Here is a 72,089-nt window from a genome sequence, read left to right as displayed (position 1 = left end):
GCCGCTCTCTCGGGAGGGCTAGCTTCTCCATCCTCCTGCCCTAAATCTTGCTGGATGGGATTGTTGTCATCTTCGGCACTGTCCGGAGTGCTATTATCTCATGTGCTGGTGTCACCGCTTTTGCTTTGGCGAGACTTAGAGCGGCGCCGCTGATGTCGGCGCTTGGGTTGCTTCTTGGGGGGTCATCCTCCGCTGTCCCATCGCCATTGCCTTATTTGGGTGTGTCCACCATATATATGTCATATGACGAGATGGCTGTCCAGTGCCCTGTGGGCAGTGGTTCTTGTTCGCCTCCTGCATCGTCGTCCATGCCGTCGATGGCTTCGGAGTCGAAGTCGAGCATGTCGGTCAAAACATCGACAGTGGGTACTAAGTGGGTGGTGGGTGGGCGGCGAATTTCTTCGTCATCCGTATCCCAATCGTTCCGGACATAGTTTGGCTAGGACTCTCCTGACAAGGAGAGAGACCTTAATGAGTTCAGTATGTCGCCGAAGGGCGAGTGCTGAAAAATATCCGCGGAGGTAAACTCCATGATCGGCGCCCCGTCGGATTCGATAGGCACGGGCGTAGGCGGTTTGGAGTCCGTGGCCGGGGAAGAATCCGGTAGTTCGGCGTCACGGCTCCCGTGAAGGGTAAGGTCGATACTCGGCTCGATCGCCGATGAGAGTGCGGCCTCCATGGCGGGGTCTATCCTCCCGTCCATGGATGGCAGCGCGATCTCCGAATTGAGGGTCGGAGCGATTGCCAGCGCGATCTCCTGAACATTGTCCGATGGCAGAGCTAAATCATGCTCATCGTGACCGTGTGGCGCACTAGGCAGGGGCTCGAATCCGACGAAGATCAAGTCTCCGCGGATATCGGCCGTGTAATTTATGTTTCCAAACCTGACCTAGTGGCCAGGGGCGTAACTCTCGATCTGCTCCAGATGGCCAAGCGAGTTAGCCTGTAGTGCGAAGCCACCGAACACAAAGATCTGTCTGGGGAGAAAAGTCTCACCCTGAACTGCATCGCTATCGATGATTGAAGGAGCCATCAAGCCTAATGGTGATGACACAGAGGAACTCTCAATGAAAGCACCGATGTCGGTGTCAAAACCGGCGGATCTCGGGTAGGGGGTCCCGAACTATGCGTCTAAGGCGGATGGTAACAGAAGGCAGGGGAGACGATGTTTTACCCAGGTTCGGTCCCTCTTGATGGAGGTAAAACCCTACATCCTGCCTGATTTATTCTTGATAATATGAGTAGTACAATAGTTGATCTACCACGAGATCGGAGAGGCTAAACCCTAGAAGCTAGCCTATGGTATGATTGTATGTTGGCCTACGGACTAAAACCCTCCGGTTTATATAGACACTGGAGGAGGCTAGGGTTACACAAGGTCGGTTACAAAGGAGGAGATATACATATCCTTATTGCCTAGCTTGCCTTCCACACCAAGGAGAGTCCCATCTGGACACGAGACGAAGTCTTGAATCTTGTATCTTCATAGTCCAACAGTCCGGCTGTCCGGAGACCCCCTAATCCAGGACTCCCTCAGTGTCGCTAGCATCCATATGACAGAGAACCCGGGCCGACGTGACTAGTCGTGAACCCAAAGTGGCACTAACTTACGGGGACAGGCATACATGAATCAACATTGAGCATGTCGGTCAGCAGCGTGCGAATCCGGGCTATAGCACTAGGCTAACAGGACTCCGAGAACCCGGGCTGTAGCAGGCTAGGCAGGACTCTGGATGTCACCGCGTGACATTTCCCCGAAGGGATAGACACAGGAACGAAGTGAATCACATGCCCGCCAGTCTAAGTGTTCCGGAGCAGTAGTGCTGGGCTAGCAGGACTCTGGTGAACCGGGCTATAGCGGACTACTATGGCTCATGGAAGCACAAGACTACATTTCCCCATAAGAGAGGCTACCAAGGATGAACAACTAGGTTTTCGAATCCCACACATACCAAGCATTTCAATCATACACACAATATGATCGATGTTGATTCATGTATGCATGTCCCCGTAAGTTAGTGCCACTTTGGGTTAATGACTAGTCACGTTGGCCCGGGTCCTCTGTCATATGGATGCTAGCGACACTATCATATACGTGAGCCAAAAGACGCAAACGGTCCCGAGCCATGGTAAGGCGACACCCGTGGGAATACCGTGCGTGAGGGCGCAAAGTGATATGAGGTGTTACAGGCTAGATCGGTGTGACTTAGAATCAGGGTCCTCACACTGGGTGATCTCCTAAGTCAAATATGAGGTCGGCCTAGGGCGCCACCCACCCTGGAGGAGCCCCCTGCCATGTGGAGGCGGCGCCGATCTGGCGAAAGAACGGCTTGATGTGATGGTGCGAGGGTGGCGCCTGCGAGCCACCAAGGAGAGCCGCGATGACCGGGGATGCTGGTCCCCCAAAGCGCGCGATGAAGAGGTCGCGCAGCTCCTCCCAAGAGGCCACAAAAGATTCTCGCAGATGGAGGAGCCAGGCACGCGGCACGCCGGCGAGGGCCATCGGGAACCAGTTGGCCATGATCTTGTCGTCGCCTCGGCCTCCAGGACAGCCTCCTCGTACGCCAACAGAAAGGTCTTCGGATCCGCTGCACCATCGTAACGGGGTAGCATCTCCAGCCTGAACTTGTGCGGCCACTACCCCTGCCGCAGGGCGGGGGTGAAGGCCCGGAGCCCCCCGGTGCTGCGAAGGGCGCCTGTCAATCCAGTCGGGGAAGAGGCGGCGTCCATGCGAGTCGGTCGGAGAGGCGAGGCCATCGAGGGGCGAAGCTTCGGCGCACCCCTACCTGGCACGCCAAATGTTGGATTTCGGGTTCCGGAAAAACCCTTGAGGTTCGAACACTAGGGTGCGCACGAAGATCTCCCCCCTCTCTAGCTCGCACACTCAATGATCTAACGGCCTAGCTCGACGGACCCAAAGAACATGAGACACAAGATTTATACTAGTTCGGGCCACCGTTGTGGTGTAATACCCTACTCCAGTGTGGTGTGGTGGATTGCCTCTTGGGCTGAGGATGACAGTTGCAGGGGAAGAACAGCCTCCTAAGGAGAGGTGTTCTTGTGCTTGGTGAACTTGTGTGAGGCTAAGGATGGAATGGCTCCGATCCAAGATCCGATCGATCCCCTCTTAGCTATGGTGGTAGCTAGTCCTATTTATAGAGGCCCTGGTCCTCTTCCCAAATATTGAGTGGGTAGGGATCCCACAATGGCCAATTTGAAGGGGGACAAATAGTACAAGCTATCCTGAAAAAAGTAGTCTTCGCCTGCCAAAGGCTCTGGTGGTGACGCCGTCTTGGGGTCCATGGTGACCTCCTTCTTGTCGTCCTGCTGGTCCTGGTCTTGTTGCACCGATATGGAAACCTTTGCCCGAAGCCTCGGAACTCCTCGCCTGTGCTTTCCTCCTTAGCATCAAAGGGGAAACAAGGATACTGTGCGCGTTGGCGCCCGCCTGGCGCTCGCCTGGTCTTGATCGTCATCGCTTACATCATTGGAACCTCGCAAGGTTCGCCTTGCCTTGATCTCTCAAAATGACGGATTTCGGGTTCCGGCAAAACCCTTGAGGTTCGAACACTGGGGTGCGCATGAAGATCTCCCCCCCTCTCTAGCTCACACACTCAATGATCTAACGGCCTAGCTTGACGGACCCAAAGAACATGAGACACAAGATTTATACTGGTTCGGGCCACCATTGTGGTGTAATACCCTACTCCAGTGTGGTGTGGTGGATTGCCTCTTGGGCTGAGGATGACAGTTATGGGGGAAGAACAACCTCCTGAGGAGAGATGTTCTTGTGCTTGGTGAACTTGTGTGAGGCTAAGGATGGAATGGCTTCGATCCAAGATCCGATCGATCCCCCCTTAGCTATGGTGGTGGCTAGTCCTATTTATAGAGGCCCTAGTCCTCTTCCCAAATATTGAGTGGGAAGGGATCCCACAATGGCCAATTTGAAGGGGGATAACTAGTACAAGCTATCCTGACAAAACTAGTCTTCGCCTGCCAAAGGCTCTGGTGGTGACGCCGTCTTGGGCTCCACGGTGACCTCTGTCTTGCCATCCTACTGGTCTTGGTCTCATTGCACCGATAGGGAAACCTTTGCCTGATGCCTCAGAACTCCTCGCCTGCGCTTGCCTCCTTAGCATCAAAGAGGAAATGAGGGCACTGTGCGCGCTGGCGCCCGCCTAGTCTTGATCGTCATGGCTTACATCATTGGATCCTCGCGAGGTTCGCCTTGCCTTGATCTCTTTGCCCCTCGCGAACCAGCCTGGTGAGGCTGTCCCTGAGGAGGTCTTGCGTCATTCGCCTCATGAGGCTTGGCCCCTCGCGAGGGTTTTGGGTGTTTTCTGGTGAATATGGGCCGTACAGGGCTGCTCGAGGAGCCACGCTGCGGGCCGCAAGCAGGCAAGTCTGGGGACCCCCGTTCCCAGAACGCCGACACACGCCTCTACTATGACACGTGCCCTTCCTTACATGGCCACAGTTCATCGCTGCCACCTGCAGACAGACCGATCGACCAGTATGTACGTACTCGTTTGCCACCAGAATGACAACGCTACGTACGCTTTGACCAGGTGGGCCCCGACTGTCAGGCACTACTTTGCGTGCGAAGATGTAGCTGGTGGGTCCCAGCAGTCATGGGGGCAAATCATTTTTTTCCCGTAATATGGACGCACTTCCTTGCGTGCGAAGATGTAGCTGGTGGGTCCCAACAGTCAATGGGGAAACTTTTTTTTCATGAAATACGGTGGCCTATCTGTTGGGTCCCTGCTGTTAGGTGGTGGAATCATTATTTTGGGCATAATAAGTAGGCATTTCCTTGCTGCGGCCGTGGACCCAGCTGTCAGCCTCTCCACATACAGTACTCTTCTGATGGAAGTCATTCATTGACCACATTGACCACGCCGCGTCGAGAGCACTAGCGCGGTGGACAATGGCGATGCCTAGGATGGGGAGGATGCGGAGACAGGGAAGATGTGGCAGTGGATGCCCACGCGGAGGGAGTGCGTGGGTTGACTGCTTCGGCTGCGGTGTGAGGTTGCCGTCGCTGGAGAATAACAGGAGGTGTGTGTGAGTATAGAGGGATGGCATGGCTAGCAGTGGCAGCACAGCCGGCCACGGGAGGTAGGAGCAGGCAACACGACCGACGCTTGTTTGGGTGGCTGGAGCAAGAAGACTAGAGGTTGAAGAAGCACTACGGCCGTTGGATGGACATCTTATGGTCACTGGAGCTAGAGTCATTCATATTGACTAAGTTGACAAAGCCCTCCATCCCTGTCAACTTAGTAAGCCGACAAGTCAGCCTCCCATTATGCTGGGTCCTAGCTAGCAGGGGGGTATTCATTTTTTATGCGTAATAAGGAAGCACTTTCTTGCATGCGAAGATATAGCTGGTGGGTCCGAGCTGTCAGTGGCTGGAACATTTTTTCGCGAAATACAAAGGCCCTTTCGGTTGGTCCTAGATGTCAGGTGGAGGAATCATTATTTTGCGTGTAATAAGGAGACATTTCCTTGTGTGCAGCCGTGGACCCAACTGTCAGCCTCTTCGCGTATAGTCCACTTCCGATGGATGTCGTTCGTTGACCACGCCGCTCGAGAGCACCAGGGCAGTGGCGACGGCGAGGCCTATGAAGGGAATGGCACGAAGCCAGGGAAGAAACGACAGTGGCTTCCCACACGGTGGGGAGTACGAGAGTTGACTGGTTTAGCTGCCGTCGCCGGAAAATAACAGGAGGTGTGGGTGAGTAGAGGGATAGCCAGGCCAGGGATGCGAGTATGGTGGGGTCGTGAGGCCTGCCCGGCAGCACAGCCGGCCACAGGAGGCGGGAGCAGGCGGTTCCGTCGGCGCTGGTTTGGGCGGCTGGAACAGGAAGATCAGAGACTGAAGAAGCATGATTGCCGTTAGATTGACATCTAACGGTCTGACGCTGGTAGAGTCGATTGTTGACTAAGTTTCTTTTTTGAGAAACCTTGTGTACGCATGAACTTAGTAGGCCCACAAGTCAGCCTCCAAATCTGTGGCAGACAACATAGAGCCCATTTGCTATTTTTAATAATTTGCAGCCCATTTGCTAATTCTTAAATAATTTATTACAGCCCATTTTCTGCCCAGGACCACGGTCAAAAAGTTCAACCTTATTTTGTATATTTCGGTGGAGTCCGAACTGTTGTAATCCCGAAATGATAAACATTTTTAAGAGATTATTGATTTGCCAAAAAATCATTTTGTTTTTGTAAGCAAACAAGACGTGGGACAATTGAGTTGGTTTAAGGGAAAACCAGTGGTCAAAAATCAGTGCTAGGAGGGAAAACAACAACAAAAATAAGGATGTAAATATGAAAAGGGAACTTTATGTATTTTCAATAGAATGATATGTGTATATGAACTAGTAAAACTATAGGTAGAGATTAGAAAACTGAAGTAGGACATGGCGTTTCAAGAGTAAAATAGTATCGGGTTGTGTGTTTGATCCAGTAAAAAAACTGCGTGCGGATGTTGTAAGACAAAATACAACTAACGCTGGCGGGCCAGAGGCCAGTAGATACCTGCTGGATCTTTGTGTCCCGTTGTCGTCATGGGCTAGGCCTGTTAAAAACAAAACCAAGCCTGGGCAGTCTACAACCCAGTTGAAACTTGCTCGACCTGAAAAAACAATATACCTGCTCAATAAACAAGAGAATTCTGCAAGTACGGACTGATAACTGGGATGTAGCAGGTATATTGTTTTTTCATTGTGATAATAAGTGCATGCACTTGTTTCGAAAAATTTGGAGAATTGGGAATTTGAACGATAGGTGCTTATGCTACCCATCAAATAAAAATCAGGTGCCTGAATATTCGTTTCGAAACAAATGATTCAGCTTTATATCCACGTCGACCCTCGGCATGATGGTTGGAAGCAAATACCAAGTTCATACCGAAAGATCGTTAACAACAATACCAACTTGCGGACGACAAGGTAGTACAATTACCAATACCAAACTAACTTATAATCTTTTTAGTCCTGGCCCTAGTGTTCGTCTGGTAGAAAATATTACAGAAGATCAGCTCCCGCTCCTTCTCTTGCTCTAGGTCCCCGAGGAGGTACTGGTGCATCACCCAGTTGGTCCTCTGCTGGTTGAAGTTATTTTTTTGCGGGAATGGTCGAAATTCTTGTTGGTGTGCAGCACTAGAACCTTTTTGCTGCCTGTCTGCCGGCCATTGACCATCACCAGCAAGGTATTGCCGGTCTTGTGCCACATCGCGTGCATGCCGCACTCCGACTGTATCTTGCAACGTGTCCACGTGCCCCTTTTGAACGCCCTGGAATTGCGCTGGAAGAAATGCTTGCTTAGGCCACTCAGTGTGATACTTGCAGTGTTTTCGAATACAGGTTTTAGTGTACGTAGTTGGCATTTTCATAACATCTTTGGCATGTTGCAGTCACTTGTTTCACTTTATATTAACTGTCAAATTGTAATTGCTTCACTAGGTATGCCTCTAAAAAGAAAAATAGATCTATAAACAAAGGAATATGTTTGTGCAAGTAGACGGCCAATCAGTGTCTTACTTGGAAGTTTTTCAGGATGGGTGTAGCATATGTCGTGCTCGCTATCGATGGTTGGTATGAACAAATCGATGAGAGGGTGAGATCTCATGCTGTCAGCACTCACTTTGGCCTCAAGGTGCTCGATCAGCTCCTGATCCGTGGGATCGAACTTGACGCCAGCCGTCAGCACCGGCCAATCCTTCTTGGAGTTGCATCGGTTAATTCCAGTTATATGGTACTCAATGTATGATCAAATCGACTGTTTTAAGTGAACGCTGAAAGATTTCGACAGATAAGTGGTAGTACTCCACATCTGAAGTCCACAATACCTGAACACGCCACCGAGATTCTTGTGTCACCTCACGCGCAGCGTGTTGTCATGTCAATTCAATGTGAGGACATGGTGAATAATTTGACTGATGTATACTAGTACTGCTACTGTACTACTTACTAGTCGTATTTGGTGTCACATTTTAAGCATAGGTTTATAACTAACAAAATGTCAATGCATGTCACCAAAAATTATTCCATTAGAAATTATGTTCAAATACGAATAAAATGATATAATTTTTTGTGACATGCATTAACATTTAGTTAGTGAAATTTATGGTCAAAATTTGACACAAATTATGAAGGGGACCAGTAAACCAGGAGGGAGGTAGTAGTACGAGTAGCACAATATACGGTATAGAGGACTAGTACAAATTTAGAAACGGGGAAGAAGTTACAAGGCTGTGCGACAAACTTTCACTAGTAGAAAAAGGGTCAAATGTGAAGCACATTAGTGTCGGTTTGAATTTGAGCCGGCACGGGTATCATTAGTACCGGTTCGTGGGCAACCTTTAGTATCGGTTCATGCCGCGAACCGGTACTAATGAGGCTGTGTCAGGCTATGGTTAGGCTGGGGCCCCCACGAAGACCTTTAGTACCGGTTCATGCCATGAACCGTTACTAGAGTTTCTTTGTAAGCTGATTTTTAGTCCCACCTCGCCAAGAGAGAGGTAGTATGAGCGGTTTATAAGTCGTGAGTGCACAGACAATGATGAAGAGTTGCAATGCTCACCTGCATGTTGATTAGCTTCAAGCCTTGCGGAATAGCATAGATTGCACTGAGCTATGTGCAGTGCAGTCTACACTATTCCGAATGGCTTGAAGCAAATTAACCAGCATTGCACCTCTTTTTTATTTTTAATAACTTATTTGAACTCCGGACTTCTTTTGTGTTCAGTATGCAGCATTCAAAGCGACGTCATCAATTTCCAACATGTTCTGACATCATTTGTTGTTTTTCGGTCATTTACCTAATTGTTTAGAGAGCTAAATGACCGTGAAATTGAAAATCACTACAAAATGAATCCTGAAAATGTTGAAACTTGGCATGGTATCATCATTTCTCCCGCATATCATGTGCGAAAGAGTAGAGAGGGTCACGGCAAAAACTAGACGCACTTCGTGTACAAACTGGACAAACTCTTTCGGAGTATCAGGGTTTCGGATGAGAACTCATCTGTTACACGGCCACTTCAATGTTTTTTCAACTTATTTGAACTCTGGACTTCTTTTGTGTTCAGTATGCAGCATTCAATTTCCAGAAGAAAATAAATAGAAGAAAAGAAATAATGCAGAAAATAAAAAAATATACAAAAATTACTCAAAAATAAATAGAAGAAAATAAATAATGCAGAAAAGAAAAAACTATATAAAAAACTACTCAAAAATAAATAGAAGAAAATAAATAATGCAGAAAAGAAAAAACTATATAAAACATTTGTTAGTGCGCTGCCCAGTGGGCCTGCCAGACCTAGGGTGTGCAAATGCAGGCCCAGAAGGGCCAGCAGGCTCACAGCGCAGCGCGCCCTAGTTAATTAGGCCCAGAAGCCTGCTCTATAGAGAAGCTCGAAGGAGCAGCCACGACTGGGTTTATAAACCAGTGCGGCTGCCCTTCGCTCGGCGAGGTGGGACTAAACATTGTGCACCACCGGTGGCAGCGCACAACCTTTAGTACCGGTTGGTGGCTCCAACCGGTACTAAAGGGGGGTCTTTAGTATCGGTTCGTGGCACGAACCGGTACTAAAGGGGCCGTTTCCCACCCCTTGGCCTGGCAAAAATTGGCCTTTAGTACCGGTTGGTGGCTCCAACCGGCACTAAAGACCCCTCCTATATATATGGAACCTACGAAAAAATCAGTTTCATCGACCACCAGTAGTTCTTCTCGATCTAAACTTCTTCGCCGCGCCTGTCGCCCCATCGCGCGCCGCCCTCGCCACCCCCGCCGCCCGTCGTCGCCGTCACCGCCGTCGCCCCCGCCCCCCGTCGTCGCCGTCACCGCCCGGCCCGTCGCCCCCGCCGCGCCCGTACGTCGCCGCCGCCTCTCGCCCGCCGCGCCCGTCCCCCCGTCGTCGCCCGCCGCCGCCGCCCCCGGTCGTACACACACACACACACACAGACACACACACACCACACACGCACACACACACACACAGAGACATACACACACATGCACACATTGTTTTTACTTATTCTATTTTCTGTTGTTTAGATTAATGTTAGATAAATTACGTAGATAATAATGTTAGAATGTTAATGTTAGATGAATTATATGGAAAAGATGTTAAATATTAATGTCAAATATATTTTACATGAATTAGAACAAGTTGAACTAGTTGAATTAGTATAGCTATATATTAATTAGGTATATATATGAGATTTGAACTAGTTGAATTAATATAACTAGTTTATTTTTAGTATGAAAATTAATAGAACAAGTTTATTTTTAGTAAGAAAATTTAGGTATATGATATTTGATGATCTAATCAAAATATTACTATATAGAACTACCTACTTTATTTTAGTAAGAAATTAATAGAACTAGTTTATTTTTAGTAAATGCTTAGTTGAATTAATAGAACTAGTTTATTTAGTTGAATTAATAGAACTAGTAAGTGTTTAATGTTTCACCTATATATGAACATATATGTTAGATATTAGATATAAATTATATGTTAGATATATATTTAATTTAGTTATATGAGATTTCATTATCTAATTAAAATTTTATTATATAGAACTAGCTACCTTATTTTTAGTAAGAAAATTAATAGAACTTGTTTAGTTGAATTAATTAGTTGAACTAGTTAGTTGAATTAGTTCAATTAATTAGGTATATTCTTCGTAAGTGCTTAGTTGAACTAGTTAGTTGAATTAGTTCAATTAATTAGGTATATTCTTCGTAAGTGCTTAGTTGAACTAGTTGAATTAACAGAATTAGTTGAATTAATAGAACTAATAAGTGTTTAATGTTTCACCTATGAACATAGGAATGTCGTCTGACGACGAACACGATTTCATTATGTGCGAATACTGCGAAGACCAGCGCGGCCTGTGCGGCAGAAATTTTCTAGTTGATGATAGACGCTTCAGCATCAAGCTGGATGAGAACTTCGAAGTGGATACAGTAAGTCACAATGATAAGTCTTTTTTCGTAATTAAGCATGACTTATGCTTCATTTGCTTCACCTTTTAATTTTAATTTTTCACTATTCTACTAGCGTATCCCCTGCCATGCAAGAATTTTTGTCTTGGATAAGATAGGTTTCAGTCCTAATGAAACTATGGAGGTAAAAAGAGTTTACTTGAAGACCGAGCATGGTTATACCTTCAACGTCAAATTATACAATGCAGACACATACACCTTTTTTGAATGCAAAACTTGGCAAGCACTATGCAAGGCTTATGCATTTGAGCCTGGTATGGTTATCACCTTTGATATTCGTCCGGAAGATGATATTGAAGGTAATAGAGACATCTGGGTCGATGTGCAGACGCCTCCAGTTCTACCATTATGTGAGTTTCTCAACCATATTTATGTCTTCGATATGAGATTATTTGAACCAGTTGAATAATTAATAGATCTCAATTTATATTGATAGCTTACTTCCAATCAAGCAAACATGTCCGGTGCTTGGTAGACAGGACCGTCCACTGTCCCGGGGCTGAACTAAACTGCGAGGAGACAAGTCATTATGTTTCATGGCTTGAGGATCTTGATGCTGTCAAGACAAATTTCTTTCCTGCACTTAGAAATGTTAGTACTCAAAACGTGCGACCAATAGTGTTCGTACTGAACTACGGTCACATATATTTAGGAAAGATGGTAAGATTTCTACTATTTCTCCTCAGTGCATCTTTTGCATACATTATTTTTTTAAGCTAAACTTGATTGGTAAGTATGTTACTATACGATGTTCTTCAACAGGGACTCCCGATGAATGTTGTGCCTGATTGGATCGAGACTAAAGGTACCATGAATATTGTTAGCTTACGGCCAAGATATCCTACAATGCACTTTAGTGCATTTAGGATTTCTAATAGCGAGGAATGCTTAATAGTAAAAGACTGGAGCAAAATTGTGAACGATCACAGAGAAGTACTAGGGGGCAGCAATCAGAAGCGCAACCCACGATTAGGAGACAGGTTCATCTGCATGCTCCAATATGATGAATCAGCAAAGCTATACATGTTCTATGCTATTTTACCTGAGAGAGAGCAGCAGGAGTGATTAATTAGCTAGTTCATGCTCTTAGTACTTGTCCTCTCATGTCAGTGTTCTTCGTCCTGAACCTAATCTCAAAGAGTGATTTGCTTTTGTGGTGTTATGAACGCTTATAATATCATTACCATGTTGAACTCGATGATATCTTTGCTATGAAAACCGTTGGTAATGATTTAACAACTCATTATAATGTAAAACAATCACTAAATTAAATTGAAAACACAAAATTAAAGTAAAAATAAAAAATAAAACCAAAACACACCAAAACATTTAGTACCGGTTGGTGTTACCAACCGGTACTAATGTCCTATGCGCCCACAGAGCTGGCTCGTGCCACGTGTTTGCCCTTTAGCACCGGTTCGTGCTGAACCGGTACTAAAGGGGGTGGGGCCTTTAGTGCCTACAATTTAGTGCCGGTTACCGAACCGGCACTAAAGCCCCTTACGAACCGGTGCTATTGCCCGGTTCTGCACTAGTGTTTGTAGGCTACATGAGTAATACAAAATATAATTCCCATTGGACAACACTTTCACCAACAAGTGTATTTAAACCTAATTGATATATATGGCTTCTGCACAGCATCTCCATCATTATTATCAGTACATCCTACACAGGTGAGTTAGGATGCACTTGATCCCAGAAAGGTATCTATCCTTCAAATAAGAGGAGTGCTTCAAACTAACAACAACACATAATATCCAACAAAAGAGGGTCATGCTACAGCAGCAGGATACATGGCTCAGTATAGATATCAGTACGAATCAAGTTGTGCATATTTACTGTTGGCATGAACCACATCGCCGCATGTCGGGTATGCAAAAGCCATCCATCGTATGGAAGCTTGATGCCTTTCACACACTGAAGATTATCTGGCAACAACTTGTGGCGACGAATCTCTGGATATGGTGATTCATGAAACCCATGGTATGATGTGTAAACACAGTTCCCCCTGGTGAATGGAAGTTGCATAGCACGGTAATCATCACCGGTGATATGATCAATGATTGGTTGGATGATCGGATAATTGAGCCCGAGGAACATGGAGTGGTTGCTAAGGCTGTAACCCCGCCTCCAGTTGAATACACATAGCCCAACGGAGCTGGGATCTTTCTCGAACACAAAGCAGCCATAGCCATCAATGTCACGAACGCCCTAGGCATTGTACTGTATCTGGTTTTATGAAATGGTTTGGTCAATTTGGTACGTGCAAATGAGCATCAAATGACCGCCATCAGCTGAACGAGCGATAAACCACCACCCATTGGCTGGTATGATTCCAGGTCCTGGAATCATGAAGGCCAGCACATTTGCGTCTGCTGCAACAATTCAAATTGGAGGCCAAAAGGACAAAAATAAACAATCATGTTCAGAGTATGTGTGGAATTAAGATTATTATAACAGTGACACATATCATAGACAGAGAATTGCAATGTCATGGTCATAATCATACCCCAAGTTAAAAAAATAAGCCAATGGCTTTCATATTCTCTACTCCTATAAAAGACTTAGTTGGTGATGATGGTGTGTCTGCCATCCGTCATTACTGACCATCGGATTTTCATCTAACGACTATGATGTAAGTCGTGGCATTTTTGCAATAAGACCCCACTCCTCTGCTCCAATTTGCAGAAATCCCTTAGTATCTTGAAACCAACCACATCCCTCCCCTACCTCATCAAAACAGCCACAAGGAATATATTTTGAGTGAAACCTAATACAAGTATATTTTTAGTGATATATACACCAAACTATAGTGTTTTTCTTTCAAGTTTGTGAACATGTATTATTCTATTTTGGATCCGTTGCAACGCACGTGCACATTGCTAGTCTAGCAATATATCATGGTTCAAACATCATGTAACAATGAGAGCAAAATAGATATGACAGGGCCTACTCATATTCTACCATAGCACTTACTACAGTTATCATATCAACTCTAAGCAATAACATGCGTTGTTATAAAAATCCTAGAAATGAGAGTAACATATAGCAATCATGAGGTTATACTCATAATATCTATTCTAACAATCATTAGATGCCAATTGTTGTCATATCAACTCTAACAATAACATGTGTGGTCATAAAAATCTAGGAAATGAAGGAACATATAGCAATGATGTGGTTATAGACATACTATATATTCTAAATTTGTAACAATGAACAACAGTCGTATTCTTAAGGTAAAGATGAGATGAGATAGAACAATTACATGACGATAGATTCCACCAGTATAGGCAGCCAATCTGTGCGTCGATCGCATACACGATGCCATCGTCCACTATAGCATCAAACAGAAATGTTGGGTGAAGAGGATCGACGATGAGGCATAACCATGTACGGCGACCGGATTCCAGATAGACTGATCCCGTGTTGAACATGGAAATGAGCTTGTAAATCCATGTAGTCTTGTGATGGTGTGGGCACTTCGCAGATTACAACCTTCAGCAAACAGAGGTCGAGCCAAAAGCTTGACGCATCTCGTACGTAGTAGGCAGGAGTGTCCGGCGGGCCGTGAGGGTCGATGGCGGCTGTATTCAACGATGGAAGGATGATCTCTTGCTGGGTGTAGATATCCATGAGATGCCACGGACTACCAGATTGGTGGACGAGGACGATCCAGTTGGCCTTCATGCCCGCCTAGTAGTGGCCGCGCATGAAGGATAGGTGGACGGGTAGTGGTAGCATGTCGAGGGGCACCACGGCAACCTCCGTAGGACTGTCAAGTCGGTGTTTGGGCCACCTGTGAGGATTGGGCATCAGCAAGCAGGGTGTCTTGAAAAGAGCCGGCTGGTTGCAAATGAGTAGACGGTACAAAGACACCGATCATGCGGCCAGAAGGACGGTGCTGAGCAGGTCCATACGATTACAGATCTGCTCAAAGAGAACATTGAGGAGGGAAGTGGATTTTAGGATGCTGAGTGACTGGGGTTTTCGGTGCCTGCGAGCCAGCAGGGAAGTGGATTTGGGCGGGCGAGCGAAGAAGATGGCATGTGTGGCCGAGCAGTGAGTGGGGCGATATGGTGCGCGCGAGCTTCCAAGGAAGATGGCGTGGGCGGGCGAGCAGTGAGTGGGGGGAAATGGTGTGTGGCCGACGATGGGGAAAAGAAGTGAAAGACGGGGAATAAAGTGCATTAAATCTCAATTCTACTAGTACTACTACCATGATATACCGTCCTTCGGAGTGTAAATAGTTACGCCGATGACATGTGGGTCTACCTCAAGAGGTCCCATATGTCAGTTAATGGAGGAGAGAGGTGCGTAGTCATACTTGCGGAAGCGTGCTCCACTGGCAAACATGATGGTAGTACTGGGTAAGGTTGATTTAGTAACACCAAAACGCTAGTTTAGCTTATTAATCAAGTGTCCCATCTGCTGCAGCGTGTATTGTCACTTCACTATGAAGACTAGTTGAATAGTTCTCTCTGACCGAGATGGGGAATAATGGATCGCGAAGACTTGCTATCTATAGTATCCCTATACATGTATTCTTGGGCCCCTCCCAATGCTCCACCTTGTACAGGTGCTAAGGCTGCCATGTAGGCAAAAAGTCTGATGCGGCAAGGTAATTAAGAGGAGAGTTAAGTGTGGTGACCCCAGTACTAAGCGCAAGAACCTAGACAAAAGACTTAAATGGAAGATTCCCACCAATGCATGAAGAACTTTAGTTACAAAATCATTAAACAAAGGATACTTAGCACCAACAAGTTAAGCACCTGTACATGTAAACATTGGGAGCTTTAGTTGCTAAAGTTTTTAATGTGCTTAGCACCCCATGTAAGCACCGATGCATCCTGTCCAACAAGATGAAACATTGGCCCAGGCACCCGACGCCAATAATGTAGGAGTACTAGTACTACCCCCTTTCCGGTTTATAGGGCTCAATTCAAAAATCTCATCAATCAAGGTAGATGATGAGTGGTGGAATAATTTTTGTAGTTTGCAAAAACACTCAATTAATGCACTTGTTTTCCTCAAAAAATTATGTTTACCAATGCATTAATTTTGTGTCAAACTTTGACCATCTACTCCCTCCATCCAGGTGAGTTATCTTTGGTTGTGCACCGTGACCAAGGAGGGAAAAACAAGAGAACTTAATGTTTATTTGCTACTCCCTCCGTTCCTACATATTGTCTTTTTAGACATTCAAATGGAATACAACATACATATGTATGTAGACATATTTTAGAGTGTAGATTCACTCATTTTGCTCCGTACGTAGTCACTTGTTGAAATCTCTAGAGAGACAAATACTCCGTGGGAACAGAGGGAGGCTTTTACTCTGTATTTGGGAACAGAGGGAGTATCACAATATGGAGGGAACAGAGGAAGCTTGAAATATGAACATGTCAATGGGAGGGAGTAAAAGCCTCATGCATGCATGCATGCAACATGCAACACTCACACGTACACAGGGACGCACGCAACACTCACGCACCCATCCGACACACAGCACGCGATGCAACACACACGCTCACGCTCAAGTGCTCAACCTACTCCCTACGTCCATGAAAGACTGTACATTTAGAGATTTACACATTGACCAGGGCATACTTAACGCCCAAGAGTAGCAGATTTATGTGTGCATGCGACCATTGAGAGAAGAAGAATAAATGAAGGTTGTTGCATGTTGTAATTAAGGATAGACATGTAGCCTATAGCTAGAGAACAAGTTGGTGCATTAGTCAATCAATATCGATTTTAGATTAAAGGCTAAATGCATTGGAAGTGTAGATGTACACTCTTTGTTTTTTAGCCGATGTACACTCTATGTTGGAAGACTGAGGGAGTACACGTGCATGCACTCACATACACAGCCAGGGTGGTTCGTGCGCAAGGGTTGGACTGCTGTCACGCCTACGTAAAGTTTTGTTCAACTAATTTCTTTGCTCTGCCAACTGACAGGATCGACCCAGAAACCAGGTGACAATTTAATCAGTCAACAAAGTGCCACATGTATGTGGCCGGTCAGTAGGGTGCAATACGGTGCTCTATGATGAGCTAGTGATCGTATAATCACTGCAAAACTATATATAGTGACCGTACAGAGAGTATTATTACATACATTGACCGCTAGTGTATTTTTCTCCTTTAAAGTTAAGACATATTTAGTCGGAAAGGACTAGTACTTGTACTGCTTTGATGTGTCCCGTCAACTCGCCGAACGAGGAGAAGCTTGCTTACTACACCTCTCCCTCGCCCACGCACGTGGTGGCTCGCAGGACGAGGAGAGGGTTTTGACTACAGCGCCCTCTCCCTCTCCCTCTCACTCGCCCTCGCCCTAGTGATGGACGTGTAGCAGTTCAATCGGTGTCAAATTGCCAGAAGCATATTGTACTGTAGTATCTTCATTGTTGGACCTTCCGAAGAGGCGAAGAGCCAAGTGCAAGGTTCACACGAGTATGAACTTTTGAACGTCCCGAAGAGGCAAAGCGCCAAGCGCAAGGTTTTATAGGAGTTGTCGTCCTAGTAGGAGTTACAACTATAGCAAAAGATGCTACTGTATGATGCCGCCATGTCACCTATATCCAAAGCTGTGCCACCTTTTTTTCTCAATGAGCATGTTGGATCCCATGCAACAACCACACAAGTTGCACATACACATAACACATTTACTAGTAATAAATTCTAAAGGACAAATGCCAGTATGCGACTCAAGTTCATCTCCAATTCATGTGATAAATTTGTGCACGACTAGTCTACATATATTCACAGTGCTATCGTTCACAATTTACCATACCCCACTTACACGTTATAGATGGGCTACATGTCCTCCTCCAGGTTCCAGTCCCAGGTGTTCTTCATGGATGGCACAATCCATAGCGGTGGGCAACGGGAATCATTGTCACAACTTTCTAGTCCGGTTCCACACGATGGAGACTCATCCTAGCTGAAGCGGCATAAATCAGGGATAGCGTGTCCCAGCATGTCATTCATCCGGCGGTGCGCACTAAAGACACAACCATGCTTCATGAACAGCAGGCCTTCGGTGTCGTGCATGGAAGGTGGCATCCGCTTCACAATGGGGTAGCTGTCCCCAATGAGAAGTGAGTACTCTCCAAGAGTGTTCCTCAGCACCCATGTAGCATCACAGGGGTCAAACTCGGTGCTGTTCATCTGGTACACGCGACATCTTAGATCTGGACAGATGGTCACGTACACAGTCAAGGTCCATGCATAATAATGTTGTGCTCAAATATGGCGGTCAGTAATACTGTGCAGCAAATAGTACTACCCCGGTATAGAGGAAGTAAAATAACCGGCTTATTATATATAGCCACTCTTGGCTACATGGATGAGATAGTAAGACATGGAAAAACAAACATGGTGGCAGCTAGTGGGTTCAAGTCTTCAAGGGCCTAGCTAGCTATATGCGTCCTCCAAGGTAAAAAGTACTCCTAGTACTAGTAAGTAGTACAACAACGAAAGAGAAGGTGGGAGGGTTAAAAATATAATACTAAATGGAATACTTGGGTAGATGGTGACGGTCCCATCGTGGTTGATTGTGTGACCATGTTGCACATCAGTGGTACCATGGGTAACGACTGCTAAGATAGTTGATCCCAATATGCCAAAGTCAGCTACAAGGTTCCAGGTTAGACCGAATCGTGGATGCAAATGCACATCCAGGATCGGCGATCTTATTTTGATCGAGGGATGACTAGTCCCTGCAAAATAATGGAGTACTATTAGGGATGCAACTGATGGTTTGTGCATTCCGTTTGTAATCTCCCGTACCGTAGGATGGCAACCATATGAAACAAGTCCCCTGGCTTGTCACCGCGAAGATGCGACCTAGATGGCGCACGGCGTCTTCGAACGTGTAGGGGTACAAATATGTCGTGACCAACATGCGTCAGCCTCTGTCGTTACTGCCTCTTGCATTAATGGCAATCCTTATGTTGAACACCACGATGAGATAGTAATCTTTGTAGCCATGTCGCTTTGTCGGCGGGTCCGCAATTGCTATCTTCTTCAATCTCATGTAGGCACCATCATACGTATTCAAGCCCAGCCAATCCGGAAGGCCTATCCCAATGGTTGAGAAGGGGTCTACGGGAACGGCCACACTGTTGTGGTTGTTGTGCAAAATGATGGTGGTATCGGCTGGAGGGATGCAAGCCAATCTTCGTTTGCACCGACCCAAACCTATATATAATACAGTGGGCAGCGGAGAAATTACGGGATGGAAATGGAATAACTAAGTACTACATGATTAAACTCCATGACTTACCTGCTCATCGGACAAAATCCGGCTACCTCTCAACGTTGGCAACTCTAGCGGAGTCAACATGCAACCATGGCCAGGGAGCAGTGGATTGTTCGAAGGATTGTCCCATAGAAGAACCTTCTCCTCGAGGGCGCATGGAAGACCAACAAGCATGGCCTTTTCCCAAGCCTGTTTAAGCACCATCTTGAAAAAGTTGGTGCAGGAAGCACCGAGTCTTGCGGCGGTGAGGACGTCGGAGCGGCGTGCGATTTCTCCCGGAGGATCGTCATCCAAGATCTCCCAGCCCCGATGAGGAGGAGAACCGCCTGGAGAATCCATGGGAGCAGCGACGAACTGCCTTCTCTTCAGGGGGAGGGGAACTGGCAAGGAGGAGATAAGAGTGTAGTAACCGCAGGGCCTCATCCTTCCAACTGTAGATCCTCGATCGTTCCTTAGCGAAGGGGTGAGGCTATTATTTACTACGTACTCCTACTATAGCGGCACTAGTACTACTTTCTCAACTAGTAGTGCGATGTACTATTCTTCTAGTGTAGTGCACCAGTTTTGAACTCTTAATCTCAAGGCCAAGGAGATACAGTTGGAAGTGGAGGGTAGTACTGTTCTCTAGAACCATCGCTGTACTATCAATGCAGGGAAAGTACACATGTGTAGTGGGTACTCTCGGTGCTCTATTCAAGCGCGTAGCTGGCCTACTCAGACGCTCCTCTCACGCACACACTAGCAGCCTGTTTATCAGCGACGGTTACTACGGGGGCAGAACATTTGAGTTATTTGATACAACGAGACTAGGCTTTTTGCTTCCATTTGTGGAGGTGTAATGGATCTCGTCGAACTTTGTTATTGGTTCCTTCTTTATGAATGAGATGACACAAAGCTTTTGCCGCTGGTTAAAAAAAATCATGTCAAGAGGAATTTCTTGTATAGAGCCGATAATGGAGTGAAGTCCATGCGTGCAACGCCACAAGCTACGGAATACTAGTAGAGTACTAGCACTTTACATACAGAGCCATATTGCACAGTTTCCCAATGTCGCGCCAGGCTTTTCTGGCTCCTCGAGCTTAATTGGGAGGCGCTAGTTTAAATATGCTACTAGCTGATGAGGAAGCTGCAAGCGAGTTGCGGCTAGGGCGAGCACGCGAGCCACGAGATGATGGGAAGGAAAACCCGTTCATGTGGCTGGGCTATCCAGTGCACCCAGATTGTGGTGCACCACGTCCATTTGACTTCAAAACTCAAACTACCCGTGTACAATATTGGCTCGCAGCGAAGTTACTATTTAAAAAAAAGGCCGTCGTGCTTTTGGCTGGGATCGAACCCACAAAACGAGGTGTACTCTCCCGCAACCACTAGTAGTTCTCGTTGGAGTACAATGCAACCTAGAATCACCTTTTTTCGCTAGTAGTACATTGTTCCTTACAAGAAACCACTAAGGGCATCCCCAATGGTTGTAAGATAGTTGTTGGTAGATTTTGCCACATAGGATTTTTGATGATGTGTCATACAATAAATGAGGGAAGAGAGGAAGGTTGTATGTACATGAACCAACACCCCTTGCACAAGCTCCAATGTAGAATGAGAGAGCACCTTATTTATTATCTCACATCCTATTGGGCAAACTAGATACAATCCATTGGAGTTGTTGTATGTTAAGGTGTTGGTTGACGACATGGCAAATTTTACCAACAAGCTAACATACAAACTGCTGGAGATGCCCTAATAATGTAAAGAAACCATTAATAATGCCAAGAATGCACTACATACGTGGTAGACTTAAGATAAGTCTACCTTATCAACCATTGTACATGCCCATACCAACCAGCCCTACCAAGAAACGACTACTCTACAAAGTGTCGTTATAGGCACGTTTCAACCCATGTTGCCCCTTAAGTCAATGCCTTCTATTCGACCGGCAAGTTAGGCGTTATGACTTGTGGGACCTACATGTCAATCTGCACAAAAATCCCCGAGTGACCTCCTACCTCCAGCCCGTCCACCTAGTCATCCTCGGCCATGGGACGCAGCTACCACCACCGGCAGAAGGCGAGGTCAAAACCGCGGGCGGTGCGGAGCCCATCTTGCAGCAGCCCGGATGCCAACTCCGTCTGGCGCTCGCAGCCGCAAGCTAGCCAAGATAGCTCCGTCCAGCTACTTGTCTGCTAGATTGGCATGGCGGCGCGGCGCCTTGCTCACGTGCGCCGCACTAAGGCTAGCCATCTAGATCGAGCAAAGGCCAACGCGACGGCTTGCTCGCGCGTGAGTCACGCTCAGGCTAGCCTGCCAACCCGTGCGGATGCCAGCGCGGCGTCCGGCCCGTTCGGCGGAGCGGCGGCCAACTCCATCATCACCGGGGCCACTGACGAACATGCATCAGGACTGTTTGAAGTAATGTTCAGGAAAAATAATGATTTGAGGGGGAATATAACAGGATAGAAGGTCAGATGTGGGTCCCGTGTGTGAACGGTCAAACAAAATGTGTTGGTTTAAGCTACCTCATCAGCACTGACGTGTGGGCCAACCCTATCATAAACGGTTTTAAACGAGCCTAGTCGGCACTAGGTACTAGTTTTTAGCACGGATTAAGAAATTTTGGTTATGTTTTTGCTATTTTTTGTACAATAGTTTCTTCCCAAGGCTGGTTGAAAGTGGTAGTTTTTTGTTAAATACTATACATATTGTAAGTAGGAGTGAAAGTTAAGCTTTGGAAGCCAATAAGAAAGGCTAGTTACATAGTGCCTATGTGTACGTGATTGAAAGTAAATATCAACCATGGGTGACTAATATCTTGATGGAAAACTCGAAACTATGGAAATACTAGAATTTTTTGGAATGGTTGGAAATACTAGCAATGTTCATGTGCGTTGCAATGGATCATAATTATAATAATACTTATTCACAAACTTGATACAAAATACTCTAATTTTGATATACATGCTAGCAAGAGGCCCATGCGTTGCATGGAACATCAAGATGCATTTATACGAGATGTTTATCTCGTGGGAGACAAAGATGAACGAGGGAAGTCCTTATCAGCAAATGTGGATAGGGGTGCGGGTATATTTTTGCAAAATTGTCATACTTTGCTTTCTATCCGTCAGATATAGATTAGACGGTCTATATTGCAGGATGGCAGGCACACCATCATCACCAACTCGGTTTTTTATAAGAGTGTAGATATCACTAGAGATATATTATGTTTCAATCAGAAAATATTCCTTGGGCTGTTTTGGTGAGGTGAGGGAGGGGTGTCGTTGGTTTTAAGATACTAATTATGGGTTTTTCTGCAAATTGGTAGATAAGTGGGATGTTGGTGAGAAAAGGCAACAACTTACCTCACAGTCGTTAGATGTAGATCTAATGGCCAGAAATGACGGATGGCAGACACACCATCATCACCAACTTAGTATTCTATAGGAGTACTAGCAAGATGTCCGTGTAGTGCACGGAACATCAAGATGCATATTTTTATAAAACATCTGTTGTGATTAACCCATGTAGGAGCAATCCCATGTGTAAAAACTAATGATATCTCATGAAAGAGATAAGGTGAAGAGTAGTGGGGCATGGTGGTGATTGGTGGTCGGACTGAGTGGGGGCAAGGGGATGGACGACGCCGGCAGCGGACACCAGGCCAGTTTGTTCCAGAGGCTTCCTTTTTTAATTTCTCAACAATGAGGTTGTTGAAGATAAGGATGAACGAGGGAAGGCCTTGTCTGCAAATGTGGAGAGAGGTGCGGGTATCTTTTAGTTTAATTTCCATCTGCCAAATATAGATCGGACGGTCTATTGCAAGATGGCACGCATACCATCATCACCAACTCATTTTTTTATAAGAGAAGAAATATAAGTATGGAGATACAAATGTATAATCGATACTAGCTTGTTTCCATAAACTAGGATCTACATTCTATTCAACGGCTCAACATGTGGGGCCTTAGCACAATGACTTCTCGACTGTGTAAAACAAAGGTTTTCCCGTCGTTGATAAGGAGGGGGTGACGGCGGCGCGCTTTTGGCTTGCTCTAGTCCTAGTAGTCATACTAGGTGGTCTACGCATCTGTAGATTTATTCTTTTTTCACGTCTCGTTTTCGCCGTACTGCCACAACTGTTGATGAACAGACAGTAATTTATTCACGGGGAAACCCTTGTTGAGCGTGTTTGCGAGAGAGAGAGAGAGAGAGACAATGTGCGTGTGTGATATGTCTAGAGACTGAGGAAATGATAATAGATTCTTTGTGCCTATGTGTGTGGAGGATAGAGAGAGACATATACATGGGACTTTGTGTTGTGTAACGTGGAGACACATAGACATAATCAGAGAGTGAGTGTGTCAAATACACATGCGTGCATGGGGAGAGATGTGTGAGTTAGAGAGATGGAGAATTTTGGTGTGCATCTGAGCTTGAGAGGGGGGAATATACATATCTAGAGCTATAGAGAATATGCAAGGTGTGTGTCTTAAAAGAAGGATCCAGGTAGCTAGATGGGTGTTTGTGCGTGTTTGTGTGTGTTTGTGCACGCGTTTGTGTGTGAGATGGAGTGTGTGTATGTGGAGTAGAGAGACCACTAATGATGTAAACCTAGTATAAGGGAAGGGGGAATGGTGTGACATGTGTGTCAAAGAGAGACAAAGGCATGTGTAGTAGCGGGATAGCATGGGTGCGGGTGGGGAGCAGACTATTTGGAAGATACATTGAGTGTGTGTGGGAGAGGGGTGTGAGAGCGAGAGAGAGAGAAAGCGACGGAGAGAGAGAGAGGAAAAGAGGGGGAGAGGGGTCGCTTGTGTCCATAAATGGCGTATATATAGGGAAACAGTGTTGATGTTGTTCGAAATTGGCCTATGTACGGAGACGCAAGGGAAGTGAGTCATCGTGTGTGTGATAGGGACTTCATGGGAGATCAAGAATAGATGGTGTAGAGAACAACGTGCGAGATTGAGAATGATGATACATTAGGGAGCTATGGAAAGAGTCACGACATATATGTATACAGGGAAGGAGCTGGGGCGGGTCCGCATGTGGGAGAGATAGAAAGAGGAGAGTGGTGCACAAGGAGACCAAGTGTGCTTGTTTGCAGTGGGGGTGGTGTGTGAGGTGAGTTTGTGAGAACCACATAACTAGGGAGATAGACGTTTGGGAGCGGCGTTTTGTGTGTATGAGAAAGATATACTCTACATAGTGCATGTGATTGGGAAAGAGAGATGTCGGGAGACCTGGAGAGTGGGGGAAGAGATCTGTGCATGCCCAAGAGACAAAGTGATAAGAGACCTATATTGGGGTCCGGACTTTAAAAGAGAGGAGGGTATTAATGTGCTCGTGTGTTCGTGTCTGGGGGAGAGAACGACGTGTGTGGGGGGGCGGGGGGGGGGGCATCAGAAGGGGTGGGGTGGGGGTTGGCTTCAGATAATGAGTTAGGTGTCTATATTTGAGGGACTTTAGAGTAATTGAGATATATATGGTCAATAGTGTGTGCAGTCATGGTTGATCAATTTGTTTCACAGTTTGGACTATGAGATAACGATACTTTTCAACATGCGTGATATACCTTGATGTACCAGAATTACAAACCTAAGATTGGAATTTTGGAATTCGACTCCATCATTAGCTTTTGTAATTCATTTAAACGGAGGTAAATTTTCTAAGACGGGATTTCGTGATTTCAAATTCATATATCAAACCTAGAGATATACACATACGGGCATGTTCAAACTTTATAATCATCCACTTTATTCATACACATACACATTTTTGCTTTTGTCATCATATTTAGGATAAACACATTTGGAATTTCATTTGAATTGGACCATATGATAGTATTTACTTATACTAGCTCAATGATCATATTTCAATTGACTGGACAATCTAAGTTTCGAGTTGGAGACATTGATTTTCAAAACTTGCACTTTTTTGGGTGCAAAACAAATAAATTCTCGGCCATGATATCATAGTCGGTCGTACAAGAGCAGAACACTTATAATTTCAGGCGCCAAAAGCTTTCAAACTTCCCGCTCACATCGAAATATCTCGCACCCGAAAGTTTAGCCCTGCGATATTCCTGTTTTACCCCTGCCACATGAACGGAAAAGGGCTGCTTTGGTAACTCCATTGTTTTCCCCACTTTGCCCCCGACATTCTTCCCCAGAGCCCCTCCCCCTTCCCCTTTCCCCTCCCCCACCCCCAACCACGGCAAGCCGCCGAATCTAGTCCTCCACCACAGCGGTGGACCTCACACCCCGCCGGATCTACCTTCCGCACCTTGGAACCCCCAACTGCCAACTCACCACTTCACCGGAGCCGCTTCACCGACTGGCTTGTCCATCGCTCCAGATCTCCTTGACCGCCATCATGGTCCACCGCACTGGATCTGCTTAGCCGACGCCCTCGTCCACCACACTGTAGGCCCTTCACTGACTCCCTTGTCCGCCCCATCGCTGGCCCTTCATACAAGGCCTCATCCGCCACAACAGATCCGCCTCACCGAAAGCACTATACACCGCGCTCACCGAAGCCTTCATCCACTGCACCGGACCCGCTCCATGGACGCCATATTCAACTCCACCGGCCCTGCTTTACTGACGCCGTAGCATCATCGGGTTATTTCAATTTGTACTCCTTCGGTTTTTCTCTTCTTTGTCATGCAACTGTTCACTTACCATAGATGAGCTTTCTTGTATGTCGACAGGCGCCGCAACCGAAGCACCGGAGCCGCTTCCGTGACGGCGATAGCCTTCCCAAACTCAACCGCAACACGAGCACCATCGACGATCCTTAGCTATCAAGTATGACAACGATACCCATACGCCGCCGAGAATCAGGTACTATTATCCAACGGTCGGCGCCTACGTTCACTTTCTTAGCATAAGCACCGCACCTTTGAATTTCTTCAGGGCATCATTCAATTTTTCATGAGACGCGTTATTCTGCTTGCACCTGTAGGGCCATACTTCTGGCAGTGAACATGTTACATGTGCTAAATTACATACCAGTGCACATATAGTTAATATGCTTTAGTTTTGTCCTAAGTATTACTGTACTTCCTAGATATCACTGCCTACTATTTTACTTCTTGCATGCTATATTTATGATAATGGTGTTGTTCTGATGCCACCTGTTGGTTCCATCACACTGCTTCATGTTCTCTATGCTTAATTACACATCAGCAAACTAGCATGTGGTTCCATTGATTTTTGTTCGTTTACCCTTCATTTTCTGATGCTAGCTATTACATCACTGCTCCGAGCCTCTATTCATTACTTTTTTGTGTGTTCTTGATCTTTCCATGTTGCATGACTAATTAAAAACTAGCCAGTATTTTGGGTATAAAACCCATTTGGGAGAGAGTAGTACTAGGATGGGTGACCTCCTGGGAAGTCCTCGTGAAAGGGTTTCATATCTAGACTACTTCAACTTGTTTGGGATAACAGGCTTCATAAGTAAGGATTAATTATGGAGCTGCCAACCTCATCAAGCAAAATATTTGTTCTTTTGGGGCTCGCACCTTGAACAAGCATAAAAATATAGTGAAGCGGATATATTGTCGTGTAAGCACACACCCTTCTTTCATTAGTTTAGATGAACCATTGATGATCAATTCGAACCAGTGCATGCGATTAAAACTAATTTTACCTAAATAGAGGGTGCAGAATAAACTACAACAACTAGATTAGCAACCACGGGATGCTGATGATATCTTCAAAGAACATTGCAATAGCATCGAGGCTTAACAGCAACATATGGTAAGCCAGTGTGTTCTAGTACATGTGAAATGTAATGCGTGTGGGCTGCTTTCTTGGCTTGTGCCCTCAACCTGTAATCCTACAGAATTACAAATAGTTCGATTGTCTGCTTTGCTGTATTGCTTGATTCGAATGCTTGTTTATTACTTATTAGTCTATACCTGAGTTGGCCAATATGTCAGCAGTGCTTGCTATACTATCGTAAAGAAATGCATGCCTAGTTCATTTGAGTCCTTAACTTTTCCTCTGAACTTCATCACAAGACTATCTTCCTAGTTTCTATGAGGCCACACTGTTAAGTGCTTTCTCAGATTATTTGAACTGGTTAGATGTCCTGGCAACTTAAATATAGCGGTGGTACACTCCCTTTCAAGTTTCATCTTACCATTTTAATTTATTTTTGGCTGATGCTGCTTTGAACCATTTAAATATAGCTTGCCATGCTCGGCAATAATTCGTATGTCATTTACCATGTAAGCTTACTACCTTAATCATCTGATAACTATCTCTTACTTATGTCCAGCGGAAACCTTTCAGAATGACGTTCACACTAGGACACAATGCACAACCCCGGAATCTACTTGTGGAAGCAGTGCGCCATCCATGTTACCAGATGGTAGCAGTTCAGAGGCAACACCGCTGGAGAGCAGTGTGAGCACACATATTATAGTTCTTGAGGCTCTACTAGAGGCAGAAAGAGATGGTGTGGCTGCCATGAATGAGGTAATCTTGATCTTGAGGCTGGAAATTATGCAATTTGCTGCACACATTATGCATGCAACCGAAGAATTGGAGGAAGTAAGAATGCTGCATTTGAAGACGGAGGAGGTCCTGCTGTTTTTGTAATCTGAAGCTGAGGGTAATCCTAGTTCTTCTTTAGATACCAATTGAAATTTTCAATAGATTATTTTACTTGCATGTTGTGTCATGTCTCTGAGTGGATTATGTTGTAAGACCCCTATGTTGTCCATGTGTTGTAATGATCCAAAAAATTTAGGTGAGGTAATCCTCAGTACTTGTATGATTGACATAAGGTGAACTATTTTTCGTGTGAGCATATTGTATTGGATGAAATAACTATTTGACTCAAAGTGTATCCAACCTACTGAATGTGAAGATCACGACATTTCTAAATCATAATCATATATAAAGGTGGAATAAATCTTTGTTGTGTTTTTGAAGAAATAAATAACAAAACGTAGAATTCTTGGTGGATATTCGTAATCGAAAACAAATTGGATTTGAATTTATTTGCCAGGGCCCATGGCAAACGTGAATGCTAATTCTCCCAAGTTTTGAACGAAGCGTCTAAACACACACTATCATTTGTGGGCTGCCCGAATCAAGTGTTTGCGAGATGGAAATTACTGTCTACCCCTGACACTTTGACATCCTTATTGACCGGATTTACACTGCCGTCGATAGGGGTAGACTAGTAACTTCAATAAGACGTGACACGGCCGCCTCTGAGCCCATTCCGACACGATGGGCGCCAAACGTGGGCGGCAAATAACATTTGATTCAAGCTCGTCCGAAAGGCATGTGTCTCTCCCTCCATTTCCCCATTCATACATGGTGGGTGGCAAAAAACTCTCCTTGCCCGAAATCGATGTAGGCAAATATTTTAAATAGGGGCAGATGTGTAACTTCCCTTAGACGTGACACAACCGCCCTACCTGTCAGCCCCATTCATACACCATGGGAGCCAACCGCGGGCGGTAAAACACGCTCTCCTCGCCCGAAATCGCTACCAGCAAATATTTGGGAGATGCGAGATTACCGTCCTATCCCCAACCGACGTGATGTCCGAAATTTTAATCGGGGGATAAGTTCGTAACTTTCCCACATTTCAAACAAGCGCGTCCCAAAGTTTGAGATCCCCCCTCCACCCCCATCTCTCGATTCATACACCGTCGGCGCCACAACAACCTCCCCACTATGGCTAGCCTCCTCCGTCCGCCACCCCATCCTCCACCTTGCCGGAGCAGCTACCCCGTCGTCCACTGCAAGATATGGACGTCTCTCATCCACGGTGCTAGACCAGGATCCTTTCATCGCGTCCTCTCGCTTCATCGGCACCGTCGTCCACCTTGCCGTTGCCGCTCCTACGACCGCCTCATCCACGGCAATAGGATTTATCCCCTGACCCGGCCGTCTGCCGTCTAAAGTCTTCTTCCCCGGCGCCGACAGCCATCGCACCCACAACCCCCTCAATGTATCAGCAGGGGCCTATACGGCGTCACAAGAGAGGTGATACTCTTCCATATGTGCTTAAGTAATTGATCTCACCCGGAAAATAGATCATAAATTGTTTACTGTACTTTTCTTGTTCGTACCAAATCGTAGTGGCTAGTTGAAAGCAAACATTGGTTGTGAAGTAGCTTTGTCCGGTTTGCACCTTCAGATCCGCCATGGCACGGTCACTATACTTGTAAAGCATATGGTTTTCCCCCATTTATATTCACTACCATCATCTTAGGTGCTTCACTTCTTCGTGTCGTTCTAGCACTGCTCCTCGATACCTCAACCCATCAAGCGAAACAACATGCCACTCATAATTCCAAAGCTTACGTGTTGAAATACGAATCTGATATGATGCTCATATTACTAAAACAGAGAACGTTTAATTGGTCACCTAATGTTCCTATATTCGTTTCGAAAAGCATGTGCGCCACCCACTGGTCCAGCTAGTTCCACTTTCCTGATTTTACTCTTGATGCTTAGGGTTTTCCCCTTTTATCTACTCTACTATGATATGCATAGGTGCTTTCTGTCATACTAGCATGATTCCACCCATCAAGCTAACAACATAGGGCTTAGTTGTTCAAATATGATTGTGATATGATACTGATATTAGTTAACAGACACATTTAATTGGTTAGCTAAAGATCCCACTTGAGTTTCCAAATGCATGTCGCGACATATAGAGAGACAGCAGAATTGCATTTCTTTGTCACTTGTTAACTGTACTTTCTTGTCCATACCAAATCTTAGTTGTTATTTCAAATCAAAGATCGGTTGCTAACTACCCTTTGCATGGTTTGCAGCTTTAGATCTGCCATCCCACTGCCACGGTCAACACTATACTCATCATGCTTACGGTTTCCCCATTTTATGATGACCACGATCAGCCTACGTGGTTTGTGCCGTAATAGCACTTCTCCACCCATCGAGCTAAACAAGCTTAGTTGTACAAATTCAAATATGATATTATGGTGATATTAGTAAAACTGAGAGATGTTTAATTGGTCAGCTAAATGTTCCTACTTTAGTTTCAAAATGCATGTGATCCACCTATGGAGAGACTGGAAGGAATACTATTTCTCTGTGCACTCTGGTTCATCATGGGTGTGCAATCGACATTGTATAGAAAGACTTGTAATATCTTCAATCCGCTTGCTCTTCTTTAAGATGATCCTCTTCTCTTCTTTAATAAGTATGTTCCTTGTTGGGAAGAGTAGCAGAGATATTTGTGGTCGTCTGGTCAGGTCGAGTTGTTCTCCCATAGTATATTTTGAATCTGTCAGGTTAGGTCGACTTGCTCTTCTTTACTATATGTTGAAGCTGTCATTTGCTAAGTATCATCACTTCTGGAGCTCTCATATTTTGAGTAGTAGGCCACATTATATTAATGCACACACCAAGTTACAACATGCACTACATCTCTCAGAAGAATTGCAGAGATAGCACAAAGGGGTTTACAGGGAGGCAGTATTGGATTAGAATCACTTCTGCATTACGAAGATAATCTCACTTGTTTTTATGTTTTCATGCATGTTAGGTACCGAACATTATCAAAATGAATATGAGAATGGGCGCACAAGAGGAATATTGCGGAACAATCCACTGGCTAACAAACTTGGCATGGTGGAGGATGGCCTATCTTATTCACCCATCAAGGTGCTTCCTCTAACTTGGCAAGGTTGTATTGGTCGCACATATTTTGCATCTGACCTCTTGCATTACTTCTACTTTGTTACACCATCTGCTTAGTTTAAGCATCATATATGAGTATATGCCATACCTATCCATTTTTTGTACCTATTCCATGTGTTGTCATACTATGTTTTTCCAGTCAAATGTTGTTCTTTCGTAATAGATGTCCAAAAGGAAGAGGGTGAGTGCAGATCCTCAAGGATTTCAAACTAGGTATTTGGAAAAGGTAGTGATACCTGATAAATCAGAAAGATCAGTAGCCCAAGAAAACACAGGCCTAACTGTACCACACTCTACCCCTACTCCACTGGCCAAACCCCTATTAGAACTGCTGGCAGCCCAGCGTCAGGTACTGTCTATGATATCAATTCAAAATCTGAACTCCTAAATTTCTGCATGTGCCTTACCTTGTCTCTTGTATGAAAACTAATTTCAGATGAAGCTCCTTGCTCAAAGGATCATAGGATCTCACAACAATACCGGGCTCTGCATTGCTCTTGTCAGTACCTCTTGCCCTTTGTCAGCATATGTACACTCATTGCTGTTTGATTATGTAGCATCACTGTAAATGGTCGCTTCTTTATCATCCCTTTGCTTGAAATTATAATATCTATATTTACTCTTAGATAAATGTAGAATTAACACAATAGTTATGAAGTTTTGGATTGCTCATGTATGTACATGTTGTCATGTACTCCCTCCATATCGAATTAATTGTTGATCAATTGGATGTTTTTAGAACTTAATAGTGCTAGATACAGCTGTTGGCGTTCTGGGAACGGGGGTCCCCAGACTTGCCTGCATGCGGCCCATGGCATGGCGGGGCTAGCAGGTCTGTTCGGCCCATCTTCATCAACGAGGTATTCAAGACCCTCGAGGGGCCAAGCCTCGCGAGGCGGACGATGCAAGACCTCCTCAGGAGCGGCCTCGCCAGGCAGGCTCGCGAGGGGCGGAGAGATCAAGGAAAGGCAAACCTCGCGAGGTCCTCGTGACGTGAGCCATGACGATCGAGACCAGGCGGGCGCCAGCGCGTGCAGCGTCCTTGTTTCCTCTTTGGTGCCAAGGGGGCAAGCGCAGGCGCGGAGTACCGAGGCATGAAGCAAAGGTTTCCATATCGGTGCAACGAGACCATGACCAGCAGGACGGCAAGACGGATGTCACCATGGAGCCCAAGACGACATCACCACCAGAGCCTTTTGCAGGCGAAGACCACTTTTGTCAGGATAAGCTGTACTAGCTGTCCCCTTTCAAATTGGCCGTTGTTGGCTCCCTTCCCGCTCGATATTTGGGGAGAGGACCAGGGCCTATATAAGTAGGACTAGCCACCACAGTAGAGACACAAAAAAAAGAGCACAAGAACACCTCAACCTCACGAGGCTGTTCTTCCCCTTGTACTGTTCATCATCATCCCAAGAGGCAATCCACCACCACCACACTGGAGTAGGGTATTACACCACAATGGTGGCCCGCCAGTATAAATCTTGTGTCTTTGTCTCGTGAGTTGGTTGAGTTCGTCCGCGAGATCTTAGAGAGCTAGGGCGTGGATCTATAGGCAGAAAACCTTCGCGCGCACCCCAGTGTTCGAACCTTGAGGGTTTTGCCGGAACCCGTGATCCGACATTTGGCGCGCAAGGTAGGGGTGCGCCAGAGTCTCTACCCCGCCAATCGACCCGCCGACGCTCTGCGGCCCCGATGTCCGGCGACCAAAGGGCCGACTCCGACCGCTGGGCAGCCTGGCCAACCTGGGCGGCGCCACCTGCCCATGAAGACCTCAACCCCGCACTCCAGGCGGCGCGAGAACTGCCTAACGCTGTGGGGCATGGGCGGCGCGGCCTGGCGTCATCCCCCCTCACTCCATGACAAGCGCGAGCCGCTGCAAGGGCCGCAAGTCACGCCGCGGCAATGACACCACACACCCGGTGGCAGCAGGCGAACATGCGGGCCACGCTCACGGTGGCGCGGGAGTTGCTGCGGTGCCGGCTGATGGAGAGCGGCCGCGACACACTACTGGAACGTGTTGCTGAGCTGCTGGATGCGGCAGCATTAGGAGCGCCGCCTTTTCTGCTATCTTCTTCCTTCCCGGGCCGCTACTGGACCTCACGACGGGCCTGGCCGCAACCACGCGCCCTCGGGTGCGCCTGGGGGCTTCATCGACACTAGGATGGCCGGCGGCACCAGGCGCCCCATTGCCCACACGCCGCCTCCGACGAGCATGGGCATGAGCATTGCCCCCATGGCCCCAGCGAGGTGTTGCACTATCATCCTCAGGACGCCGCGCTGGGCTGGGCGACGTGGAGCATGGGGCACTACGGTGAGGTGTTTGGGGTGACAGCCCCGGAATCCTATGTGCCCCGCATGATGGACCAGGGGTACACGCCGGAGAACGACCCAGGCTCGTTCCTCGGGCCAGGATGGGAGGAGGAGGCGTTAGGAGCTGAAGCCTTCTAGGAGCCGCCAGAGAGCCCCACCGGTCGTGTCGTCGACGACAGATACAAGGTACCATTAATCCCTCAGGGGCAAGCTTATGATACCCATGAGTCACAGATGAACCAAGTCATGGCGCCAAACGATGGTTCCGGCAGGGCAATGCCCGCCCCGACAGGAGAGACCCGCTGGGGGCTGCGTGGATGGTGCCAGGAGCAAGGCCCCTCCCCATGTCGCACGGAGCAAGGCAACGCCCGGAGGTAGGCCCTCTGCCTGGGTGGCGACGGCGACCTTTCCCCCGGCAGAGGACACGTGGTCGCTGAGGGCGCCACTGGCGTCCCCTCTGCCCTCGTTGGGCCGTCCTGGTTTCTGGTCGTCCTAGCGGTGGTAGGGGGTGGCGCAAGGCGGGGCCCTCGTTAGGCGATACGAAGTAAGGCTCGTGCCTGTGAAGATCGGCGCCCATGACACTCTCACGTAATAATGAGTGGGGCTGTACACGCCCCGGAGCCTCAGGAGAGCCGCCCTCGGGCCTCGGGGGCTCCCTCCCACGCCCAGTGGCAGCACTTAGCTCCGCGCTGGTGAGAAGACGTCAAAGACTAGACTAGGCGCCGGACGCGGCCATTTGCTTTGGATATCTTTTCTGTAACCCTGCCTTCTAGATTTGGATTTAAGTTGAAGTTGAATTTTATTTGATGCACGCGGGGGGAATGCCTTTTCTCGTTCGAGCTATTTCTCATAGTCTCATTCTTTCCTTATCTCGGAGTTCGCGCCAGTCACTCCCCCCTCGCGGGCCCCTCGCGAGCCGGGCTGGGCATGAAGCACACGAGCCACGCACGCGCCAAGCCATGGCAGGCGCTTGCTTATCTCGCGGCCCCCTCGGGCGTGTCGACAAACTCATTAGGAGCTCCTCAAAAACCCGCAATCTCTCGGGCCGGTTTTGGGCTCGTCCAAGCTAAGGTAAACCGCAACAACAACCTTGCCCCGGCATGCGCAAGCTCTTGAAGACGCGTACTCAATTTAGCACAGAAGGATAAAGGCTGTGATTGTTTACATGAGGGGCTCCCCCTCTCAAAATGCTCTTACAGTCTTCCAGGGGCACACCCAAGTTTTTACAGGATAAACGACAGGGGAACGAGGAATCAGCCGGATATGTCGCTCGCCGCGTCTCCCATATCTTCTTCTGATGCACCGCTGGCGTCGCCGTCGCCGTCATGGGCGTGACCTCCACCTTCACCGGCACCGGCGTCGCCATCATCAACCACGATGCCTTCGTCTGCCACGACCACTACCCCGACGTCTTTAGAAGTGAAGGCCCTGACTAGCGCATCCACATTGTCCTCAACCCATCACGCCAGATCGCCCCAGATGGCTTCCGGTACGGGAGCAATGGCGGTGTCAAAATTGAAGTTGGGGTCAATGTTCCTGAGGTGGCTGAAGACGCAAGAGAACGTGCGCCCGAGCAGACTGTGACTCCTCTCCTCAACAACTTGGCGAGCCCTCTCGGAACAGTTCTGCAGGCGTGTCACCACATCCCTAAAGAAACGGAGGTGGCTAGCGTAGTCGTTTGCATGGGGATGAGGAGCATTCTCATCGCAGACATGGCCCAGGGCAATGTTGGCCCTGTTCCTGAGGTCCTCGAGCATCGGGGCGTGCACACGCTCCAACGTCCGGCGCTCAAGCACTTCGTCCCTGTTCTGCCATGTGACAGACTCAGCGTCGGTGACCCGCTGCCAAAGAGAGAGCAGCTCAGCATAGGATGAAACCAGCTCAGCCTGCGCTGAGGCCAGGGCTGATGCGGTGGCCTCCTCGCGCCGCCCCACCTCGACCAGCCGGGACTTGAGGGCAGCAGTCCTACCAGCGGCCCCAGCTTCCACGAGCTTCAGCTTCAGGTTGTGCCTGCTCTCTAGATTCGCGCGAGCCTCGGCCACACGGCGACCGACCTCCAACTGGGCCCTGACCTCGCGCGCGCCAACATTGTCCTCCGCCTGAGCAACCTAGCGCTCCCTCGTCTCTAGCCATTCGAGTTCAGGGCTGTGCTCCACGGCTTCCAGCGCCAGCACCTCCTCACACTTCTGGATCTCTTCCTCCTCAGGGGCGACCCCCTCAACGATGCAAGAGCAGCCCTGCGCGCCTCCACCTGCTGATCCAAGACAGCGCTCCAGGCTTGGAGCTCCCATGCACGTTTCTCCGCGGCCTCGCGACGGCGGTCGGCTTCCCGAGCCTCCTCCAGAGCTCGGAAGCAGGCCTCACGGGAGGCCGCAAGGGAAGCCTCGGCCTTCCCGTTGTCCAGCTCGCGCTAGTGGCGCCCAAGGTTGATGGCCACCTTCAGCTTGCGCCACTCCTCCACCAGCCGAAGACCCTCGGCCTCGAGGCATGCGTTGACACCCGCGAGTTCTTCACCAAGTCGGCTCATCACGCCCATCGCCTCCCGGAAGAGCTCATGACGAACGACGGTCCGCTCACACTTGAACTCCAACGCACGGCCCACCTCGTCCTCTGCCACGGGGGCTGCAGGCGGGATGTGGAGCGGAGCACCCCCTCTCAGCTGGGGGCTGTGGGCTGGTGCCGCTCAAGGTGCCAGCCCGACCTCACGAGGAGCCCCGTCCAGTCGGGGCCCACTGCTTGAGGAGGAGCTTAAGACCGAAGCCAACTAGCTGGTGTCCATGACTAGAGGAGGAGTCCGAGGAACTCCTGCCAAGATCCAAGCCAGGTTGTGGAGGAAGGTCGACGGAGCCGCAGATTCAAAACGCCATCAAGGCGAGCTCGGCCCCTTGACCGGCTCGGCTCCGGGCGTGGCATGCAGGCTCGGGATGCTCAAGGCCGACGGGGGGGCCGAAGAAGGTGGGGGGTGCTTCTCGGGGGACTCAACAGTCCTCGCAGAAGGGGTCCTGAAGAGCCAGCGTCGGGGAGGAAAGCAACAATCAAGAAATCACGAGGTGCAGTACTTACTCATTGACGGCGATGTACTCTCGTCGCTTCAACGGCCTGAAGATACCACTCCCGCTCAGAGATCCTTTCCTCTTGTGGAGCTCCTCGAAGTCCACGCAAAGCCGACTGAAGCGCTGCATGTGGCGGCCAGTGCGGGGTACAGCCAGAGAACTGCTCAAGAGAACAACTTCAGGGGTGCCTAGCTGCGGAGAATAGTCGGGCACCGTCTCACCGCGACTTCCCGAGGCCTCCGGAGTTTTGTCCTCAGGAGCCGCGTGCTGCATCATCTCAGCGACCGACGTACCAGAAGCACGGGATCCTGAGGACGAAGCCCCAGGAGCCCCAGGCGGCGTCCGCACATCAGCACTCGTGCCGCCAGCCTCTGGCAGTGCTCGTCCCCCTGCACCCACATTTGGGATGAGCTTGGCGACAGCGACGGAGAGGGGAACCATGCTGACAGGGTTCTCCCGGGACCCCACCAGGCCATCCGAATGCAGCCCCCAATCGCCAAAGGGAGGCATGCTCCCTGCGAATTCAGCCTTCTTCTTGCAGCAGTACAGCAGACAGTTCTTCCCAGGCAAGTCGTCCGGCGAAGGGACACCTGTCAGGACCTTGAGCACCGTTTGCTGCGTCCCAAGCGGGAGCCCGGACTCCTGAAACCTCATATGGTCCTGACTGCTGAGCAAGGTCCACATCGGGCGAGAATGGCGCTAAAGCGGAGCAACCCGGCGCTTGATGAACTCCTTCACCACCATCAGTGTGGTCACGCCGCGGTCCTTCAGCATCCTTAGCTTGAGCCAGATGGGGACAAGACGGGGGCTCGTGAGCCTCTCGTGGCCCCAGCCGGAGTGGGAAACGACAAGCGCTGACGGGGCATGGAGCAGAGGGCTGAGCACACCAGTGTCGACAAATACCCATTGTGTCCGAAACTCGCTCGTGGAGGGAGGAAGCTCGAAGTCGATCCCCGCGCCTGCCCTCGCGGCCACAGCCTGGAAGCTCACACACCCCGAGCTTTGCCGGGGATCAGTCAGATGCAATGAGAAGAAATGGCAGAGAAGGGCCACAGAAGGAGCAATGCCCACCATGGCTTCGCACACGAAGGTGAAGACGACAAGGAGAGTCACGGATTGGGGGTCAAGATGCAGCATATGGATCTGGTAATGTTCAAGCACCGCGTTGAAGAAGGCGGAGAAAGGGGGAATCAGGCCTGCCCAAAGGGCGTCGATGAAGATTGGGACCTCGGTGGCCGCCCGAGCAATGCGAGCACGAGACGCAGGACAAGCCACCGTCTCCCCCCACTCGTTGAAACTGGTGGCGAGCATGGGATGCACCTTGTCCATGGCCTCATCGTTGAGCACCAAGGATCGGCCGACTGCAGGCTCGGCGGTTGGAGGCGCACTCGGCGAAGACAGAGGCTTCTTCCCCTTGTCTGCTTGTTTCGATGCCATGGCGATGAAGCAGGCGGAGTGCAGGTCAAATTGGAGAGGAGGAGCAGAGTCTTGAGGAAGCAGAGGGACTGGGGAAGCAAGACGTAGGCGATGGGAGAATAACTGAGTAGGTTGCAGGGGGCGCATAGCCAGGCAGATTCCAAGGCATCATGGGGAAGCGGAGACGCCCACATCCAATCAACCGCCACACGTCAACCGAGGCCACAGGCTTTTGGGGCCCGCAGCGCTCCGCGCTTGACCTTTGGCTTCGCCTCGAAGCCAAGCCTGAGTGCGCCTTTGGCCCGGGGGCTACTGTCGGCGTTCTGGGAATGGGGGTCCCCAGACTTGCCTGCCTGCGGCCCACGGCGTGGCTGGGCTAGTAGGTCTCTTCGGCCCATCTTCATCAACGTGGTATTCAAGACCCTCGCGAGGGGCCAAGCCTCGCGAGCCGGACGATGCAAGACCTCCTCAGGAGCGGCCTCGCTAGGCAGGCTCGTGAGGGACGGAGAGATCAAGGCAAGGCAAACCTCGTGAAATCCTCGTGACGTGAGCCATGACGATTGAGACCAGCCGGGCGCCAGCGCGCAGCGTCCTTGTTTCATCTTTGGTGCCTAGGGGGGAAGCGCAGGCGCGGAGTACCGAGGCATCAAGCAAAGGTTTCCATATCGGTGCAACGAGACCAAGACCAGCAGGACGGCAAGAGGGAGGTCACCCTGGAGCCCAAGACGACGTCACCACCAGAGCCTTTTGCAGGCGAAGACCACTTTCGTCAGGATAAGCTGTACTAGCTGTCCCCTTTCAAATTGGCCGTTGTTGGCTCCCTTCCCACTCGATATTTGGGGAGAGGACCAGGGCCTATATAAGTAGGACTAGTCACCACAGTAGAGACACAAAAAAAGAGCACAAGAACACCTCAACCTCAGGAGGCTGTTCTTCCCCTTGTACTGTTCATCATCGGCCCAAGAGGCAATCCACCACCACCACACTGGAGTAGGGTATTACACCACAACGGTGGCCCGAACTAGTATAAATCTTGTGTCTTTGTCTCATGAGTTGGTCGAGTTCGTCCGCGAGATCTTAGAGAGCTAGGGCGTGGATCGATAGGGAGAAAACCTTCACGCGCACCCCAGTGTTCGAACCTCGAGGGTTTTGCCAGAACCTGTGATCCGACAACATCCATTTGAGCGACAAGTAATAACGGACGGTGGTGGTAGTACTGTACTTGCATCGCGAGATGGTTGATTGTCTGACATTACTTTGCATCTTATCTGCCCTGCCCTCCACTTTATCCAAATTATCATATCTATACCCTTACCAAAATGTTGAATAAAGCCAATGCCACTGCACACGTTGATGTCTGCATTCCTCTTGTCAGTACCTTTTGCCTTGTAACCCTATACTTAATTAATTGTTATTTGATTATGTATCATCAGTCTGCACCTGAGCTTCATTATCCTCTGTTTCTTCCAATATTATTTGATCTATATTTAGTGTTTGCAAAATGTAGAAAGTGGCAACGCTTATAAAGAATTTTCTTTAGGGAATTTATTGAATTATCCTTCCATTAACATGGAGATGGGCTTTGTCCAGCCCATGTTAACATGTCATGTAAGTTCATCCTTCTCAAGCCTTCAAACTTTGTTCTAGTATAGAGTTGGATAGGCATAATTTCCTCCACTGCTGTTTACTTTGCTGTTTACATATGATTGGATGTTTGCAACAACTACAGTTTTAAATTGTAGTTGTAAAAATATGTTCCTTATGCAGAACAGATCCATTTATTTGCTTATATAATTGTGAAACCTATTACGTGTCTCCTTGTTTCTCTTTCAGAGTCGTATCTCTTATGCCAGGCAGAACTTTAGGGAAGATAGTGAGCCAAAATCATATTGAGGACAGCGAGATGACCCCAAGGTCCTGTATTGATGAAGACAGTGAGTTGAAGCTACTCACCAGCAGGTGTGAGACAACCTCTGTGCAGTCGCTGCCTCAATCAGTTCGACTACTTCAGTCTCAACTTAAAGCGGAAAGGCTTGCTTTAGCCCAGCTCCGACTTGAAGTCAAAGATGAAAGAAGATGTCAGAGGACTAACATGCGCACTACCATGCCATACAGCTAGGGATGGAGCATCTATCGTTGACACAACTGAGGTCTCATCAGCTTGTTCGGCTGCTTGCGGGGCCCGTCCTGTTAAGGCCTAGTGCCTTCTGAAGTGCTCTCAGTTTTGTATATTCTTTTGTCGGCGCGTTTATATGCACAGGTGGCGACCTTTGATGCCTAGTGTATGTAATCCGCAGTCACATTGCGCTTTATTATCACCGGTAGCGAACTTTGGTTCCTAGTGGATGTAATATGCTGTAATTTCTTTGTTGTATAGTCTAGGTTTATTCTTTGGTCGGTATGCTGTAATTTGGGTCAGAAGGTTCAGTGGATCTCAGTGTTGTCGGTCTTCAGGCCGGCCCGTTACTCATATGGGCCAAAACATGGGCCTATAATCATCTTGGGCCATTAGCAAGTCTAAACCTATAGTAGTTTCCCACCTTTAACAGGCCGAGTAAAGTTCTAGCCAACTGGGCCAGAGAATACCATGGGCTTTTAGCAGGCTAAAACCTAGATTGGGCCAGCGTTGGGCCGAAAAATTCACGGGACAATACAGGCCAAAACTGCCTAAGGCCCATGTTTGGCCCAAATAGCACGAGCAGTTAACAGGCCAAAATATATCTCGGGCCTGTTTGGCCCAATAAAATTATGGGCTTTAAGCAGGCTGGTATCCACGCGAGCCATAGGCCCAAAAGTGTCATGGGCCATTATCAGATGGGTTGTAAGCAGGCCTAATTCAAAGCGGGCTGTAATTAGGCCCAACTATTCCACGGGCCATTAACAGGCCTATAGTCCTGTTGGGCTGAAATTTATCCACGAAGACTACGAGCTGTTAAGAGGCCTAAAGTTACTTCGGGCAAGAAATAGCCCAGTTTGTGCATGGGCCGTAAAAGGGCCTAAAGTTAAACCGGGCCGACAACGTCCTAGATGCACCACGGGCCGCTAACAGGCCAAAACTATTATCGGGCCGAACTGGTTAACGGGCATTTAACAGGCTTAAATACAAACCTGTCTTAGAATGGGCCCAAAAGAACAGTGGCCTGTTAACGGGCCTGATCCGATATGGGTCGTAATTTGTCCCAAAACACCACAGGATGTGAATGGGCCTGATCTGCTATGGGCCTGAATTTGGCCAAAAAGATGGCAGGCTGTTAACGGGCCAGCCCACTAGTGTCTGAAAAAACATGGTGGGCCTTTAGCTGGGCCGACCTTTTCACTAGAATGGGCCTCTGTTGGGCCGCGCCACGTGTCGACGTATCATAGGCTCCTCCTGTCCAATGAGTGGATGACATCTGTCCGAACGTTGAGCCAACACGTGTTTCCTCCGGCCAATGAGAATTTTACACGTGGAAAATCCCCATTGGTCCGGGCTGATAACAGGTTATCAAATCCAAAACCAGACCCGATAGCTTAACGGCGACCCGTTACTATCGATGCCATGTGTCGGTCACCCTTGACGAAAGCACTTCTATGACACGTGATTTATCATCATGGAACTGGACACTTCCGTGATGATAATTTTGGTAATGTCATGGAACACTTCTACGACATCATAGGTATGGCTATCTTGATTCTGTCATAAAATTGTCATGGATGTACATGCATGACAAAAAACATGACCTAATGTGACAAACATGTGTCATCACGGAAGTGTATTTTTTTGTAGTGTTACCATGAGTGATTGGGTGAGGTCTGTGTGACCTTAGCTCAAGGAGAATACGGTAAGGATTGTGTGTCCTTTGGTTTAAATACCAAGCCGCCCCAACAAGATGTACAACTGTCACAGCAGTTGGAACTAGTCTACCAAATCATTGTCTTCACCGAGCTACTGGTTCTATTTCCTCAACCCTTTTCCTCGCTTATGTGTTCATGAAATTGATTGTTACTATTTGAAGACTTTGATTTAAGATGTTCTCAATTTCTTTAGTCATCTTGTCTTCTGCCTACTTATCCTGTTTACACACTACCTGTGCTCTATGTATGTTTCATTTCATCATGATGACTATGCTAATGTCTTGTTATGCATGCACCTGAGTACTTATTCCGCTATTTGTATTTCGTCATTTAGAACAATTCCTCAAGTTGTATTTCCTCAGTGATGAATTTGTAAAAATCTCCTATTCACCCCCTCTAGTCGATATAATACACTTTCAATTGGTATCAGAGCAAGATACTCCCTTGTTCTGTGTGATTTTGGTTTAACCACGTGGAGTTTTAGTTATCTTGACTGCTGGCATGATCAAGGTCTCGGCTGGGTGTCCTACCTTCGATGGGACGGACTACCCCTACTGGAAGAACAAGATGTGCATGCATCTTGAGGCAATTGACAACGATCTCTGGTACGTTGTGGAAAATGGCGTTCCCTCCATCACTCCTTCCGTGAATGCTGATGATGTGAAGAGATTCAAGCAACTCGACTCTCAAGCAAAGAATATCATATGTGGCCATCTGAGCAAAGGACAGTACGGTAGAGTGAGTGCTTTGGAGTCTGCAAAGCTTATCTGGGATTGTCCAAGGTCAACAAAGGAATCTCAACCCAACGTGATTCTCGAGTTGATGTTCTTCTCAATCTCTTCAACTGCTTCAAAAGACTTGACATTGAAAATATTCAGCAAACATTCGATCGCCTCACTGACATCTCCAATGAGATTCAAGCACGGGGTGCCACTGACATCGCCGACCATGAAGTGGTGAAGAAATTGCTGAGATCACTTGGTTCCTCGTTCGATACACTAGCACTGATAATTCAAGAATGTGGAGACTATAATTCATTAGATCCCGTTGATATCCTCAAGAGACTGAATACTCATGAGTTCCAACAAGCTGAGAAGAGATACCTCTATGGGCCAAGCTATGGAAGATCACGTGCGCTGAAGGCCAAGGCAATTTCCTCATCTGAAGAGGAAGATTCTGATAGCAGCCTTGGTGGTCCCGAAGAACTAAGCCAGGAGCTAGCAATGCTCATGAGGAAATTTCAGAAGTTCTCAAGGTGTGGTCGTTTTGGAAAATCTTCAAGAGATGATGACATGAGATCAGATTCCTCATCTTGCGGCGGCAAGAAGAGGACTTGCGACAAATGCAAGAAGTCTGGTCACTTCATTGTTGATTGTCCTCTGTGGGAGAAGGAACCAAAGAAGAAGAAGTACAAGGATGACAATTTAGATGACTCCAAGAAATAGAAGAAATCTTCAAAGTCCTCATCATCAAAATCCTCAAAGTCTTCATCTCACAAGAAGAGCAATTCCAGAAAGGCACGGGCATTCATTGGCAAGGAAATGAACTCTAAAGCTGAGTCTGAGGAAAATCAGGAAGAGGAGGAATCTAAGGAGTCCGACTCCGGTGTGGTGAGCCTAGCTCTCGCTACTGCTTTCGTCAGCAAGTCCATATTAACCATTGAGTAACATGGCAACTCCAACTCCTCTGGTGATCGTGATGATGACTTTGCTCCCACCTATTGCTTCATGGCAAAAGGTGCTAAGTTACTCAAATATCCCTCCTAAAAGATCGTGGATGTCGCCTAGAGGGGGGGGTGAATAGGCATTTTAAAATAATTACGGTTTAGGCTTGAAAAAATGCGGAATAAACCTAGCGGTTAATTTGTCAAGCACAAAACCTAAAACAACTAGGCTCACCTATGTGCACCAACAACTTATGCTAAGCAACATAAACTACTAGGTGATAGCAAGATATATGACAAGAACCAATATGGCTATCACAAAGTAAAGTGCATAAGTAAAGAGCTCGGGTAAGAGATAACCGAGGCACGCGGAGACGACGATGTATCCCGAAGTTCACACCCTTGCAGATGCTAATCTCCGTTTGGAGCGGTGTGGAGGCACAATGCTCCCCAATAAGCCATTAGGGCCACCGTAATCTCCTCACGCCCTCGCACAATGCAAGATGTCGTGATTCCACTAAGGGACCCTTGAGGGCGGTCACCGAACCCATACAAATGGCAACCCATGGGAGCGGTCACTGAACCCGTACACTTTGGCAACCCTCGGGGGCGGTCACTGGTACCCGTCAAATTGCTCAAGGCGACCTCCACAACCTAATTGGAGACCCCGACACTTTCCCGGAGCTTTACACCATAATGATTGAGCTCCGAACACCACCAACCGTCTAGGGTGCCAAGGCACCCAAGAGGAACAAGCTCTAGGGTGCCCAAGCACCCAAGAGTAATAAGCTTCTAAAACTTCACTTGCACGTATCACCGTGGAGAACTCAAACCGATGCACCAAATGCAATGGCAAGGGCACACGGAGTGCCCAAGTCCTTCTCTCCCAAATCCCACCAAAACAATTAATGCTAAGGAGGAAAATGAGAGGAAGAACGAAAAGGAGAACACCAAGAACTCCAAGATCTAGATCCAAAGGGTTCCCCTCACCTAGAGGAGAAAGTGATTGGTGGAAACGTGAATCTAGATCTCCTCTCTCTTTTCCCTCAAAAACTAGCAAGAATCCATGGAGGGATTGAGAGTTAGCAAGCTCTAAGAAGGTCAAAAATGGGGGAAGAACACAAGCTCAAAGGATAAGGTTCAATGGGAAAGAAGACCCCCTTTTATAGGTGGGGAAAAATCCAATCGTTATGCTCACAGCCTGCACAGAGCGGTACTACCGCTCCAAGGAGCGGTACTACCGCTAGGGCGGTAGTACCCCTTTGAAAAACAACAGTGAGGAGGCAAAAGGCGAGTAGAACCGTCGGAGCGGTACTACCGCCCGTCCTCACAGTACTACCGCTCGACCTCATGGTACTACTGCAATTGGTAGCGGTACTAATGCTTGCGAGCGGTACTAAAAAAATACATCCGGGCCTACCACCGCAAGACTTGGGATGAGTTTTTGGTCCGGAGCGGTACTACCGCTGTAGGAGCCGCGGTAGTAAAAAATTACATCCGCTCCAATTCGCGGTAGTACCGCTGCAGCCTTTTCAGCACACCAAAACCGCCACAACTTTTGCAAACGGACTCCGAATTCGATGAAACCAAGTTTGTTGGAAAGCTAGCGACAAGGGATAACACAATATTCAAAGAAATATCAATAAGAAGCAAATGAGAAAAGGTCCGTAAGAAAATGGTGAGAACCCTTCCTCGGAAAAGACCGGTAAAACCTCCAACACCGAAAACATCATAGAAGATGCATGCGAACTCCGTTTTGGATGAACTCAAGCTTGTCATCAAGATGACCATAAGCTCTAAGACTCACAAAGAGAACCAAACAAGAACCAAGAAAAATGATGCAAGTATGCAATGCTTTGAGCTCTCTACTAATGATACGATCAAGCTACCAACTTGAGAGCCCCCCTTGATAGTACGGCAAACGATCCTATAACCCGGTCTCCAAACTACCACCATGAGACCGGTAAAATAGAAAACCTATCAAGGGCAAACCTTTGCCTTGCACATGGTCCACTTGAGCTAGATGATGACGATCTTGACTCCCTCAAGTTGGACCACCTTTCTTGATTGCGTTGGCTCGATGAAGACTAGATGATTGCTCCCCCATAGTCCACTATGGGTGAGCCACTCTTCGGCACATCTTCACAAGTCCATTGTCACCACAATGGACGGCAAGCTTCAAGCACTTGATCTCTTCGCGATGATCCACTTGAACTTGCACACGGCAATCTTGATGACGATCACCACTTGATGTCATCCTCTCCATGGGTTGAGTGATATCTTCCTCTTGACGCAAGCCCATGAACACGTACCTAACCCCACGTAGAACTCTCACATAGACCATGGGTTAGTACACAAAGAACAATGGACAATGCTTACCAAACCATGGGATCACTTGATCCCTCTCGGTACATCTTCTATGCTTTGTGAGTTGATCAACTTGATTCACTCTTGACTTAGTCTTGATCAACCTTGAATCTTTCCAACTCGCTTCATTTGGATGATGTCTTGAAGGTAAACATGAATGATCACACAATCTTCTTCTTCAGCTTTGTGAGTTGATCAACTTGATTCACTCTTGACTTAGTCTTGATCAACCTTGAATCTTTCCAACTCTCTTCATTTGGATGATGTCTTGAAGGTAAACATGAATGATCACACAATCTTCTTCTTCAAGACATGCTTGCAATAAGCTCAACTCTCACATGACCAAGCTTTGGATAATTCCTTAATAGCACCTTGGTCAACACAAACTCTCCTTGAAACCAACACATGTACTCTGATCACACAATCTTCTTCTTCAAGACATGCTTGCAATAAGCTCAACTCTCACATGACCAAGCTTTGGATAATTCCTTAATAGCACCTTGGTCAACACAAACTCTCCTTGAAACCAACACATGTACTCCAAGAAAAGCCTATGGACAAAACCTTCAAATATAACTCAAGGCAACCATTAGTCCATAGAGATTGTCATCAATTACCAAAACCAAACATGGGGGCACCGCATGTTCTTTCAATCTCCCCCATTTTGGTAATTGATGACAATCACTTTCCCATTGGCATCGATTGCCAAAATGGGCGAAAAGCTTAGAGGGCCAATATAGATTGTGGTCCTCCATATATTGTGTATTTCTAAACAAGAGAGTGGAATGCAATACACACATCCAACGGTAAATACTTGGAGGAAGACAAACTATATTGAGGCCCAAAGATTGCAAAAGGAAGATATGCCACAAAGACATAACAAAGAGAGAAACAAGCAATCAAGCAATCAAAAGATATCTATTGAAGCAAGCTATCAAAAGATACCAATTGAACCAACTAGGCCACTGATCCTACGAGCCACATGAATAAAGGATATTATGATAAGAGCAAAGAAGTGTTCTAAGGAAAATAGAGTAGCTCCCCATGATTTGTGCACACATAAGAATTTTTGTATTTGGATACAAAGTGCACAAAATAGGATCATAGCTCCCCCAAAACCAACAGAAACTTACAACAAGTGCAAGTGAGCATATAGGAAACAAAGCCTAGTACTTGCAACAAACACATGGTTGAGCAACATGTAAAAAGGAAACTTAAGAATAGGCTCAACCAAAACCGATGTGTGTGAGTTAAGGCAATGCACTTGAGAAGACTAATGTATGGATGAGCATTAAGCATCAATATAGTCTTGAATTAATGAGATACATGGTGCAAGGCCTGTCATTCCCACACACAACTAGCAAAAGGGGTCACAAGTTCACTAATAAGCATATAAGAAAAACTATGCTTGTGACAACCCGTGGTGAAGATATAAAAGAAAGCTTCATCAAGACGAGGGATACCAATTAAGATGGCAAAAGCCTCGTAAAGACAAGCATGAGGAAAAAAATCTTCACCACACAAGAGTGCAACAAGATGCAACGAGATAAGACACGCAATCAAGGCAAAAGCTTTCACGGAGCCACCAAAGAAATAACAAGAAAGACAAGGTGGACGTGAAAGAAAGGATATCATCTAGAGATGTAATTTCTCTCAAGTGTATAAGATTCTAGGTAGACGAAATCATGATGATATATATCTACAAAGAAGGATGTACACCCGAAATAGTTACAGCACGAAGGAACAAGATATCCAAAAGGAAGTCATACATATATATACCAATAAGATATTTGCTTGGAAGCATAGCACATGGCTAGATATGGTCTTATTGTATATAAATGAATTCCTACCACACAACCATCAAAGACATAACAACTAGCAACATGAGATCATTGAGATGCTTTGAGAAAGGAAACAAGTATCACAAGATGGAATGAATAGCATGCCATGATACAACCTACACAAGGTTGATGCAAGAAATGAGTGCATGAAGTAGATGATGATACTTGTTACCGAGATACCATTGGAAGGATGTAGTAGATACCAATTAAAGGTAGATGGTAGTTCATTGATCATCCTAGCTTGAATCCAATAAGCACATGGTGGAAACACCTTCCTTGTGAGTGACCGAGCATCCAATGCATCTCCAATTGTTCCTAGAACAACAACACAAACAAAATGGTACCCAAACTCATTGGGACCAAAGAGTTAGAAACACCAACAATACATAGGACAAACTCCACATAAATATGTGCATATAGATATGAAAATGAATTTCATGCACATCTCATCCAATTTGAGACTTGGTGGAGTTCCCCCTATATATTGGGTCAAAGAAATAAAACATGCCAAAGAAACTACAAGAAGTAAATATGCATGCTCAAGACTTTCAAGAACCGATACCAAATGACAAAGAAATACCAAGAGAAGAAAAGATACCAAATGAATAAATCATCACTTGGAGGATATCAATTGAAAGATACATCAAGGAATGAGATACCCATTGATACCCACTAAAAAAGATATCAAACCCCCAAAAGAGAGGATGGTTCCAAACAAACCAAGCTGTCTACAAAGTTTCATTATGGCACAAAGGACCAAAAAGAAACAGCTTGCCTTCCACAAACACACACTTGATAAGGATCACAAGATGAGTGTTTTATAGAGAATAGGATAGCTCCCCCAAGACTAGTGCAGTATAGAGAATTTGCATTTGAATACAAAACGCACGAGGTGGGATCATCACTTTCACTATATCTAGAAAACACTGGACAAGGTCAAGAAATTAACAAGATCCACAAGTGGTATGGAATACAATGGGAGTTGACACAATCCTAGGCAAGAGATAAAGCAAATAAAAGCAAAGGCCAATGTAAAGATGATCAATAATTTCTACTACACATAAGTGAGTACCAATTGTCAAAAGAAAAGAAGTATTTGGAAATAATTCCCGGTGGTAGATAACAAGGATATCCGACATCATCTTCACACCAAACAAAAAGCTAATTGCAACTTGTAGAGCTAACATGCCACCTAGGAACAAGATAATTTACAATATCAATTCTAGGTGACAATATCTCAAATGTACACATTTTCTAGGCTTGTAATATGCACATAGCATATTACTCCCCCATAATGTGATACCAATAAAAACTTAACAAGAGGCAATAAGAGAATCCAACAAGAGATAATTAATGGACTATTTAGAATTTGAATTTCTTATGAGAAGACATACCACATAGCGACTAGATAATCTTGAAATATCAATACTAGATGGTATTACTCATGTACACACATTTATAGGATAGTGAGGTGCACAAAGCACATCACTCCCCCATAATGGGATATTCCATTAATCTCTCACAAGAGCCAACTAAGATACAAACAAGATGCAAAAGGCTCAATGCATGACACACACGTACATGATGTGCAAACCAACACACACATACTTGATTGCTCAAGATAATCAATTTGGAAGCACAACATATACAAACACATGCAAGGAACAAAACCAAACATGCAAAGGGGTAAGTAACTATCAACGTAAACACTTTAAGCACGAGTTACTGCATGGAGAAACATTGGATATAAGATAGAAACTTGATAATTCAAATAACTTGGCTTGAGGCAATTAGAATGATGAAGTCCCCTTAATTCTTCATAAAGTAGCCAGGTCTCCAATGCCCTCCAACAACACCTATTGATCAAGTTTGAGCTTGTTGGTCCCCAACCAAGTTGGATCCTAAGAGGTTAGTCACAATAGGCTTGGCTACCCAAATGGTTCTCTTCTTGACACCACTTTGAGTACCAACAACTTTGGCAAACACATTGCCAATCTTATCCGTCCCAAGAGAATAGATATCATCAATAATAATTGGGTTGGATAAGTTACCACTAGTGCATGAAGAGGCGAGGTGACCTTTCTCACGACATAAGTAGCAACGTCTACTCTTCACTTTCTTCTCACTTGATTTCTCAACTTGAGAAGCATTAGCTTGAGGATTCTTGGGAAGAGGACTTTCTTCAACTTGTGGTTGAGCATGAGATCGAACTTGTGGCCGCTTCCCTTGTTGCTTGTCACTAATGGCCTTCTTCTTCAATGGGCAAGATCTAACATGATGCCCTTCTACTTTGCACTTGAAGCAAACAATCTTGACCGAATTCTTGACTTGTTCTTGGCCCTTCTTTTTGTTCATCTTGGACTTCTTCTTATTCTTGGAGTTGAATCCAAGTCCACCTTTGTCATTGGTGGATTTTTGCACACTCAAGATATTGTTGAGTGTGAATTTCCCTTCGTGACTCTTTTCCAAGTCTTTCTTCAAAGAAGTGACTTGGGCCTTGAGCTCTTTGATTTCCTCTACATGGTTAGTCTCAACACAAGTACTAGAGGAAGTATAAGCTTCATTGTTAGAGCAACAAGGCAAGGAAAGCAATTCATCACAAGATGTACCAACATTGTGAGTAGATGAATTACAAGGACTAGCACATGGCAACATAGCATTTTGACTAGAAGTAGTGCTAGTATCCACATGAGGCTCACTAGATGTTACCTTAGCAATCATGGCCTCATGAGCTATCTTTAGCACATTATGGGATACTAGAAGATCATCATGAGAGCTTGTGAGCTTTATATGATTTTCTTCCAACATCCCATAATTGCTAGATAGCAACTCAAGTTGAGCCCTTAGCTCAACATTCTCCTTTAATATGGATGCTTCACAAGAGATAGAGTTAGTAGCACAAGCATCATCATTAGCAACAAGAGGAGAAGACAACTTGGCAAGCTCTTTTGAATATGAAGCTTTAAGTTGAGCATGAGAATCGGTGAGTTTGATGAGCTCACTCTTAATGACCCTTGAGCAATTTTCGAGGTGCTCAAAGTCCTCAAGGAGTTTAGCATGTGCAACTTCAAGCTCCTCATTTTTAGTTTCAAAATCATTGGCCACCTCAAGGGCTCTATCACGAGATTCCCTTACTCTAGATAATTCTAGAGCAAAAGTCTCCTCAAGAGATTCCTTGGTGGTTTGTTCAAGTTCAAGAGCTTGAGAGAGGTCCGCAATCTCATTAGCGTAATCACGCTCATGAACTTCCATTTTCTCAATGGTGACCTCATGCTCGTCGAGATGAGATTCCAACTCCTCAATATATTTCTTTCCCTCAATGGCAATGGACATAATTTCCATGAAGTTGAAACGAGCAATTTTATTTTTATGAAGAGCTTTAAAAACAATTTCCCCCTTAATATTTAAGGAGGCAACATTATCTTTCTCTTCATCATAATCAACATCATCATCATTCTTGCCATCATCAAAAGATATATTGGGATTCAAAGTGGGAGATACCTTTGAGGCCTTGGCCATAAGGCAAAATGCAATAGATGATGATGTAGGATCACTTGAAGCACCATTCAAGACCACATCTTGTTCCATGGAGTGTTGAGTTTCCTCTACATTGTTAGCACAACAACTCGAGGAAATAGATACATTCTTATCATGGCAACAAGACATAGCAAGCATATCATCATTAGGTTTGAGAAAGCAATTTCTACATGATATGCAAGGACTGCCAACACGAGCAAGTGAAACATGTAAGGTGCTCGAAGTGTTAAAGTCCAAAGAAGGACCATTGCAATAAGATAGTGATGAAGAATCACCAAGAACAAGCACACTATCATCATTGCAATGACCACCACTACTCACCCTAGCATTACCTTGTGGCAATCCACATGTAGGTGAAGTAGAAGAAGTTGAGAAGGCAACATGGCCGGAGGAGGAGGGAGAACAATCATACCCACAAATCTTGGACACACCATATTTATCTTGAAGCTTTGTCCATAACTCATGAGCATCCCGGAACGGCATGAGTTGAAATATAACTACATTGCTCAAAGCATCGAAAAGCACATTAGAAGCTTGAGCATTGAGATAAGATTTTTTCTCATCCTCTAAAGATAATCTTTGGGGATCCTTTGTGTCGGTGTACTAAAGTAGGGGTACCCTTAGTACCCCGAACTTGTGCACGGGCAGTCGCAGCATCCCGCGGCAAGGCTTGCCGGGCGACCGCCAAGATCCTCCGTGGTCCCCTTGAAGACCATTCAAGAACAAAGTACTCAAGACAAGACCCCGGCAAGAGGAGCTTGCCGGGAAGGCTATCAGAAGTGTCCCAAGGCCCCGGCAAGAGGCGCTTGCCGGGAAGGCCAACCAAGGCATACCACGCGCCCCGGCAAGGCCCAGTGAGCGACAAGCCCCCGGACCTACACGACAAGACGACGACCGCAGCAAAGAGCTTGCCGCGGGAAGCCCCCACTTCGTGCCCGCGCTCCAGCACATCCACCCACGCGTCGCTCTGGGGCCCTCCCAAGCACACGTGGCGGAAGGCTCCGCAGCTGAGGTGCGAGGTGGCAAGCAGGCGCTGGCAAGACAACCACCATGGCTAACGGTGGCTTCTCTAGCAAGCCCCTTTCGGCACTGTTTAGGCGACACAGACGGGCATTTAATGCTCTTGTCCCCTGCCGTCAGGGTTAGGTATGATAACACTGTAGCAGCTAGCTGTGCCTACTACAGCACCTAGCTGTGCCTACCACCACTCTTCCACTTTTTCCCTCCGTTGCCCTATGTCGGTAACCCCTTGAGCATATAAAAGGAGGCCCGGGGCAACTGAGAGCGGGGTTAGACACTTCGAACACTCTCGCTCGGGGTTCAGCAATTCCACACACTCACGCTCGATCTCGCTCCCGAGCTAGAAAGCAATACAATCCACAAAGCAGGAGTAGGGTTTTACGCATCCGTGCGGCCCGAACCTGGGTAAATCGCCCGTGTGCTTCGCCTCGATCTGCTCTTTGCGCGACCTCCGCCCCCCGCCGAACCAAAAGGGACCCCGGTCCCATAGGTGTCCGTGGATCAGAAACCCCGGCATCTTTGGCGCGCCAGGTAGGGGGCGTCGAAGTTGTGTGAATCAGATCCGGCGTTCTTGCGGGCTAGATCTTCATCATCTTGGAACTGATAAGTTCTCAAAACCTGAACAACCAGATCTCTAATTTTTTATTTATCTCCCCTGGACGGCCGCACTTTGTGTGGAAAACCTGTGCGCGGAGGAGCCAACTCGTAGCTGGCTGCGCCCTTGCGTTGTTTCGAGCTCGCTCAACAACATTAGGTGAGCTGCGGCTAGTTGCTACACTGGCCGCGCCCTTGCATCGTTTTGAGCCTGCTCAACAGCGTAAGTTAGCTGCGGCTAGTTGCTTAACTAGCCGCGCCCTTACTTTGCTTCGAGCCCTGCTCAGCAACTTAACTGAGCTGCAGCTAGCTGCGACGAGGTTTCTTGCCGGTAGTGGCACCGCCAGCAGCCTGCTGATGTTCCGCACTCAGCGCTCGCGGCCCTGGTTCCTGCGCCGGCAAGTTCCCTAAAAGCGTGGGGTAGAAACATACAAAGTTGACGCCGAAATGGGAAGGCCCTTACCGGGTGAAACGAGTCACAGGGCCCGGCGCTGTCCGCCTTGGGACCGAAGATAGCATCCCAGTGAGTAATTCCTGGAGCATCGAGCATCTTCGTAAGTTTTACCCGTAAGGCGCGGTTGTCGGAACCCGTTCCGGCAACCACCTCTTGTACAAAGTCTTGCCGCTGTTGCATGTAATCCTTTGTACGAGGCCGGGCGCAGATCCCGTGCACAAGTAAAGCTCGCATGCTCCGCACATTTTGTCGATTTTATGCTTTCTACTTTCTGGCATATATGATCTGACATTTGTGCAGCACCAACCTCACGGTAAGAGATAACGAGCCGCAAGGCTCTATATCTTTATTTTCTCTTCTTTCTTTTCTTCCAAGGAAAGAAAGGTTCCCTCGCCCACAAGTTTGCCGGGGGGAAGGGAGAAGAAAAGGGTATGGACCAGGCGTCGTTCAAGAATCTCGTCTTGCCGGGAAGCAAACGACAGAAAAGCTAAGTTGCCAAAGTTTGAGCAGCCAAATTTTTTAAATTTCAAGTTATCTCCCTTGAACGACTGCACTTTGTATGGGAAACCTGTGCGCGGAGGAGCCAACTCGTAGCTGGCTGCGCCCTTGCGTTGTTTCGAGCTCGCTCAACAACATTAGGTGAGCTGCGGCTAGTTGCTACACTAGCCGCGCCCTTGCATTGTTTTGAGCCTGCTCAACAACGTAAGTTAGCTGCGGCTAGTTGCTTAACTAGCCGCGCCCTTACTTTGCTTCGAGCCCCGCTCAGCAACTTAAGTGAGCTGCAGCTAGCTGCGACAAGGTTTCTTGCCGGTGGCGGCACCGCCAGCAGGCTGCTGACGTCCCGCACTCAGCGCTCGCGGCCCGGGTGCCTGCACCGGCAAGTTCCCTAAAAGCGTAGGGCAAAAACATACAAAGGGAGGAGTCAAGAAAAGGGAATAACATTGCAATGGCTACCCAAGATAAAGTTATATTACAAAATAGCTTGTCGCGGCTCTGACAGATGTTTTCTATGACATAGCTAGCAGCGACAAGGAAAGAAGAAAGCAGGCGGCCTAGTCGACGCGGTCGCCCTCAACCCTCTTGATCCCGCTCACCTTGTCCACAATGGGTGCGATAAGGGCCTTGAGCTCTTCCTGATCGATATCAGGCGGCAAGGATCTGAGGACGTTGTGGAGGCGGAGGCCTGGATTGCGGAAGGCCACCTTCATCAGCACCTTCTGAAGGGCTCCCGCAAAGATCTCGCGCGACTCGTCGGCCAGCCGCTTCAGGATACTATCCCGGAGCCGCTGGAGCGCCGTCACCACGCCCTGGAAGAACAGAGTGAGCTTGGCGCTAGGTTGGAGGTTCTCATCGGAAGAGTACCCGAAGTCCTCCACCCCCAGCTGCGCCAGCTCCTTGTCGATGTCCCCGGCGGCGTTCGCGAGGCTCTCCGTCCAGTGCTCCACCGTATCCCTAAAGGCGTTTTGGGTGGTGGCAGCACTCTCCAGCAACGCCTTGTCGGCATCAACCTCCTTCTTCAGGGCCGCCTCCCGCTCCTTGGCGCCGTACAGCGCCTTGGTCAAAGCGGCCAGCTTGAGTCCGTTGATGGAAGCTTACGTCGTCGAAGTGAGAAAGCTGGAAGAGCACTTTGACGGCCTGCAAATGGAGCACGTTCCAAGAACTCAGAACGCCATTGCAGATGGCCTGTCGAAGTGCGCCGCACTTAAGTTACCTGTGGAACTAGGGACCTTTGTGCTCAAGCTGACTCAACCATCCGTAACACCATCAACTGGACAGAGCAAGAAGAGGAAGTTGATTCCTGGTGACCATCTGCCGGCAGAGCTTCCCGAAGCCGCCGCCAAGAAGGTCCCTAAGATCAACGTCGAAGGCGCTGAGGAGCGATCTGCTCCGGCAAGCCTTAGGGCTTGTTCCGTTGACGCAGAAGTCCCCGGCAAGCTTGCCGCGGAACGTCAAGCTCCGGCAGAGACACAGCTTCTTGCCGTAGAAGCAGATGTTCCCGCAGCAGCAGATTTGCCTTTAGTCCTTGTTGTCGAGCCACAGGCTCCAACATGGGCGCAGCAGATTGTCCGTTTCCTTCAGACAGGAGAACTTCCCGAAGAGCCAGAAGAAGCCGAAAGAGTAGCCCGGCAGTCAAGTATGTACCAGTTCACCGACAAAACACTGTACAGAAGAAGACTCAACGGTGTGAAATTGAGGTGTATTCCCCGGGAAGACGGACAAGAGCTGTTGGCAGAGATACACGGAGGCATATGTGGTCACCACATTGGCGCAAGAGCACTTGTCGGCAAAGCGTTCCGGCAAGGTTTCTTCTGGCCAACAGCCCTCCAGGATGCAACTGCACAAGTAACCAAGTGTGAAGCGTGCCAGTTCCATTCCAAGCAGATACACCAGCCATCTCAAGCTCTCCAGACGATCCCTTTATCCTGGCCATTTTCGGTCTGGGGGCTCGACATCCTCGGCCCCTTCCCCCGAGCTGTCGGGGGCTTTGAGTACTTGTACGTGGCAATCGACAAGTTCACAAAGTGGCCGGAAGTGGAACCAGTGAGGAAGGTGACCGCACAGTCAGCCGTCAAGTTCTTCAGGTCGATTGTTTGCCGCTTCGGGATCCCTAACCGGATAATCACCGACAACGGCACACAATTCACGAGCCACACCTTCATGCAGTATGTCCAAGATCTCGGTGCCAAAGTCTGCTTCGCTTCTGTTGCTCACCCGAAAAGCAACGGTCAAGCGGAGAGGGCAAACGCCGAGGTGCTGCGCGGGCTCAAGACCAGAACTTTCGACAGGCTGCACAAGTGCGGAAGAAACTGGATCGAGGAGCTACCGATGGTTCTTTGGTCGATCAGAACGACGCCGAATCGAGCCACCGGACAGACACCCTTTGCTCTAGTCTATGGACAAAGTACTCAAGACAAGACCCCGGCAAGAGGAGCTTGCCGGGAAGGCTATCAGAAGCGTCCCAAGGCCCCGGCAAGAGGCGCTTGCCGGGAAGGCCAACCAAGGCGTACCAAGGAAACTTGCCGCGGCGCCCCACGCGCCCCGGCAAGGCCCGGTGAGCGACAAGCCCCCGGACCTACACAACAAGATGACGACCGCGACAAGCCCCCACTTCGTGCCCGCGCTCCAGCACATCCACCCACGCGTCGCTCTGGGGCCCTCCCAAGCACACGTGGCGGAAGGCTCCGCAGCTGAGGTGCGAGGTGGCAAGCAGGCGCTGGCAAGACAACCACCATGGCTAACGGTGGCTTCTCTAGCAAGCCCCTTTCGGCACTGTTTAGGCGACACAGACGGGCATTTAATGCTCTTGTCCCCTGCCGTCAGGGTTAGGTATGATAACACTGTAGCAGCTAGCTGTGCCTACCACCACTCTTCCACTTTTTCCCTCCGTTGCCCTATGTCGGTAACCCCTTGAGCATATAAAAGGAGGCCCGGGGCAACTGAGAGCGGGGTTAGACACTTCGAACACTCTCGCTCGGGGTTCAGCAATTCCACACACTCACGCTCGATCTCGCTCCCGAGCTAGAAAGCAATACAATCCACAAAGCAGGAGTAGGGTTTTACGCATCCGTGCGGCCCGAACCTGGGTAAATCGCCCGTGTGCTTCGCCTCGATCTGCTCTTTGCGCGCCCTCCGCCCCCCGCCGAACCAAAAGGGACCCCGGTCCCATAGGTGTCCGTGGATCAGAAACCACGGCACTTTGGAGGAGAAAAACCCATATCTACAATTTGCTGTAAATTTGGGTCCATGACCCTAAAGAGGTTAAGCATGCGAATTACCCAAAACATGAAAATTTGTGCCATCGAAACTAAGAGTGTCGGAGAATCCTAATCCCCTAGTCGACATCTTTACTCTCTAGGCGGTTAAGCCTAACAAAGAGAGACGAGGCTCTGATACCAATTAAAAGATCGTGGATGTCGCCTAGAGGGGGGTGAATAGGCGTTTTAAAATAATTATGGTTTAGGCTTGAACAAATGTGGAATAAACCTAGCGGTTAATTTGTCAAGCATAAAACCTAAAACAACTAGGCTCACCTATGTGCACCAACAACTTATGCTAAGCAAGATAAACTACTAGGTGATAGCAAGACATATGACAAGAACCAATATGGCTATCACAAGGTAAAGTGCATAAGTAAAGAGCTCGGGTAAGAGATAACCGAGGCACGCGGAGACGATGATGTATCCCGAAGTTCACACCCTTGCAGATGCTAATCTCCGTTTGGAGCGGTGTGGAGGCACAATGCTCCCCAAGAAGCCACTAGGGCCACCGTAATCTCCTCACACCCTCGCACAATGCAAGATGTCGTGATTCCACTAAGGGACCCTTGAGGGCGGTCACCGAACCCGTACAAATGGCAACCCTTGGGGGCGGTCACCGAACACGTACACTTAGGCAACCCTTGGGGGCGGTCACTGGTACCCGTCAAATTGCTCGGGGCGATCTCCACAACCTAATTGGAGATCCTGACGCTTGCCCGGAGCTTTACACCACAATGATTGAGCTCCGAACACCACCAACCATCTAGGGCGCCAAGGCACCCAAGAGGAACAAGCTGTATGGTGCCCAAGCACCCAAGAGTAATAAGCTTCTCAAACTTCACTTACACGTATCACCGTGGAGAACTCAAACCGATGCACGAAATGCAATGGCAAGGGCACACGGAGTGCCCAAGTCCTTCTCTCCCAAATCCCACCAAAGAAACTAATGCTAGGGAGGAAAATGAGAGGAAGAACGAAAAGGAGAACACCAAGAACTCCAAGATCTAGATCCAAGGGGTTCCCCTCACCTAGAGGAGAAACTGATTGGTGGAAACATGAATCTAGATCTCCTCTCTCTTTTCTCTCAAAAACTAGCAAGAATCCATGGAGGGAGTGAGAGTTAGCAAGCTCGAAGAAGGTCAATAATGGGGGAAGAACACAAGCTCAAAGGATAAGGTTCAATGGGAAAGAAGACCCCCTTTTATAGGTGGGGAAAATCCAACTGTTATGCTCACAGCCCGCACAGAGCGGTACTACCGCTCCAAGGAGCGGTACTACCGCTAGGGCAGTAGTACCCCTTTGAAAAACAACAGCGAGGAGGCAAAAGGCCAGTAGAACCACCGGAGCGGTACTACCGCTCGTCCTCACGGTACTACCGCTCGACCTCACGGTACTACCGCAAATGGTAGCGGTACTACTGCTTGCGAGCGGTACTAAAAAAATACATCCGGGCCTACCACCGCAAGACTTGGGACGAGTTTTTGGTCCGGAGCGGTACTACCGCTGTAGGAGCTGCGGTAGTACCGCTCTGGAGCGGTAGTAAAAATTACATCCGCTCCAATTCGCGGTAGTACCGCTGCAGCCTTTTCAGAACACCAAAACTGCCACAACTTTTGCAAACGGACTCCGAATTCGATGAAACCAAGTTTGTTGGAAATCTAGCGACAAGGGCTAACACAATGTTCAAATAAATATCAATAAGAAGCAAATGAGAAAAGGTCCATAAGAAAATGGTGAGAACCCTTCCTCGGAAAAGACCGGTAAAACCTCCAACACCGAAAACATCATAGAAGATGCATGCGAACTCCGTTTTCGATGAACTCAAGCTTATCATCGAGATGACCATAAGATCTAAGACTCACAAAGAGAACCAAACAAGAACCAAGAAAGATGATGCAAGTATGCAATGGTTTGAGCTCTCTACTAACGATACAATCAAGCTACCAACTTGAGAGCCCCCCTTGATAGTACGGCAAACGATCCTATAACCCGGTCTCCAAACTACCACCATGAGACCGGTAAAATAGAAAACCTATCAAGGGCAAACCTTTTCCTTGCACATGGTCCACTTGAGCTAGATGATGACGATCTTGACTCCCTCAAGTTGGACCACCTTTCTTGATTGCGTTGGCTCGATGAAGACTAGATGATTGCTCCCCCATAGTCCACTATGGGTGAGCCACTCTTCAGCACATCTTCACAAGTCCATTGTCACCACAATGGATGGAAAGCTTCAAGCACTTGATCTCTTCCCGATGATCCCCTTGAACTTGCACACGACAATCTTGATGACGATCACCACTTGATGTCATCCTCTCCATGGGTTGAGTGATATCTTCCTCTTGACACAAGCCCATGAACACGTACCTAACCCCACGTAGAACTCTCACATAGACCATGGGTTAGTACACAAAGTACAATGGACAATGCTTACCAAACCATGGGATCACTTGATCCCTCTCGGTACATCTTCTACGCTTTGTGAGTTGATCAACTTGATTCACTCTTGACTTAGTCTTGATCAACCTTAAATCTTTCCAACTCTCTTCATTTGGATGATGTCTTGAAGGTAAAGATGAATGATCACACAATCTTCTTCTTCAAGACATGCTTGCAATAAGCTCAACTCTCACATGACCAAGCTTTGGATAATTCCTTAATAGCACCTTGGTCAACACAAACTCTCCTTGAAACCAACACATGTACTCTGATCACACAATCTTGTTCTTCAAGACATGCTTGCAATAAGCTCAACTCTCACATGACCAAGCTTTGGATAATTCCTTAATAGCACCTTGGTCAACACAAACTCTCCTTGAAACCAACACATGTACTCTGATCACACAATCTTGTTCTTCAAGACATGCTTGCAATAAGCTCAACTCTCACATGACCAAGCTTTGGATAATTCCTTAATAGCACCTTGGTCAACACAAACTCTCCTTGAAACCAACACATGTACTCCAAGAAAAGCCTATGGACAAAACCTTCAAATATAACTCAAGGCAACTATTAGTCCATAGAGATTGTCATCAATTACCAAAACCAAACATGGGGGCACCGCATGTTCTTTCACCTCCTCTGAATCGAGTGAAGATGATTCTGATGAAAACCTCAAACCTAGCTATTCCAAGCTTGCTAACATTGCCATGAAGCAACAAAAAACTTTGGAAAGGGTTCAAAATTTGCTAGATAAAAGCGATGACTTGCTGGGTGAGAAAATGAATCAAACTCAATCCCTGACTGATAATCTTCAATGACAACAGTCCACTACAAAAAAAATACACATCCGTGATGATACATCTTGTCATAGTAGGTCACGTTTTCTGTCATGCATGTGCATCCATGACAATTTTATGACAGAATCAAGATAGTCATACATGTGCTGTCGTAGAAGTGTTCCATGACAATACCAAAATTATCATCACGGAAGTGTTCACTTCCATGATGATAAATGACGCATCATGGAAGTGCTTTCGTCAAGGGTAACCGACACGTGGCATCCACCGTAACGGGTTGCCGTCGAGGGAGTCCTGGACTAAGGGATCCTCGGGCGTCCGGCCTATTATCCGTGGGACGGACTGATGGGCTGTGAAGACATGAAGGCCGAAAACTATACCTGAGTCCGGATTGGACTCTCCTTGGCATGGAAGGCAAGCTTGGCGACCGACTATGAAGATTCCTTCTTATGTAACCAACTCTAAGTAAACCCTAGACCCCCCCGGTGTCTATATAAGCCAGAGGGGATTGTACGGAAAGGACACCATCCATTACCATAGTCATATAGGCTAGGCTTCTAGGGTTTAGCCATCCCGATCTCATGGTAGATCAACTCTTGTAACACCCATATTCATCAATATCAATCCAGCATGACGTAGGGTATTACCTCCATAGAGAGGGCCCGAACCTGGGTAAACATGTGTCCCCTATCTCCTGTTACCATCGATCCTAGACGCACAGTTCGGGACCCCCTACCCAAGATCCGCCGGTTTTGACACCGTGGTGCTTTCATTGAGAGTTCCACTGTGCCGTCCACGAAGGGTTCGATGGCCCCCTCAATCATCTACAGCGACGTTGTCCAAGGAGAAACATTTCTCCCCAGATAGATTTTCGTGTTTGGCGGCTTCGTACTGCGGGCCAACTCACTTGGCCATCTAGAGCAGATCAACAGCTACACCCCTGGCCACCAGGTTAGGTTTGGGAGCCCGAACTATGTCACGAATATCCATGGTGACTTGATCTTCAATGGATTTGAGACCGCAGCAATCACTCCCCCTCGCTCCGATGAACATGACCTAAATCTATCACCGGATCACATCCAGCGGATGGTCCCTGCTGCTGCAACGGCCTTAGAACCGAAGCAAACCGTGCCATCCGAAGCCACAGAGTCCCCGACGTTGGAGCCATACACGGACTCGACACCTCGTGATGTCTACGCCAACGGAACTCCGGACTCGTCCCCGGCCATGAGTTCCAAATCGTATACGCCTGCGGACACCGAGCTGGATCGGTTATCGATTTTCGGATTTAGCTCCGCAGACATCTTCCAGCACTCGCCCTTGGGTGATGTGCTAAACTCTTTAAAGAATTTGTCCTTGGAGAAGGACTCATAGCCTAACTATGTTCCGTTCAAACCAGAGGCTGATGATGGGAAATTTTGTTTCCCACCAACCACCCACTTCATAGCCATTGTCGATGATTTAACCGACGTGCTCGATTACGGCTCCGAAGACATCGACGGTATGGACGACGATGCCGACCAGGAGCAAGGCCAAAACCCGCCATTTACTGGACGTTGGACGACCACCTCTTCATATGATGCGTACATGGTCGACACACCTAAAGAAGTTAGAGACGATGAAAAAGGGGATCCAGCCACGGACAGGCCTTCTGGGACACAGTCCAAGCGTCGGCGCCCCAAACACCGCTCCAAGCCTCGCCGCTCAAAAAATGACAACACTGACACCGGAGAAAATGGTACTCTGGGCGACACCAAAAACTATGAAGACCTTGTCGGAGCCGCTTCTGAACAAACGGAACAAGACAACGGGCAAGATGACCTTGATAAACAGGCCACGCCAAATGACTCGGATGACGATAGTTATCGTCCAGTCTCCGAAGATGAGGAGAGCCTCGGCAGCGAGGATTTCATCGTGCCTGAGGCACCTCTAGAGTAGGAACGCCTCAAGCGCCAGGTAATAGCTACCTCCAGAAGTCTAAAAAAGAAACAACAACAGCTCCAGGCTAATCAAAACTTTCTCATTGACAGGTGGACTAACGTCCTGGCAGCCGAAGAATACAGCCTCGAGCACCAAGTCAAGAGTTACCCAAAGCATAGACTGCTGCCTCATTTCAATGTGGAGTCACTAAATCCCATACCTCCCTCACGCAATGCAGACCGACCACCACGCGGTCAAGATAGTGCGGCGGACCGACCACCCCTTGGTCGGGATAAAGCGACAACTCAGGCTGAACAACAGCCCACCCCATGACCTCGCAAAAACAGGGATAGAACAGCTCAGGACCATACATACAACCTTCGGCAGGAGCTGGACAGTAGAGAAGGACACACCAGATCAATATACGGATCACGAGGATGCTCCCCGACCCGGGATGACAGCTACCTATTCGGGCGTGACAAACCTAGTCACACCCGGGCCGATGACCGCAGATGCACTCCATCAGGGGTGCGTCGTGATGCGGCCCGATACAAAGGCACCGCACACCCTCTCTGCTTCACAGATGATGTGCTGGACCACGAATTCTCCAAGGGGTTCAAGCCCGTCAATATCGAATCATACGACGGAACAACCGACCCCGCAGTATCGATTGAGGACTTTATTCTCCACATCCACATGGCCCGGGGAGACGACCTCCACGCCATCAAATACCTCACACTAAAACTCAAAGGGCCAGCTAGACACTGGCTGAATAGCCTGCCCGAGAATTACATCGGTAGCTGGGAGGACCTGGAAGAGGCCTTTCTTGCAACTTCCAAGGTACATATGTCCGGCCACCCGATGCCGACGACTTAAGCCACATAGTTCAACAACCAGGAGAATCAGCTAGAAGATTCTGGACTAGATTCCTAACCAAAAAGAACTAGATCATTGACTATCCGGTTGTCGAAGCCCTAGCGGCCTTTAAACATAGCATCCGTGACGAATGGCTAGCCCGCCACCTCAGCCAAGAAAAGCCAAGATCCATGGCAGCCCTCACAGCACTTATGACTCGCTTTTGCGCGGGAGAAGATAGTTGGCCAGCTCGCAGCACAAACACAGCCAACAAAGCAGGCCCCTCCGAGGCCAAAAATAGCACCAGCAAGCTCCGACGCAACAGACACAAACGCCGAAGCAATGGCGATAACACCGATGACACCATAGTTCACGCCGGATTCAGCGGCTCCATATCCGGCCAGCGAAAGAAGCCCTATAAAAGGAATGGCGGAGGACCATCCATCTTGGACCGCATACTCGATCGTCCTTGCCAAATAGCACCCCAGACAAACCGGCCAACCATACTACTAGAGATTGCCGGGTCCTTAAGCAAGCCAGCAAGGCAAATAGGGAAAACAAGGAAGGGGAATCACAGAGCGAGGACGAAGACGAGGAACCTCGACAACCGAACAACGGGGGCCAGAAGAAATTCCCACCTCAAGTCAAAAGGGTGAACATGATATATGCTACACACATCCCCAAAAGGGAGCGCAAGACCGCACTTAGGGACGTCTACGCGGTAGAGCCAGTCGCCCCAAAATTCAACCCATGGTGGTCATTCCCAATCACCTTCGATCGTAGTGATCATCCAACTAGTATCCATCACGGCGGTTCGGCTGCATTGGTACTGGACCCAATCATCGACGGATTTCACATGACACGAGTCCTAATGGATGGTGGTAGCAGCCTCAACCTGCTTTATCAGAATACAGTACGCAAAATGGGCATTAATCCCTCACGAATCAAGCCCACAATAACTACCTTTAAAGGAGTTATACCAGGCGTGGAAGCCCACTGTACGGGCTCGATCACGCTGGAGGTGGTCTTCGGTTCCCCGGATAACTTCCGAAGCGAAGAGCTAATCTTCGATATCGTCCCCTTCCACAGCGGCTACCATGCACTGCTCGGACGAACTGCGTTCGCCAAATTCAATGTGGTGCCACATTATGCTTATCTCAAGCTCAAGATGCCCGGTCCACGCGGCCTCATTATAGTAAATGGAAGCACGGAACGTTCCCTCCGTCCAGAGGAACATACCGCAGCCCTAGAAGCAGATGTACAGAGCGGCCTTCTAAAGCGGCACCATAATCCGGCCGCCGAACCCCCAGACATCGTCAAGAAGGTCTGGACTACACTGCAAAAGGGTGGTTCGGTTCGTCAAGAGCTGAATTAGTAAATTCGGCCTCTGTCCAAGCCCCAATGAGGAAGGAGGCACCTGTGCCACGTGTACATAATTACGCACTCAAACCCCATGGGTACTGACGGAGGCATAACTCGCTTGCGATCCATAGTGCGGCTTGACCGACCCTGGGATTCGCATGCCTTTTTTTCTTCTTGCTATTATCACGGGTCTTTTCTCTTTTCGAGGTCTATATGGACAAACCGCTTACGGAACACACCAAGGAGGCAAGAAGCTCTGGCATACAATGGAATCCCCAGGTGGTCTCTATTAAACGATTGCCATACTTGTTTTACATACCCGCACGTAGCTCGGCCTTGGTTGCGACATGTCAAATAGCTTCACTTGCTTATCACATTACTCGCACAAAGTACGCCTCGACATACTAATTACATCACAATGGTGACGTGAGATTATTACTTAATTTTTCATGTTTCCTCACCTTTGTGTATACTATATATTACACACGTACACTATGGTATGTATTACTACGCCAGGGGCTTCATTACACCCCGTTCTACGACATGTCAGGACCCCGATTCTAAGTCACACCGATCTAGCCTGTAACACCTCATATCACTTTGCGTCCTCATGCACGGTATTCCCACGGGTGTCGCCTTACCATGGCCTGGGACCATTTACGCCTTTTGGCTCACGTATATGATAGTGTCGCTAGCATCCATATGATAGAGAACTCGGGCCGACATGACTAGTCATGAACCCAAGGTGGCACTAACTTACGGGGACAGGCATACATGAATCAAGATCGAGCATGTCGGTCAGCAGCGTGCAAATCCGGGCTGTAGCACTGGGCTAACAGGACTCCGGATGTCACCGCGTGAAATTTCCCCGAAGGGACAGACACAGGAACGAAGTGAATCACATGCCGGCCAGTCAAGTGTTCCGGAGCAGTAGTGCTGGGCTAGCAGGACTCCAGTGAACTGGGCTATAGCGGACTACTATGGCTCATGGAAGCACAAGACTACATTTCCCCATAAGAGAGGCTACCAAGTATAAACAACTAGGTTGTCGGATCCCACACATACCAAGCATTTCAATCATACACACAATATGCTCGATATGTGTAAATACAACATGGCATCACAACATAACTCTACGACTCATGTATTTATTCATTAGGCTCCGAGGAGCGAGATATTACAAACATGGGTCTCACGACCCAACATTCAGAGCATACAAGTCAAAGCACATGCGGAAGCTTAACTTGTCTGAGTACAGACAACTAAAAATGAAGAAGGCTGAGGAGCCTGACTATCTACTAGACCCTCCCAAGGGTACAAGATCGTAGCTGAGGTAACAAGCTAAACGTCGAAGCCCACGTGGAACTACTAGCGAGATTGAAGTCTCTCTGCAAAACATAAAATAAGCAAACGTGAGTACAAATGTACCCGGCAAGACTTACATCAGAACTAACCACATATGCATCGGTATCAACAAAGAGGGTGGTGGAGTTTAACTGCAGCAAGCCAGCTTTGACTCAGTGGCTAACCTGAACTACGACTGCAAGTAACTCTTTTGAGGTGGTGCACACGAGTCCACAAATTCACCATACCAATACACCACTATGGATCCGCTCCCGTCTCCCTGCGAGAACGCCATCCATAGCACTCACGCTTATCTTGCGAGTTTTAGAGTATCCACTTTCACTTGTCTATGAACTATGCAAGGGGTCCAAGTTCCATATCCGAGGAATCCGGCTATTCGAATAGATAATGATAACCCTGCAGGGGTGTACTTCTTCACACACGCTCTCGCCACTTATCGCCATGTACACGTCATGTACCTCGGCAACCTTCAAGCGGAAGCCGGGCGAGGGAGTCGGCCATGACCTGACTAACCAACAAGTCTCTAGTCCAGGTTTATCGCCTATTCGGGTTCCATCCGCAAGGAGATCCGGCCGGGGTGTTGCTCACGGCCCCAAACGATGTGTGCAGGGTTCCCAAGCCCACCATCCGGGTGCCACTTGGTACAACATGCCACTGTGCCTAGTCTGTCCCAAGCCCACCTGTACCGGGTGCCACTTGGTAGACTACTAACACTACCTACAAACACCCGAAACTAGTTGCAACTCCTGGACAGAGATCGAGTTGATTAATAAGCCGAGAGGGGCCGAGTTACCGGAACCCAATGTGTGGTAGTAACTGTTCATGGATCACAAACATAGAACTCAGTTCCTGAGAACGGCTGCAATGAGACACCCACCATGTACTCCTACATGGCCTCTCATCGCTACCTTTACCAAATCGTGTTCACACACTTAGCTCTCACACAGTAGGACATGTTCATCACCCTTCCAATTCATCTCCGATGAACCAGACCTGACTCAACTCTAAGCAGTAGTAGGCATGACAAACAAGCATTAATGAGTAGGCACATCAGGGCTCAAACAACTCCTACTCATGCTAGTGGGTTTCATCTATTTACTGTGGCAATGACAGGTCATGCAGAGGAAAGGGGTTCAGCTACTGCAGCATGTAACAGTTGAAATGTTGTTGTCCTAATGCAGTAAAAGAGAGCAGGAGTGAGAGAGTGGGATCATATCGGAATGAACAAGGGGGTTTTGCTTGCCTGGCACTTCTGAAGATAGTATAGTTCTTCATCGGTGTCATCGAATTCATCGCTGGATCAATGTCTACTGAGGGGGGACAAACACCGGCAACCGAGAAAGAACTCAATCAACACATGACGATATGCAACAATGTGATGCATGCTATGACATGGCAATATGAATGTGTTTTGGGCTAATGCAAGCTAGAACATATTGAAATGAGTCCATTTGAACCAAGGATTCAAATGCAAACCCATGTTATGAAGTCATATAAGTGCATTAACTTGTTTCACCTAAACAGCAAGGTTAAAGTGTTCTAACATGCATGAAACTAGCATAAATGAATAGATTGGATTTTTCTGATAATTTTTCATATATAATTTATCTTATTTGGAGTTATAGATAATTTTCTATGATTTTTAGAAGTTTTGGGCATTTTCTGGAATTTTCTAATTATTTAAATCCAGAAAATCAACTACTGCATCAGCATTGCGTCATGGTGACGTCAGCAGGGTCAACAGGCCGGTCCAGGTCAAACCTGACCAGTGGGGTCCACTGGTCAGTGACCCGGGGTCATTAGTGTCACGGACAGGTGAGTCCGGTCAACGGCCATGTCAGCAGGGTCAATTCTGACTGGTGGGGCCACGGTTATTAGTTAAAACTAATCAGAAACTAAACTATGGTTAATTAAGGGCATGGGGCCCATATGTCGGTGTCACTGGAGGGTTAATTAGTTGGGCTGTTAGCTACTAATGACGGGCCACGTCATCTCACCGGAGTTCAACCGGCGACGACCACAGAACACGGCGGGGCGCGCCGGATTTGCGCTAGAGGCATCGGGTTAGTGCGCTGAGGGCACGAGGGCATAGCCCTTGCTCGCCCGCATCAAGAGGAGGCGGAGTTGGGCGCGGGGCTCGCCGGAATCAATGCCGGCGACGAGGTTTGCGGCGGCCGTGGTTCGGTCAAGCTTGGAATCAGCGTTGTAGTGCACGGCGGTTCGAGCGGTGGGGTGCTTCCTGCTCCTGCAGACACGCTGTGAACGGTGACGCTCTCAGGCTCGAGCTGCAGTGGCTGCAACGACGACGGCGACATGGCCGGCAGCAGGGGAAGCTCGGCCACGGCGGTTACGGACGCTGGAGGTCGCAAACGACGAAGATAACAAGGGGGAGAAGACGGTGAGCTCACAGTGTTCACGTAGACAAGCTCAGCGGGCTCGGGGACACTCTGGACAAGGCGAATCGATGGAGTCGATCTCCAGGCACCGGAGGTGAAGACGATGACGCTCCGGTCGACTGAGGCCTCTTCTGGTCGCGTGCGTCGGTGTGTTGCTCCACGGGGTCGTGGCGGAGCTCGGGGACGCGGAGAGGGAGCAAGGGAGTGGCTGCAGCCACGGCAAACGGCGTCGGTGCGCTCCGGCTCGTTCGGTCGGCCATGGGAGAGAGAGCAGAGGGGAGGAAGAGGTTGCGGGCGAGGGAGAGAGAGGACAGGGGTCTCTGGCATCTCCGTGGCGTCGCGAGGACAGGGTGAAGGGGGAGCAGGAGGTGGAAGCAGGAGGTGGAGCTCGGTTGCACGCGCGTTGACACGGCGTCGTCCTCCTGGCAGAAGCTAGGAGACGACTGGCAGGGGTTGGTGGGCTGGGCCAACTGGGCCAGCTCCAGGTAAGTGGCTGGGCTTCCCTCTCTCTCTGTCCTTTCTAATTTTATTCTGTTTTTCTATTTTTCTGCTTTATGTTTGCAAATAAAATACCAAGCAAAACACTTTGGTTAATTCTGTAAATTTTTGTGAGGAATATTTGAATTATTTTCAAACCACACAATAAATTTCAGAATATTTGGAGCAACCAATATTTAATGGTAACTTTTAAACTCCAACTCAAATACCATAATGATTTAATTCAATGACCAAAATGACCTGGAAAAATATGCATCATCTCTGGTAGAGGCTTTCACCTTTTTCCATAAATCATGAACATTTTTAAAAGGATATTTTGAGGTCATTGAAAATATTTTGGTTGAACCTATTTGAATTGCATTTGTGCTAGGGTTTATCAATCCCCATTTCAAATTTATTAAATTGAACATGATGACATGAATGCTTATGAAACTAAGTGCAATCAAACTCTAGGACTGTGACACGGCAATAAAAGTCTGAACACTTTTTTCAGTATAGTTCGGCACCCCGAGCTTATAGCACTATATGCATTGGCTCTGAATCATGTCTTTGGTCAATAGTTGGGTTGCCCGGCTCCTATGCTTACTACCCTACGTTCCATTATATCGGCTAGGGGAGTAAAGGGAGAACTACTGCGATTGTGTCCTGGTTCTTCGGACGAGCGCCTCAGTAGAGAAAGCCGAAAACTGACTGTCATGATGCGGCGAGAGCCGGTCAGCTGCTTGAGAGGTTCCAAATCATTAGAGATTTCTACCACTTCAGGGGAAGAGTCGGCCCCTCCGATTAGGCGTGTATAACGCCCCTAGTTCGACCATTTGAATACCAGGGGCTTCGCCAACTTTTATAAATTGTCAAACTCCTATGGCTAAGTGAGGGCGGTAAAGACCGCATAGTCTGATTGCCTTGTTCGTTGCGCTAAACACTTTCTTTAAGGACCAGAATGTGGAGTAAAGAGTGTTTATATTTATCCTGAACACCCTCGTACTATCTACGTGGGGGCAGAAGCCGACGACTGGTCAACAATCAGATTTTATAAACGGTCACAAGGAGGTAAAATGTAAATCATAAGCATTATAATACATCACATCACTACTCCACATTACAGGACAAGATAATACAAATGTTCTCATGGAAAATGATATCCTTCGAACATTGTTCCGCCATAAGGCGGGACCCCTCCAGGACGCCATCAAAATAGAGCTCGGGTCGACGATGCTCCTTGCCCTTCGGCGGCCCCTCGGTCATCAGCTTCTTGGCATCCAGCTTTGCACAATGCGTCTTGATGCGGGCAAAGGCCATATGCGCACCTTCAATGCAGACCGACCGCTTCACGGTTTCGAGCCGGGGACAGGCATTTACAAGCCGCTTAACAAGTCTGAAATAGCTGCTAGGTACAGGCTCGGCAGGCCATAGCCGGACTATCAAGTCCTTCATGGCTAGCTCTGCCGACTTGTGCAGCTCGACCAACTGCTTCAGCTGGTCGATGAAGGGCAACAGATGTTCGGGTCCAAGATACTGGGACTAGAATAGCTTCTCCATAGACATCCCTTCTTCGGCTCTGTAATCCTCGACAACATCCGATATACTACGCGGCAGATCCACAAACGCCCCTGGAAAACCCGAATCCGGATAAGTGCATGGAACGTTTCTTTTACATACTTGCTTTGCATGTTGAAAAAAAATTACCCGTCGTAATCTCTTTGGCTGCCTGAATTTCCTGGAGGGCGTTATGAGCTTCAGCTCGTGCATCCTGTGCGCTCCGGTGGGCCGTCGCCAGTTCGGACTCTTGCGCCTTACAATCACGCTCCAAGGACTCAAATCTCTTGATCACGTCCTGGAGCTGTTGCTGCGCCTCGCCGACCCGGGCCTCGTGCTTCTCACTCACGGCATGCTCCTTGGCCGCTTTGTCCTTGGCCTCGGCCAGCACCTTCTTAAGGGTTTCCACCTCGGTCATGGCCCCTAATCTAGTCCACGACAACTCAGTCGGGATGGACTTTTCATTTTTTCTTAAAAAGTACCAGTAGATCAGCACATACCTTGGCTATCCTCTAGCTGCTTCTTTATGAGGCCGAGCTCTTCCTCAGCCCGCTCGAGTTTCCACTTCAGTCCGGAGACCTCGGCAGCATGAGCGGTGGAAGCCTGCAGTGACACCTGCTCATTCACAAAGACGACTTATGTTAGACTCCGGCGATTTTTTCTCTTCGATCCTCTGTTCGACTTCTTATTTCCGAACACCAAACAGAGCATCAGGGGCTACTATCTATACTGTGATATTCTTCCTACAAACGCATTACTTACCTCAAAGCCTGATAGAAGGCTAGTGCAGGCTTTGGTCAGTCAGCTTTTCATGAGCTGGACCTTCTCTATTACCGTGCCCATAAGGGCGTGGTGTGCAGCCACAATAGAGGCGCCTCATAGCGCCTCCAGCACGCTATCTGGTGCCTCTAGTTGGATAGAGGTCACCGGCGGAATAGGCACACTCCCTCCTCTCGGAGCATGCCATTCGATGGACTCCGGAGCCACATAGGTCTCTGGAATGTTACCCGGCTCAGGTCCGAAGGGAACCTGGCCCCCGTCACCGGTCCTCGAAGGGGTTGTTCCCCCCATGCGTCTGGCAATTGAGGAATCGTCCTGGGGCACCGCCCCGACGATCTCCGGAAGCCCCCCCGCCCGGTCGGGGATGACATTTGGCGACACCACCTCGTCGTCACCCCTGGGAGAGACGGAATGAGCAGGTGGCGGAGACATGCTAGCCATCCACTTTGAGTCTAGCGATCCCTCGGACGAAGATCGCGGGCAGCCATCACGCGCTAGACTGCAATTAACAAGGTTCATCAATATTATAAACGGAGAAAGCTAGATGTTTTCAGACCCCGGTACTTATGAGGCGGCCTGAGGCTTGGTCCGGCAAGGTCGCTCTGGACTGCTGTCCACATCCCACACGGAGTTATCCGCGTGGGAACCTCTACCCCTTTTAGGCGCTCCCGCCTCTGGATTTGTGTAGGCCGCCCTCATCTTCCTCCCCACTTCAGGTGGGGAATCGCTTTCTTCTTCCTCTTCGTCATCGTCGTCAGCGGATGAAGAGGAAGTCTCGTCTTCGGACATCATGTCCGGAGCGTCTTTTCAGCGCAGACCCTTCTGGGCCCCTTTTGCCGCTTTCTTGTCCGTCTTCTCCGGCACCTCATAAGGTACCGGAAAAAGCATTTTCGTCAACAATGGGAATTCTTGGTCCTCGGGTAGCGGAGCCGGACTGTTAATCCCCTCTGCTATCTTGATCCAGGCCTAAAAACACGGGTAGGAAGGCTTAGGCTTTTTCTCAAAATATGCTAGTAAAGGGTACGCCTTGAAAACATTAGAAGAGCTTACCGGGTTAGCCTAGCATTTTAAGCTAAGCCTGCAATCTTCGGTCATGGGCGATGGCATCTCGCCGGCCTTAAAGAGCACTTTCCAGATTTCTTTGTGCGTTGTGCCATAGAACTCTTGTAGCATCTGGTGCTTGGCCGGATCGTACTCCCACAGATAGCAAGTCCGGCGTTGGCACGGAAGAACCCAATGAATGAGCATGCCTGGACCACATTGACGAGCTTGATCTTCCTATCCATCATATTCTGCACACAAGTCTGGAGCCCAGTCTG

At 48.0% G+C, this 72,089-nt stretch overlaps 1 pseudogene; it reads left to right on the top strand.

The window, feature by feature from the left end:
- The first annotated feature begins 37,770 nt into the window (after positions 1 to 37,770).
- Positions 37,771 to 60,079, top strand: LOC125506904 (annotated as a pseudogene).
- Positions 60,080 to 72,089: the final 12,010 nt, after the last annotated feature.

The sequence above is a fragment of the Triticum urartu genome, chromosome 5, assembly GCF_003073215.2.
Source record: "Triticum urartu cultivar G1812 chromosome 5, Tu2.1, whole genome shotgun sequence".
Lineage (NCBI taxonomy): Eukaryota > Viridiplantae > Streptophyta > Magnoliopsida > Poales > Poaceae > Triticum > Triticum urartu.
Note: the sequence above shows the minus strand (reverse complement) of the source record. Positions and strands in the feature narration are given on the sequence as shown.